The sequence below is a fragment of the Opisthocomus hoazin genome, chromosome 17, assembly GCF_030867145.1.
Source record: "Opisthocomus hoazin isolate bOpiHoa1 chromosome 17, bOpiHoa1.hap1, whole genome shotgun sequence".
NCBI classification, from domain to species: Eukaryota; Metazoa; Chordata; class Aves; order Opisthocomiformes; family Opisthocomidae; genus Opisthocomus; species Opisthocomus hoazin.
Window position 1 is genome coordinate 7,245,381 of NC_134430.1, and position 71,677 is coordinate 7,317,057.

Genomic DNA, 71,677 nt, shown 5'->3' on the forward strand with positions numbered 1-71,677 from the left:
GATGTGCAGCTTTCCTGCCTATAGACACTTGATCTCGTTCCTGTGTGTTGAAACTGCACAGGGAGCCCTGGTGTAAATAGGAATAAGGCCAGTACATCCCTCTTTTCCTCTCCATTAGTTTTTAATGGATCTCTCTGAACTTCTCAGGCAGTGATTTCTCTCTTTTCTTTTCCCTTCCTAAATGGGGAAAGAAATGGCTGTGAAACCCGCTTGCCTCAAGAGCTGCAGTGAAACAGTTAACCTTTTCCAGGGCTCGTGGCAGGGATGCAATTTATAATTGTGTTTTCCAAGAGAGCTATAAACTCGTCTCCTATCAGTTTTCTGGCTGAGGCGGAGAGTCATCAAGAGTTGCATCAGGGATGAGGTATAATTCAACCAATTATAACTGGCAGGTTATGCTGCACTAGTAAAGTATGGATTTTAAAGTCTGCAATTGCTGATAAACAGTATTGCAGGCAGAGGAAAGCAAAATCTATTCTGAGTGAAAAGGCGAATTGTATCATTTAACCCTTTCCTCCCAGGGGACCATTGCCTCCTTGCCAGCGATGCTTGCCCACGTCTCTGCAGCAGGTGTCAGGGGAGGGGGGTACATTTGGCTGTGCAGGAGTTACAGCTGTGTGGGTACCAGTGGAGGGGCTGCGCTGGGTATCCGTGATGGGAAGGCAGAGGTGTCTGTCTGGGGCTGGAGTGCATGGAGCCAGAGCGGGCTGTGAGTCCAGGGGCTGGGAAAGCCCATCTGCAAAGGAGGTGATTTCCCCCGACATGACTGCAGGGCGGGGGTGTTCAGCCCAACGCATTCAGCCCACGGATGCCGCCAGGTCATGCAGCACAGAGAAGCCCTCGGGAAGTGTGTGCCCTCTCCCATTGTCTGTAAGTGCTTTGCCTTTTTGTACTCCGTTTAGATCCGAAAGTGTAATTGCTTCCCTTTAGCAGAACTAATTGTAATCTCGCTATTAGACAGTTGTCCTCTAGTCTGAGTGCAGCTGCTTTCACATTACACAGTTACATCACCGGGGAGCTGGGGGGAATGGCTGTGAGACGGCAGCAGTCTCCTGCAGTGGGAAGATGACTAACCCGAGTCAAACTTCAGTAAATGCCGGGAGGAGAGGAGAGGTTGCGGGGCTGCAAAATAGTTCCCTTTTCCTGCTGCTGCTGCAGATGGTCCCCTCACTGCTCCCAGCCCTCCAGGACCCCTCTTTGGCCACAGCTAGTTGAAGCTCCTCAGAGCCACCACAGCCAAACCACCATGAGAGACAGTAGGAAGAAGAGGAAGCAGAAGCCCAGCTGGGTACCAAACACAGTGAACCATGCAAACATGAGTGGTATTAAGTCCCTTTGTGAAGGAAGGGGTCTTTAAACAGAACTAAGCAGATGCACCTCCCGTTAACTTCAGCCCCAGCTGTGTGTCCTCAACAGCTCTGGAAAATCATTCCTCTTTCCCAAGCCACCCTGCAGCTTGGTGCCCGGAGCTGGAGGGACGTTTTGGGAGCAAGGCCACTAGAGGGCATTCCGGGATTCCCACAAACCCAGGCTGGCGAAGGCAGTGCCTTGGTCTCTTCCAGGGTTTCTGAGGCTCCCTCCAGATCTGCCATTGCAGTCAACCTGCTCCGATGTTTGCGAAAGAGGGAGGAGTCTGGCCCTTTTGTAATCTCCAGGCTGCAGTGAGTTAGGACGATTTCACTGCATGTTCTTGCAAATAGACAAATACTTAAGGCATTTTTGTGACTGGCATGGGCTGTAAGCACTTCACTTCTGTCTTTCGTTACATGAAAAAAATCACATGCCACAGACACTTGCTCATTTTTGGCCTGATGGTTCTGGAAGAGATACCTAGGACAGCAAGTGGTGGGCTTGTATCTACTGCCTTTGAGGGAAGCAGCAAGGAGGGAACTGCCCATTCTACATCTGCCCATTTGGATGAGGTGCGAATATCGTGCAGCCGAGCTTCAATGATGTGCTCTTTGCACTCTTGTTTTGCCCAGCCTGGAGGCAGGGAGTCTTTTTGCCATCTTTTATTCTGTGGATTTTCTTCGCAGTGCTTCTGCCCACAACCCAGCTCTGTTCTTATGCTTATTCCATTTGACTTCTCTTGGCTTGCTGGCCAGAGAGCAAAGGAGGACTTTGTGCTCTTCCTTTCCAGCAGTAGTCCCTGTTCTGGCTGGTGGATGGTACCTCAGTCAGGTCCTGCTTCTGGCGCACTTCTGTGGGAAGGCAGTTGATTCATTCTGGGCCAGAGAGCCGTGACAAATGTAGTTACCAGTGCAGGAAATCCCAGTGAGAAATTTCCTTAACTTCGAAGACTCCCAGTGATGGAAACTCCACTTCTTCCCCAGGCAATCTATACCAGTGCTTCCTTATCCAACCTGCCAGATGGGCTTTCCAGGTGCTACCACGAATCTCTCTTGTGCAGCTTAAGTTCATTTCTTCCTGCCTTATCCACCCCAGGTATGAAGAACACATCATTCTCTTTTCTGTAGCAATCCTTTACATCCTTGCAGACCCATACCATGCCTTCCTCTCTCGAAGCTACATGCCACCGCTTCCTGTCTTTCTTTGGAGGATGTGTTTCCAGGCTTCTGATCATTCTTGTTGCTGTCTTCTGCGTGCTCTCTAACTGCTTCACATTCTCCTTGAAGCAGAGGTCCTGAGCCTCGGCTCATTGTGCTGGTCACCTTCTTGCCAGCAAGCTGGTCACCCCAATCAAGCCAGGTCTTTTGCTACCAGATCATTGTATTCTAACCCTGACCTTTATTGTTAGTTCCTGTCTCATTTTGCATTTGTCCTTCTTCAACAGGGATGAAATGGCTTTGTTCCTGTATCCCTCCAGGTTTCTCACTGGGAGCCACTGGAACCAGTGGTGTGACCCTCTGCTCCACAAGGAAGGGCCAAGAATGCAGAATTTTTTGTCTTGGCCCACATAAATGCAAAACAAGAAGACACAAATGGTACAAAAGTAGCATCTGTGTAACCACTGGTGCTCTCAGCTGTGATAATGCTGTGAAATAATATCTGCTATTGTGAGCTTAGAGAGGAAAGGTCTGAGTGGCTGAATAAATAAAAATAACATAAAATGGTGCTGCAAGTCCTTTTCATTTAATAATCCCCAGTATCCAAGATTAGGCATTTCCCATAAAACCTTCATGGTTTCAGTCATTTTATGAAATGACAATATAACAATAACAACATGACAATGGTTTTTTAATAGGACAATAGCATACACATCTTACACATGAACATAAGCTATTTTTTTCTGGTAAAGTTGCAGTGAATTGATCCATAAAATAATAAAAAAGAAGTTACAAGCAGGGTTGTTTTCCTGAAGACTTTCTTAAGTCAAAAGCAAATGACTGTGTTCAGCAAGAGTCCCTGGAGGATATTCTGAGTGTGGGTTACCTAAACCCTCCATTGGTGCCTCCTGGCCTCAAAATCTTTGAAACAATCAGGTACTTAGAGGATTTGACAGTGTCTGTCCATGTTTTCAGTGAGTCTTAGAAATCCCAGCAAAGTTCTCAATCTTGGGAACGAGCCCAGCACATGGGTGATGTGCTACAGACAGGAAAGGTATGAGGAGGCCCATGGTTCCTCCATCCCACCTGAGACTGAATGCCACCTCGTGCCACCTCGATCTGATGCAAGACCCAGTCCTGCAGTTCCGCAGGCTGCTTGTGGGACATCATTGGCTGGTAGAGGATAGCGTTTCTTGCGGAGTGAAGCAGCTGCTTATCTGCTCTTGCTCACGCAGCCTGTATTTGGCTTTGTGTCTATAACTGGCAGTAGCATGTTGGCTTTTTCCTTTCTCAGATACAAAAGCAATACTAAGGCTCCCAAAATACCTTTAGAAGGGCCAATAACAATAATCTGTGAGGTACTGAAATATTTCTAAAGGATAAAAATACGCCAGGAAGGATCCAGATCATTTAAGAACTGAATTATTATAGTCTTTGTCTGAGGTGAAAAAATAAACCTCTGGTGCTTTTCGTGAGTTGGAGAGAACAGCAAAGGCAGGAAATGCAAGAGGACATCATCAGGGAGAGACTGCCTTCTGGCTGGCATGGCTCTGTTCATCTTTCCTGGCCAAAGGACACTGTCAGAAGCCCTCCCAGAGCAAGGCATCAGTCTTTGCTCGTGTCCTCTCCTCTCTCCCAGGTGCAAATGGAGTAGGCACACCAACAGGAGATGGAGCTCTTGGGTTCTTCACACCATGGATCCTCCAAGAAATGATGTCAGGAACAACAAGTGTCCTCGTAAGCCATACGCATCACCTCTGTCTCTGTAGTGAGATGGACGCTCAGGCTGGTTTTCTCATTGCATGGATATTATCTTCACAACCTGGAGTGGGACATCCCTCTGTGAATCTTGTCCCATGAAATGTTTTCAGGGGACACAACTGGAGGCTGCTACTAGAGCCACCGGATAGTTACACCAGCGCTAATTTTATGGCTGATGCCCCTGACACAAGGTACAGGAGCCAACGCACTTGGCCATACTGAGCTCTGTTAGTGGGAAGAACTAGGAGCAAGTCAAGGAGCTAAAAGCTGCTCCAGGCTGAAAGAGGAGCAACCCACGGTTGGGGGTTAGCACTGGAGAAATGTCCTGTCTTCAGGAAGGAATTTGACTGTTCCCACATTCCCGGACGCTCTCAGTTATTTACAGCATAACCTGCAGGGCTCAAGTCCAGCAGATGCAAATTTCCTTGGCCCCTGTCAAGCGATCACATGAAGTGCTGCTCACATAAGTGACTCCGGTAGAGTTCTAACCCAGCTCTGACCTCTACCATCTGGACCAGTAATCACCAGCTCATTAGACAAACAGATCAGATGCTTCCAGATTTGACACCAGACAAACGGTGTGCTGAGCCAGATACTTTGAAACGCTTTGTTGGTGTCACAGGGATGTTCAGGCTGGTGTGAGCACCCGGTAACATGGATCCCTCTTTAACACTGACACCAGGATGTCAGAGCACTGTCTCTGACATCTCAGGAGCTGCACTGGTGCAGGTGGTATGTCGGAGAGGAGGTCCTGGGCTCGTGTTTCACCTCCTACCTGTCATTTTGGGCTGCACACTGCAATTATCGTAGCGAGGTTTGAACTCCCAGCTTTTCAGCTGTTCTGTGTTTCCAGCACAGAACATGTCCTGACAGTGACTCCTGACTATCACCAGTGTCAGTGAAGGGTCAGTGGCCCATAAGTCACATGGGAGGTCAGATTCTCTGTACTAGTTTGGACTGAAGAACAAGTTGCCAATCTTGCATTCCTACACAGCCTTCACATGCCAGATCCACCTCTGCCCTCTTCCAGGGGGTTCATGCGCTGGGATCATATGGGAAAACAAATTAAGACTCAGGTGTTCTGGTTCCTCATTTTTGAGCACCTGCGAGCTGACAGCAGGCTAAGTTTGGATCCTCCATCGGGAAGTGAAAGTAAGGCAAAACAAAGTGCTGAAGTGAGATTACAGAGATAAGAATGAAGGTACATATCTAAGTCCACTGAAAGTCAGGAAAGCAATTTGAAGGCCGAGAGGTTGAAAACCTGAAGGCAGGGCAGAGAAGATTTGTGTAAAAGTGTATGGCAGGACATGAATGAAAGAAGGCCAGCAAAGAGTGACCTAAGCAGAGGGGCACCAGGCCTGGTGGGTCAGGCACAGCCGTGCACTCCATGGAGCAGATTACACAGCAACAGCTATTGATATGACAGGCCTCAGAGGAGACTCTCCATCTGCAGGAGGGCCTGGCTGAGGCACGCCATCCCATTAGACTGGAACGAGATCAAAGGGAATTCTCCTGCTGCAGAAGGTATCTGGCATCGGAGGACAGAGTAAGCGCTTGGTAACAGCGTGACTGACAATGTTAGCCGACAGGCAGCCACACAGAGCGTGACAGAGCTGATGCTTGAGGGTTTGTACTGGGTCAGACCATCACTCTATGTGTCCTGCTCCTTTCCACTGCGTGGCACCGAAGTGCTACCATAGCCACGCTTCCTGTCCTGGACATCCTGGAGTCTATGCTGGCAGCTGCTACAGGTACAGCCGAGACACGCACACGCACTGCTGTCCTGTGCAAACATTACTGTTGTTTTCTTAGAGCTTTGGTTGTTGTTTCTTCTTACTTTGCTCATTTCTTTTAAAGTAAAAACCCACCAGGCTTTTGAATACTGTTGCTTCTCATGCTGGGGAAATTAATGGTACTCAATGCACATTACTAAACTGTGTTGATTTGAATAGCGGATATAAATGTAGGGGCACAACTGTAATATGGAAGTTTCTTTCTGCAGAGACAGAAAGTCAAGGCTGGAGATAGTCAAATGTACTTTGTCATTATTCAGGTTCATAAGCAGAGGTCAGACTTCACAAACTTCCATAAACACCCAAGCACTTTCATACCATCCAAAGAGCCAACACCAAGTGGTGGCTGCAGTCCTGCCCAGGGGTCTGACCTCACCTCCTCTGGCATGCTTTCTCTTTCAGAGCTCTGGATGGATGTGGAGGTCAACAAAGTTGACAAGAGTCTTTTGTCTGACTTCTGTGGGTCTGTTGGTTTGCGATGGGTGTTGATTCTCTGCGTGTGCTTTATTGCCTTGCTGTAAGGTCAGTTCAATATCTCTCATGTGCTGGCTGGGCCACTGCCAAAAAGTAAAGCAGCAAGACAAGGACAATGCTGAGATGAAGAGAAGTGGGTGAGCTCAGTGCTCTCAATGTTAATTATCAGGCGTGATCGGCCTTGCTAAGAAATTCCCAGGCCAAGCGCCGCATTTTCTCACTTGTTTTTTATCATGATGGTGATGGAGAAATGAATGGTATCTCCCAGGACCCAACTCCTCAGCAGGATGTAAGTGCACAAGATAACTTCCATACTAAAATTATCCTGTGACGTGAACAGGATTTTGGGGGGTGTGGCCCCTTTCATATGACCTTATCTCTGCTCCTGTGCGAAGTGAGCTCTGCAAGAGCCAAGCGGCAGAGCATTAGCCACCAGTTGCCTCAATCTAACTGTGTAGCTGGGCTGGACTGAACAGCACTTATGGGACTAAAGGAGAACTAACTGCATGTGCCAGAAACTGGGACTTCTCCCATTTTGCCTGGAATACTTCTTTTTACTGAGACAACTCGGTAAGAGATCGACTGGCCCATTGGAAGAGAAAGTCAGAACTTCGTTGACACCTACGCTGTGCACTTGTAAGGGCACATTGTGACAGTAAACCTGACCTGATCCTCCCTGGCTGTGCACTCAGGAGCTGCCAGGCTGTTTTCCCTGCACTACACCTGCAGGAATGGGATTAACTTCCTCCACGGAGACAGCTGGTAAGATCACACTGTTGATGTGGGACAACAAAGTCATCAGTCTGACAGAGATATGATTTTCTTTGTCTTTCACATTTCAGCAAGCCCACTGATGTGCTTTTTTTGGAGCAGCGGTGTGTCCTGTTCTCATTTTATCACTCTTTACTTCTGAAGCTGGATATATCCCTCTGCAGTGGGGTCCATTCCATATATCTTCAGTGCATCCTGGCAATGAAGCTAACAGCCCAAACAGCTCTCTAGAAGATAGGGAGATTTCTTTAAGTCAACACCTACTGTGCCACTAAAGCCCTGAGCTCATCATCCCAGACAGTATAGAACAGTTACCCTCTTAACTTAAAAAAGCTGGACTTGCTCAGCCAAGGCTTTGGCTTGAGAGAATTGGCTCAACTGGGCAATCCTAAAACAGGAAAACAGGAACCTTCCTGGGTCAGTCCCCAAGCAGAAGACAGCATCTGGGGACCCAGTACAGACCCTGAGTCGGCATTTTGGAAAAGACTGCAAAATTTTTCAAGTGAACAAGGAGAAAAATATTCCCCTGAGAGATAGAAAATTTGAAACATGAAACCTCAGGATTTCGTTCTGAAGTAAGGTCTGTGGCACCCTGCTAATGTACAAGGACCTTCAAACACCCCAGAGGCAAGAAAGCCCTGCAAGGTGAAGAAAGACCCACTCACAAATCATGGTGTATCACAGCTCCTGTGTCCATAGCTGAGGACTAGCATGGAGCCAGGCTGTTCTTTCCCAAGCAGCCATCATGCTATGACCCATCCTCAAGGCCAGTCTAGTCCAGAATATCTCTGCTCGTATGACTTCTCTTGCCAGAGCACTGGGGACATGGGTGGGACAGGGAGATGGTCACAGTGTGCGGCAGGATTGGGAGTTTTGGGAGACAGCAGTGATTCTGGAGGGGGAGCTGGGACCACTAGAGGGAAGCATGAAGCCGTTCATGCTAATGGATTCTGAGGATGAAGATGGAGAGCCCTGAAACTGGCAACAAAAGAAAAGGAGCTGTGGGTATGGGGACAGACAGAGTCATTTCCTAGGGTGCTGCTGCTTTGTGAGCTACCTCCCGTATGTCCTGGGCAGGTCTGGCTGAGCAGGCAGGAGTGGAAATGCCGTCAGCTACTTGTGAACAGTCCAAGCCCTTGGTTTCCCAGCAGGAGAAACTGGGATCTCACCATCCCCTGTACGGCCTGGAGGCTCCCTGGGAGCAACGATATGTCTCTCTGCTTTAGCACGTAATTAAACACATGGTAAAAGGGGGTAAACCTCATGGGGGCATTCCCAGCTGAGGGTTGCTCCCTGGCATTTTAAAGAAGGTGAGCTGTGAGGCTTAGCTGAGCCTGAATGAATTAGATTCGTGACCAAGTATGGAGCAGAGCAAAGAACCTGTCCTGTCCCAAAGCATTGCCCAAGCTTGAGCCAAGGGTCCTGGCACCGTCTTCTCCACAACAGAAGAGACCCAGGGCATGACCGTTCTGATCTGGGAGGGCTGTCCTGGACATCTTCTGGGGCAGTTTCTTCCTGTGTGGGGCAGAGGCAGATGTGGGGAGTGTGAAAACCTTACATTAGCTGAGATACCAGATGCCCAGTGGCTGGGCTCTAGGACAGCCCACGTCTGCGAGCTGCTGGAAAACCTACACAGACACTGAAGACAGGAAAAGCCATCTGTCCTGGCTGAACAGGACAGGACACTGGTGCTAGTGATGGATGCTCAGCTCCACTGGGCTGTGTCCAGGAACTCCATCTCATGGGTGGTGCCATATCACAGGGATGCATTAGGCTCCAGGAGGGCTCCATTTGGTTTCCACCATACTGCTTGGGAACAAGAAGACTTTGCTCAAGGTCTGCAGCTGACAAATACCATGGTATCAAACATCCGGAAATCAGCCCTTCACAAATAGATGACTGAAAAAGTCTGAATCTCCACAGCCCCAACCTGACTGATCCCCAAACCTTTTACATAAATGCAAGAACACATGCTTTTGACTGGTCCTGCTTCTGTCACTGCTCCCAGCCATCCCATGACCCTCTGAAGGGTCTCCAGTCTCCCTGGAAGTCCAGAATAACATCCTGGCAAACGCAAAGACAGGAAACAGAGCCAGGAATTGAAGCCACTGAACACTTGCCTGGACACACCTACAGAGCAGTCATCTATCATTTGAACAACTGAACAGGTCTGGACTGGAGCAGAGAGAGACAGCAACTTGGGTCTGGTCAGCAGCAAATCATGATGTTAAGGTAAACCCTTCTTGGAGCTGTGAGAATCCCCTGAGTGATGCCTTTACTGGGAATACCCTTGTCAAGGTGCCTGGAGAACGCAATTCCCCTTCCCTTATTGCAAAATTGTGTAGCAAAGCGTGTGAGGCTCCACTTCTCTAATCCGCAAGAGCTCAAAGAAGAGGAGGTGGCTGCTGCTATAGTGCAAAGTCACAGCAGTGCTTATTTCTTTGGGCACACGCATCACAGTACGCCTGGCTGAAGCTCTTCCCTTGCTTCCAGTCTCCAGACATCTCTTTTTTTCTGGAAAACTCTTTGCTAGGACAATATTTCAGATCCTGTTTGAACCATAGCCCATGAACTGTTCTCTCACCATTTGCTGGCTGAAAAAATAGGTGTCTGAGTCCATGTGCCTACATCTCTTCATAGGAATGCCTTGAGGCATTGTGTGTTAACACACTCACTGCAGACCACAGTCTAGCATTTCTTAATCATACTAAATCACAGAAAATGACATGCTCCATCTGCAAGTGAACAAAGACACCTTTAGGCATTGACTGGGCCAGAGCAGAGGAACATCTCACACTGCCTAAGATGAAGAAGCCTGCAGCAAGGGTTTGGGGATGACCCCTGTGAATTCTTCCCAACTATAATAAGAGACTGACAATCTGAGATTGCTCCTTGCATATGTCCCTGCTGGCTATCTGGGCTGTGCTGGTGGTCCCTGGGTCTGCTGGGACATTGCAGAGCATTATGGCACAGCTGGAGCATGGGCTACCTGTCTCTGTGTGAGGCTGTGTGCTCTGTGTCCTGTCACCATAACTGGGTGGTGACAGAGGGGGACACATCTTAGTTCTGCCCATGGCTCCTCTGAGTCTGATAACCCAGAGCCAGCTCTGCTCTAGGAATGTTTTACTACTCTATGTCCAAGAATATACCATTCTCATGGACTTGCAAGTGGAGGCCACACCAGCATCGATCAGGACTGCTCATCCAAGTAACCACAACAGAATTATGGAGTAAACTACTGATAAACACTGCTACTCAGCTTCCTGCCTTTAGCTGAGGTTTTTCACTGAGCAACAGCCGCTGTGTTCATCACTGAGCAGAACTGCTTTTCTGGCTGTGATCCTGCTTAGAAGGTCTCTTCATGTAGGGGAGAAAGGATGGACGGCAGTGTGCTGGCTTACGCACACCTTGTTGTAGAAGCGCCTCTTATGTAGGACACTTGCAGAAAGCAGAAATGCTTTGATGTGCAATTTACTTACTTGCCCCCATTGTAGCAAAGCATTTAGTCTCGCACAGTGCAGTAGGTCTGCCCCATCCCTGCTGAGCACTGCAGCACGTCATACGGTGACCCCTCCAGCCTCCACAGCATGGACACACTAAACCCAGGAAGTGAAGAGAATCTAAAAGAGCAAAAATCCAACATAATGAGGCTTTTCAAACAAAAAAAAGGCCAAAGGTGACTGTTGCTTCTAATTGGGTATGCCCTGATATCAGGGTGATGGAGATGAGATACAGGCTTCGGGTCAGGAGCTGCAGGTTGAGCATGCTCCCTGCGTCCCCTCCCTGACTCTGTAGGGCAGCAAGGCCAGGCAAGTGCACCATCCAGGCTGCACTGCAGGGGAACAAGACTCTCAGAGCCCTAAACCCTTTCATGAGGAAAGGAAGGTTGGTAGGAAAATCCCAGCAGATACACCACCAGTTGTATTTTTTCCCCACCTTAAGCTCACATGTTGCTCCTGAGGAAACTGGGGCTTTTAAAGGCTGGAGTGGGAGGAAAAATAACAGAAAGTTACCCAGTTTTCAGCCCTGCCTGTGGCTCTTCATACCACCCTGAGCATATATCCTGCCAGCTCTGTGCCACTATACAGTGGAGATGAGCCTGTAAGCCTTCCTTGCCTCCCAGGAACACAAGATCCATTTACGAGCATCAGGAGAACTTTGAAACTGCAGGTATGAAGCTATGAGAGAGGACAAAGCTGCAGCTTTTGGGCTTTGAAATTCCAAGTAATGTTCCTTCTCATTTCTCCCCTACCATGTCAGGCTTTGACAGGCTGAAGCACCAGGGGAGAGGGCAGCTTAAGTTGCACAGAGGTGCTACTCTGAGCAGCTGCCTGCAGCTGGGACCCCTCTCCAGCCAGGGACTGGAGTTTGGCCTGGAAGAGCTGGAAAGAGCCAAGCCAGCTGGGCAGAAGCTGCAGGTGCCAGCAGGACTGGTGCAGTCCGAGCAGTCCCAGTCTGAGGTAGCCATCACTATGTGCTCCCACTGCCCCCTCTGGAGATCTCAAGCTGCTGGTGGGACTGCATGTTCACCTCGGTCAGCAGGGTAAAACACAGGACTGGAGGAGCTTGGGTCCTATAGCTTCCCCCAGAAAATTCATCATGCTCCAGCCTTCCATCTGCACTCCTCTGGTCTTCTGGGAACCCCTTAGCAATCATGGAAGTTTTCAGCATTCCCGTGTGTTCCCTGTGCTGCAGCCTAGGTCAAGGATCTGTCAAGCTCAAGCAGGAACATATGGCTCTGTACAAATTAAATTTTTAATGAAATTGACCACAACACCGGATAGGTTTGCCTCATACTCTCAGCAGCAGGTCTACATCTCACCTTCCAAGTCTCTGCAAAGTGCAGGAAGGATTCTGACTAAGCCAGATGGACCAGGGTTACTCTGCCAGACACAGGAGAATCGGTGCCGGTGATGCTTTCCCACTTCTGGAGCATGCCCAGAGAGGGGCAACGGAGCTGGTGAAGGGTCTAGGGAACAAATCTTACAAGGAGCGGCTGAGGGAACTGGGATTGTTTAATCTGGAGAAGAGGAAGCTGAGGGGAGACCATATTGCCCTCTACAACTACCTGAAAGCAGGTTGTAGTGAGGTGAGTGTTGGTCTCTTCTCCCAAGTAACTAGTCACAGGATGAGAGGAAATGGCCTGAAGTTGCATCAGGAGAGGTTTAGATTGGATATTAGGAAAAGTTTCTTTACTAAAAGAATGTTCAAGCATTGGACCAGGCTGCCCAGGGCAGTGGTGGTGTCCCCATCCCTGGAAGTGTTCAAAAAACGTGTAGATATGGCACTTCGGGACAGGGTTTAGCAGGCATGGTGGTGTTGGTTGACGGTTGGACTTGATGATCTTAGAGGTCTTTTCCAACCGTAATGATTCTGTGATTCTAAGTCTCTGCCTCGGTATCCAGGCTGGTCCTGCTCAGGCAGGCACAGGCAGGCTCTGATGGTCTCTCAGCATGGGAAAGTGTAAACAGTAGGGAATGAGGTCCGACTGGCTGATGCCTGGGCACTGCATTGTGAGCCCTTTTCAGTGATATTATTGGTGATTCACAGAGCTCAAAGGCTCAGTGGGTCTGCTTCCAATTCTCCCTCCCTCGCCTCTCTTCCCTCTCCAAGCTCTCTGACACAATATGATTAGCTGGCTTTTTCACACCAGACCTAATTTTGGAAGATGTCTCAGGAAGACACCTGAGGCATGTAGAATGACCACGGGCTGGGAAAGAACTGGAGTAAGTTGTGCTGCAAGCCACAGCTCAACTTGTCGGCCAGTCTGGAGCACAGAGTTATGGGGCCCTTTGCTAACAAAGGCTCTGCTCCTTGCTGGGAGGCAGAAGTGCTGCGGAAAGGCCAGGCTCTTTCCTGGAGACATTTGCCCTGCTTGGAGATCATGAGTAATTGCAGGCTGAGGCCAGGGAAGGATCCGACCCCCAGCCTCACAGGGTGGCTTCCCTGGAACGGGGCAGCTCTCACAAATCCTTGGTTGCCGTGAGGAACTAGTGGGTGAATTGTGCCACGAATGCTCCTGCCAAGTGCTGTCTTGGCAGCAGAGCAGGATCAGTGCCTGTGGAGGGTGCAGGGCAGTGGCTCCAGATGCACCCGACCCCTTCTGCCCCCTTGCGCTGTTACTTGCTTGACCTGTATGAGACCTCTCTCCTACACACGATGTGGGGACAGGGAGTTTCAATTTCTCCTGCCCTGAAGAAGTGTCATGCAACAGCTGTGGAGACAGTGTTCAGAATGGAGTGTATTATTCATTTCCCTCTTTGCATATATCATACACAGATGTCTGCATTTCATGTGCGCGTGCATTTTGTGTTGCGGAGGGTGACACCACCTTTGCACAGCTGCGTTTTGTGTCCCTGCACTGGCAGCAGACAGAGAGAATTGTTGTTAGCTCAGGTATGGGGGTCTGTGTTATTGATGGAGGAGCACAAAAGGTCTGTTCCCACTGGTGCGATGGCCATGGCCTGACACAGCCGAGGAGCTCTGGTTCCCCCACAGATGGGCTGGGGGGATCGAGGGAAGTGGAGCCGAGGAGCTGGGATGCCAAGGTGATCAAGGGCCCTTCTTGAGTCTGTACTAGGCATTTGCCTTCTAGCTCCCCGGAAAGCAGGTTTCCATGTGTGAAAGGGGATAATGAGGAGCCATCAGACACAGTGAGGCTGTTAGTTTTACTGATGAGCAGCAAATGTGTCCACCCAAGAGTCAGCCATGCGCAAGTTGGGATGCTCCCAGCCCTGCCAGCCTTGCTCTGGGACACAGGCGATGCTTGACAGTCTCTGGGCACACATCTCCAGACTCCATCCCTTCCTCTGCCAGCCTCCTTGACACAGCAGAAGATCTCCAGTTGCAATGCTCACAGCAGCCTTGCCAGTGCTGGGGTAAGACAGAGGAAGAGGTTTTATTTTTGGCTGTGGTAAGGAGGGTGAGAAGGGCGGAGACCTGTGATATGAAGAGGGCCATGTCAACGGAAGATAAGTCTGGGCATCCATCCCAGCTGGCTGGTGCTCTGACCCCACTGCAAGAGGCTGGTGGCTTCTCAGGACTGGAGGTCCCACCAGCGGGGCTCTGCCCTTCCACTCTCCCATGTCTGTCTGACCTTGGCCACATGCACATGGGCCAGCGCCAACCAGAAAGGCTCTGGAGCAGGAGGAGGTTCATCCCCTGCACAGGGTGGCATGCTGGGCAGAGCCCTGGGGGGAATGAGCAAAGCAGGGGAGAGGAACCAGGGGTAGGAGGTGCAGGAAGAGGCATTTTGCCTACACTGGGATGGAGAGGGGGACGGGTGATGTTGCTCCCTGCCACTGGGATGGTGCTGTAGAGAAGAAGGATGTTTGCTGCCGGGAGCTGGGCGAGGGCTGCCTGCTTGCTGCCTGCAGCCCATGCTGCCAGCACTGCCCCAGGTCACCGTCACCCCGGTGGAGCAGGACCCTGCTGCAGAGGTGCTGTGCTTTGGTGAGAGCTCCGACCTGAGCTGGCTGCTCATTTGTAACAGGCTCTGTGTTCACGCTGTGGTCTCCGTCTATGAGCACTCAGCTGCCTTGTCATCAGCCAATTCGATCCATCAGCTTCTTGACAGGCTCGGAGAATAAAAATAACCACCCATTTCTAAGTGCCTATTATGGCACTTTGAAAAATGCCTCCGCAGGCGAGCCTGAATTATTCCCAAAGTACTCATTTTTTAAAAACGTTATTTTAATGTAATAAATTATTTGTACTGAAGAGTAAAAGATTATCCGTGTACCCTGATAGCTCTCTGCACAGCGAGGGGCACGGGCCTGCGCCTGCCATGGGAGGGTAGTGCAGTGAGCTCCGGGGCTGTGAGGAGCAGAGGAGCAATCTCATTCGCCCGGGAGCCACCGCTGATGGTCTCTGTGCTGTGGGGAAACACCAGCGGGAGACCTGCAGAGCTGCCATTGCTGCTTCAAAAAGCCCATGTAACTAAGGGGACCTCAGTGTGGCCCAGCACAAAGCAGCATCCCCTGGGTGAGGAAGGACAGTCCTGGCTGCCCTGCACAGCCCAGCTCCATGGGATGGCAACTGCTCGTGGACCAGCCAGCCCATTGCTCCCAGCAGGTGAAGGGTTTTGATGCTGTGGCTGGTCTGAGGCAAGCAGCTCCCAAACACCACCGCAGTGTCCATGCTGGAGCTGGGGAGGGGCTCAGGAGTCTTCTCATCAACTACCTGTTTCACAGGAGCATCATGGTGTGGGGATGCTCAGGTGCCCATACACCCTTCCACACCTCCATGTGCCTGCCCGAGTGAGCACGCACACACAAAATAACGAAACACCTGGCCTGGGCTGGGTCTGGGTGGAGGTGCTTCCTCAGCCAGGCAGGGATGGGATGGGATGGGATGGGATGGGATGGGATGGGATGGGATGGGATGGGACGGGACGGGACGGGATGGGATCCCTGCACAGCCCAGCTCAGGTGACAGGGCACTGTGTAGCCCAAGCCAAACTGCAAGGAGCAGCTGGTCAGGCTCAGCAGACAGGAACAGCTCTCCTTGCAGAGGAGCTCAGTCTCATGACTGAGGGAACTGGGAATCCCTCATCTCCCAGCAACCAGCCACCTGGGAGCACGGTGCCTTCTCCTCCCGCAGGTATCCTCATCCACACACAGCCGGCGGTGGCCTCACCCACGCTGTCTTGCAGCCACAAGCTGCACCTGCTTGAGGATGCCACAGTGACCTGCTTCATGGAGCAGAAGTGCTCCAAAAAGAACTGTGTGTTTTTTTAGCAGGATATTTTCAACATCTTTGGGCAAATTTTCCTGTAGTATTCCACGATAATTTTTAAACTTATTTTTTGTCTTAACTCTGCTCTTGTTTAAGCTAAACCCTAAAATATTTGTTCTTCTCAGCCTTGTGTTGGTGAAAAAAAAAAAGAGGATGAAGCCTTATTTTGGCTGAATGTTTTGGGTGATTCCAAAAAATTATAATTTTTTTGTTAAATACAAATTTTTAAAATATGGATTAAAAGAGGAGGAAGGCTCTGGCTCATGTTTCAAACAACTCTTTTCTGGGAAGCCAGACCCCCGGTGTCAGCTACTGGGCTTCTTGAGAGCATGGGAAACCATCACTGCTGAAGCCATGAGGACATGCTGTATGGGGGGGAGGCTGTGACTACAGCTTCAGCCATGCTGCTGATGTTCACTGCAGGGAAGGAGACCCTGACAGGGGAGCCCAGCGCCCACCTCTTCCTCCAAGAGGGACCAGCGCAGTGTGGGGACCATGCGCTGCCACCCCCCTGGGTTGTCCCAGCTCTGCAGCATTCCCATGCCTCTCTCGTGAGCTTGTGCATGGAGCTGTGCGGGCTGTGGAGCCACTCTCCAACAGTTCTTCCACCTCAGGGGCTGGAGCCCATCACGTCTTGGGGCCCTCTTGCCCGCCAGACCTCCCCTCCCCAAGTGGCTTGATTATAGGGTAGCCATTCAAATCATTTTAATGAGCTCAGCCTGCTGCTGTGAGGCACCAGTAACTATGGCAACTTCATTCAAAGGTGGTGTGCGTGGTGGCTGTGTCAGGATTTGTGTTTCGGGGAGCTGATTGGATGAGACGGGCGAAGGTGGGAGTCCTTTGGGAATTCGGGCTTGTTTGCACAAGGGGTTTCATTTAAAGCAGTGACAGGTGGCACTTTCGGGGAGCAGAGGTCCAAGACAGACAAGTCCCCTTTTGGTCCAGGGATCCGCTGCCACAGTCCGAGGAGATCCGGGGGCCCTACGCTGCGGCAGAGCATGCTGCAGTGATGGGGGGGCTCTCCTCTCCGTCACTGTCCCAGCCATCACCTTGCAGGCATTAGAAAATTGCTCTTGAATCCTAGCAAAGAGCTTGGCCCTTGCTTTCATCTGACACCCGGGGAAAACAAGTTGTCACTCCAGGCTGGAGGTGGATCATTGCTGGTCTGAGAGCAGAAACAGACCCACGGTCCCACCTGAAGAAACACAGGCAAATCCTGCAGTGCGCTGCTCACTCTTTGCTACCCCTGCCATGCTGCTCGTCTCATTTACACCTAGGGCAGCTCAAAGGCACTCACAGAAATTACGGGGTTTGAGTCTGCATTATATTAGCATCATGGACAGTCAGAGCAGGCATATTTTCCTAGTAAATCACTGCCATCCCACTCTGGGTTGGCTCACAGAGGGCACTGGATTCACAGAGGAAATAATTCTTCCCTTTCGGTGCCACTGGCAGCCATAAAAACCTCTGTCCAGCAGCCACAAACCTCTGTGGTCACATAGTTTATGCAGGTAAAATAAACAGGTTAAGGGCATGGGCTGTATCACTGCCCAGCAGATTAAATTGTGGCTCCAGCCCCTGCATGGTTTTGCCTGGATCCGGCTGGTATCCTCCCACAGCACAGCTCTGAGGAGGCTCTTTGCCCACAGGAAGCATGGCTGAGGCCACCTTGTTTTGGAGGAAAGAGCTGCTTGGATGCACGATGTGCCTGGGGAAAGGCACCACGTCCCTCGGTTTGCCAAGCACTCCTCCATCTGCTGCTGTGCTGGCCTGGGCAGCGCTTCGCAAGCAAAGCCCTGGCACTAGCACAAGGTGGCTTTAAACTCTTCCCTTTGGGCAGCGTGTGTCTGCACTGTGCCGCTCTACAGTGCAAGAAGATGCTGCCAACGATAGATCCTCTCTGATCAAAGCTCACCAGTTAGTCCTGTCAATGGCGTTGCACAGAGCTTGCTTGTATCAGTGGCCTAATTTCCCTCTCAGTCTCTTTGGTGCAAACAAATCCTACAGAAACCAGAGGTTTTCTACTCTCCACTTCTAATATGTCATTACATGCCCACTGAGAATCGGGGTGGTGAAGTTATTCCAGACTCACATGTGTGTATCTTGGATCAGTGCCTGGTCCCAGATGAATTTCTCAAGTTAAGTCTCAGTGAGGTGTCAGGATTTTTTTAAGCACCTCCTGGATTGCATCAGCAATGTATTTGTGTTTATAGGCTCAGTAGCTGAAGCCTGTTTTTAGGGGAAATGCGAATGAACAGAGAATGCACACTGCGTGGAAAGTTGGGGATTTGAAGGGTTACAGATTGCAGTAAAAAAAACTCTCCCTGTGGACACTGCACCTTGAAGGCTGCTCAGCCTCAGACTTGTAGAAATGAGCAAAAAGAGAAATGTTCTCAATGTATCTCTGAATCTGAAAAAAAGGTCCCCGCTCAGGCTGGAGCTGTTCCTGACTTTGTCTTTTTGCCCATTTTAATTAATCCAGATAGGATCACAGTTACTGGGAACACAGCATAGGAAAGGCACACAGACAAGGAGTCAGGATGGAAGCACGGTAGGAACTTTTGGATGAATTGTGGTTTTTTCCACTGGAAAAATGCTGATTTTTTTCAAAACTGACACTTCTTTTAAGAGAAGATCAGGTTTGATTAATTTATTCAGTCAGAAAAAAATTTGGAAGGAGTTCTAAATTTGTCAAAATGAAGTGTTTTGGCATTCTTAAAGGAGAAAAAAATAATCTGTTTTCCAGTTCAGGTGACCTCTTGTTTTGAAATTTAAGTTAATTATAATTAAACATTTCAAAAAGATGAATACTTTGAAATCAGACTTGGAAGGGACACTCAGCTTATTAATGTCTTTAAGATTTTGACTTTTCAGGACAAGCTGTGGTGGAATCCTTTGTGCAGTTTGAGACATTGGCACTTCTCCTCACCTCGACTCAGGATGACATATGAGAAGACGCAACCTCATCCTGTGAGCTGGAGTAAGGTTTCAGCCAATGGTGCAAAAGCTTTTCCTCTTTCCAGGTTCACAGCAGATGGACCAGAGCAGTTGAATCAGGATGACTGCAGCTGACAGTGATAGGCAAACAGCTCTGATGGCACGCGTGGGACACAGAGCTCTCAAAAAGATGACTTTTCAGATGATCCCGTTGGCTGCCGACCCCATCCTGAGGAGACCCTTCTTTGCAGAAGGGAAGGAGACCCCCCTCTCCATCGCACGCAAGGTGCAGCCGCACCCAAAGAGCCAACTGCAGTTGATGGTGCAGGGATTTGGTGAGCTCCCACCTTCAAATCATAGGACCATTAAAAACATGTCTGAAGCTCCAAATCCCAAAATATTGGGTTCTGAGGTCCCACTGGCACCTGTCGGGCACAGGATGCTCCGCTGTGCTGCTGGCTCTTTGGCTTTTGCCTGTGAGTATCTGGTGCACAGTGGGACAGCAACAGCCCCACTCATCGCATTTCTTCGGCAATGGGCAGACTGTGAACCTGAAGTGCAAAGCTGGTGTAAAGGTGTCTCTTCATCTGAAAACTTCAGCTGCTTTTCTTGAGGCTGTGCAGATCCAGGCTTCTCCTCTCAGTCCCCAGCCCCTGCTGATGGCCAGGAGCCAGGCAGCCGTCACAGACTGAGGATCGGGAAAGTCGATGGGCAGCAGATCTGTGCACAGCCTGGCTTGGCCATGTCAGCAGCGGATGGCCCATGCTCTTCTCCTAGCATGGAGCAGCTCCAGGCGAGCAGCAGGATGGGTGGAAGCTGCCAGCTTCCCTGCTCCGTTCCAGGCAGGGGAGAGCCACTGAGCACACATGGCCTCTGGGCTCTATAATCTCTAGCCACAAAGCTCTCCTCTAAATTGCATTTGTGCTCATTGGAAGTGATTACATTTTCCTGGAAGGATCTGACTCTCTGGCTGCTGACTGTGATGGCAGCGCTCCTTCTCCGAACGGCTGCTGGCTGGAGGCTCGGCGCAGTGACAGCCAGCGGGAGCTGCGAGCTCGCTGCCTGCCTGTCCTTGGAAGACGCTGTGGAGGCTCCTGGCTTGCAGGAGGGTCAGATGGGCAGAGCAGTATTGCAGGGCAGAGCAGGAGGTAGTTCACTGCCAAGAGAATGCATGTAGAGGAAGAGGGCAGAGGGCAGGAGGAAGAGTGGTGCAGACAGTCTGCAATGGCTGCCTCACCAGCCTGAGACAAAGAACAGACAGGATGGAGAATGTGACACCGTATCGCATTAGGCATTTATGCAACATTAGTGCTGTGGGACCAGCCAAGGTTCAGGGGTTTGGAGGTTTGCTCAGAGCCAGGAAGGTTTCTCTGGACTTGCCTGGGAAGTGGGTGGATGCTGAGCTGTGGGAGAGATCTCCAGCACTTCATGCCAAACAGACTCACTGCTTGGCTTCACAGTCTGGCAAAAGAGCTGTAACCGGCACCTTCTCAGGGAGTGACTCTTGTCCCTCTCCAGCCCCACAGCAATCCCGGGAATGTCTCAGCAGTTCAGACAGCAGAACCATCATGTTAACTTTGCAGAGCCCAGGAGCAGGAGAGAAACTCAGCTCTTCTCTGTGTTTTATGGACGCAGATCCCTGGGAAGGTCTAAGGGAGACGTTCCCATGGGTGCTAGCAGCAGTGACATACGCAGCTGTGAGATGCACAGCTGGAGACCAGACAGCTGTTTTCATTCTGGGTCTTAGGACATAGGTCTGATTAGCTCAGAGCAATGAAGATTACTCCTAGCCTGTTGCTGTGTCACTTCAATTATTCCCGTTCAAATTCTGGGTATTTCTCTGCACCTATTTTTAGGAGCGTAACAAAGCTATGGATGGTCCAAGCTGCTGGCATCTGCCTGTGATCCTTCTTCCTGACCACATTGCCCTGTCCCATGGAAGGAGATGGAGCACAGCCCAGGATCTGCATCCCTCTACATGCCCTTCCCTTCAGGAAGTGTCTGTCATGGACCTGACCACATCACAGTGTCAAGAATGAAGAGGAAAGCAAAGGAAAATGCCTTCTCTTGTCTCTCAGACAGGTCACATTAAAAGTGGGGCATGGAAAGCACTGTAATGCTTCTATGAAAGACACAGTTTGTGGCCAGTCACTCTGCCCATGTTTCCTGAACAGAGGAAATGTGATAGACCATAAAGTTACAACTATACAAAGTGTAGAAAGTTCATAGTTGTCTCTTTCACATATGGGTCAGACAGAGTCAGCCAGATACAGTAAATCATCTGTCAGAACGTCCCCACAGTCCCGGTGCTAATGCCCCCATAAGCAATAATATGCTGCCTAGTATCAAGAATAATCAGAAATCATCAGGTGTCCTTGGTCCACCAAAACGCTGAAACAAACCAGCTTAGCAGCAGCAACACCAACTTGTACAGATGTATGAGGTATCCTGGAGCAGAGTGAAGCTTTCAGCAACAGCCTGGCTCTGGTGCTGTCTTCAAGGAGGGTAGGAAAACTCATTTGCAAATGCCCTAGCAGAAATAAATGTATAGGTTTTGAAGAGAGCAAAACAGTCTTTAGATGAAGTCCCAGCCTCAGACCTCTGCAAAGAGCAGAGAGACAGAATGATCGCAGCAGTCCCTGTGTTTTCAAAGCCACGACTTCCCTCTCGCCTAGAAAAAGTTTGGGCACGATGGAATTGTTCCCTTGCAAAGTCCACCCATATTGCTTGGTCACCCAGTCTGCCCTTGGCGATGGGAGAACTCATATTCACAGCGTACGCTGGCTGCATCAATAGGTACTAATAAAGCAAAATATTCAGTCCTGTAAAACACGTCTCTGTCTGAGCAGTTCCTGCCATAAATTCACAGGTATTTCTGCATAACTGCTTTAGAGATTTAATTCTTGCTGTTCTGATCCCATCTTAGGGTTGATGGGATGGAGGAGACTCCTCCAGACTGGGAGCAGTCCGCACCACCCTGCAGCTCCTGTAACACCACTGGGAAAAACCTGCCTCAAGGAATACCACCATCCAAAACTCTTCTTCCTGCGCTTCACTCCCTGCATAGATGGACACACACCCCTGGACATACAGACTCTCCCTGCCAGAGAGTCCCAGGTACTGAGCCAGGACAAATCTGATTCTTCCTGATGTGTTTCCAGCGGGAGGCAGGAGGAGAACCCGATGTAACGGCTGGATGCTGCTGCCATCCTCCTCTGTCTCTGAAGTCCAGAGGACAGAGGCAACCCCGGCCAGGCACCCCAAGGGCTGTGTGGGTGCCTGCGTGTGGGGAACCTCCAGCCCGACGTCAGCCTGCTGCCCTCTGCCTTCCTCTGCAGCAGGGACAGGCAGCTCCTGGCAGCTCTCCGCGGGTCCTGGGAGCAAGCTGCCGGGGAGCAGGAGGGCTGTAATTACAGAGATAACTCACACCATGTCACCCAACAATGATACATGAAAATGCGACATAAACCCGTCTATCTGGTGCTCTCGATTTATCTTTCTGCCTCTCTATTTATTTCTTCCTCCAGCCTATCGCTCGGTACTGTGCAGGAGCTGGAAATGCCAGCTGCTGAAAATGCAATTTGTTTTGATTCACCAAGATTTCCCAAAATATCTTGGTGACCTCTTGAAATTTTCTGCAATGAATTATGATAATGATGATTTTTATTTATATTAACAAACTGCCGTAGCTCAGCGTGACCAGCAAGTATACTAAAAAACCCCAACCAAATCTACATACATTACTTTTTTTAAAATAACAAGGCCTTAAAACAGTATCGAACAGGGGTGGCTTTTCTCTCTTCTCTTTTTCTAAAAGGCATCAGTACCAAATTTCTACCCTAATTATAACAATGCTTCTCCTAATGAAAGAATTCATTTGCCTTCTCTAATCAGCTGGCTGGCTTCAGAAATTGCAGCTGATCAGTGTGGAGGAGGGGCTGCAATACAGGTTCGGAGGAGGCAACTCACAGTTTCCAAGGCACCTCAGAAATTACAAAACCACATCCACAGGAGGTGTAAATCGGTGATGCTGCTGAGAACCACAGGGCAATGCTGGTCTGTGCCTCTCTGGGGAACCTGGCTCCAAAGTCCTGGAGACCTCCTTGCCCCTGTGCAGCCCCACTCTGCTTCCAGGAGGGGGAATCGTGAGCCACAGCCAGGGTTGGAGAGGAAAAAACGCTCCTAACGAAAAGTGATCTCAAAGCACGCGTCTGTTCTTGCTTCTTTTTTTCATAGGGGAAAACAGAGATGCTGAGCCAAAGAGGTGGCTTCTCCCAGTCCCTGGATGGCCACGGGCAGCAGAAGTGCAGGCTCTGGGGAAGCCCAGGAGATTTGGGGCATTTCTGCTCATCGTGCAGGGCTGCACGAGCCCTACACTGGCTCCTTGATGGGCTTTGGGGGTCTTTCTCCTCGTGTGAAGGGCCGCCCAAGCCATGCTCTGCTCCTTGCTGCAGCGTGGCGGGACTGCAGGCTGTGTGCTGGCACATCAGCAGATCAGACACGGAGTTTCTCGCTCTCACATTGCTTTTGGACAGGGAGCAATGGGGCTTCGGGGACCTAAGTGTGGGATAGAGGTGTGTCCCCCCTCACTTCGCCCTTTCTCCATCAGTCCCGTCACAGGGGCACTCTGGGTCTTGTACTTCGCGGAGTGTACCCTGGAGCAGAGGTCTCAGCACAAGCTGCTGGAAGGGGGTCTGGAATAGTCCCCAGCTCTCCCCCTCCTGCTATGGAAACCCCCACACCCTGCACAGTCTCCATATGCCCAAACAGTCCTTATGCCAAGCACCATCCAGGCGATTTGCGAGGGCATGGGAGCTGCAAACCAGGGGGAGAATAGGTATAATGATGATCATACGAGTCCTTTAAGACTTTTCAGGACCCCTGGGTGCTAATCTGCCTAAACAGAAGCTCAGCAAGTATCATCATGCCTGAAGGCTTAAAACGGTCAGTGGGCATTAACGATATTTCAAGATGAACACATTCCATCAGTGACTATGTACAAAAGCCCTCACAACATGATGAAGGCTGTCTCAGGGACAGGGTCCAGAGGTCTGGGTGATGCAGAAAGTGGCTTGGACCCACTTTCTGCTGCCAAGCAAGTCACTCATGCTCTGTGTGCTTCTGCTGCTCTGTAGTGATGATGTTCAGCACAGTATGAGGCATGTAGGATATTTCATATGGACCACCACACCTCAGGTTTCTGGTCTTGTAGGTGCAGTCACAGCAAAGCAGTGTGGAGCCACCTCCTACGCTGCAGAAAAATCAGAATTTCCACAACTAAACAATCTGTGGTTAGAGTCTCATACTCATGTACAAAGACTTACTCTACAGGAAAAAGCATCAGGCAGTGTGGGACCAGTTCCAGGGTATGGATAACCGGGTAGTCATAGAAGCAACTGGAATTTCAGCCCTGCTTAAGCCTTGGGAGAGCAGAGAATTTGCTGACTAGTGGTCTACATGCTCCCAGCTGTGACGCTGACTTTGGCTTTGTGTTGGGAGGGATGTGGGCTTAGCTGCATGTACCAACCTCACACTACCAAGCAGCAGGACAGAAGGTGCCAGGCTCACATAGCTTTGTACAGAGAACCTGCCCAGCAGGGTGTCAGTTTTGGAAAATGTGGGCCTTCCTGAGCCCTGGGACATGAGGAGATGGGAGTTTTTAATGTCCCAGTCACTGCTAATTTTGCCTTTCCAGTCTGCAGCCTGCACTGCTCTAGGGTGGAGTCAGTGCATAGAGAGAGATCTGCTCCTGCTTGTGGTTCTGAATGAATAACAGGGCCATGGAGGCACCAGCAAGGTCTGAGGGTACCAAGTGAGCTCAAAGATGCAAAGCAGAATGTTACTTTTGCTGCATTGAGGTCACTACATCCGTGAAGAAAGACCCTACACTTGCAGGTGCCATGTGCCCTCCTGACACTATGCACAGTCCGTGATTTATAAATCAAAAAGCACCTAAAGTTTGGTTGTGGCTGGGCAGGGTAGGATGTTGTATCCCAGCCTCCCATCTGACTCCTCAGCCATCCCCCCAGCACTAATTGTCCACCCTGCTCTGTCCTCTCAGACCACTGCAGTGTTGGGATTTGCAGACTCACTGACGCAAGCCCTCACCTCTCGTTTTCACTAGTTTTTGGGAGGTGCAACAGGAGCACCTGGAGCAGGAGCTCTGAGAGTGAATGGGTGGGACCCAGCCGCTCCGGAACAGCTCTGGACAGCGGTTGAGTCTGGGATGATCAAGTCTTGAATGTGGTTGCCAAATGTTTCTAGTAAGAGCAATGCAACTCTTTTGCTGTATGGTGAAATCAGCAGAACGGTTTAAGCCCAAAATAAACCAAACACAGCTGACTAGCAGCACTGCCCCAAAATGCACGTCTACCACTGGGTCATTAGCACAGAAATAGCATGGACATGTGTAAAGTATAAGCAAAGTTCTTTTAAGACACAAGCAAAGGGGGACAGAGTGCACTGAGGAAAGACAGAGATCAGCCAAGAACCCCGGCGTGTGCATGAACACTGCAACTATGCAGGGGTGCAGTGAGGTTCTTGGCTCCTCCTGCCTAGCCACAGGTATCTCTTCCCAGATCACTCTCCAAGATCTCCCGAACAGATGGATCTCATCATGGATCTGCTTATGCCTGGGTGTTGCTTGTCATGCCCTAGGCTATATCAAATTGTCCTTCAGGTTACATGGTTGCTGAGTCACAGACCTTGCTATGACTCAGGAAGACCCTAGCCTTTCACACCATCTCCTGTCATTGAGCAGAAGGGGCTCAGTGGCTTGTACTGCCCTTTTTACACAGGAGGAACATCTCCTCATCATCATATCAGGACCCAGCCATGCCAGGGAGTGGCTGGCAGGGGTAAGCTGAGCCTCACCAGAGCACATTGACTTTTTTCTAAACATCAGGTTCCGCAATGTTTTACCATTTAAATAAGATTTTATTATCACTATAGTAATCAAAGCACAAAGCAGCTGGAAATTGGCCTGTGGAGAGAGAGGTCCCAGAAAAGCGTTAGGAAACAGCCCCTGTGCCAGTGGCATTCCACAGAAGCACTGTCACTTGTCTGCCCTCTCACACCCTGAGAAACACCCAGAAGCTCCACACAGCCCCGTGCAGAGTGGTCCTCACAACACACAGTCACGAGTGATGCATCCGCCTGCACACCAGCACTCTTGCAAGCGCATGGACTCACAGGGACGCGTGCCCGGCGGGGCAGACACGCCTGCTCCAGAGCCACACGCATCCCGGCGCTCCGGTGCGTGCAGGGACGCAGGGCTCGCTGTGCTGGCAGCCGGCGAAGGCAAGAGATGGAGGATGCTCACACGCCGACGCCATCAGCACCATGGGTGCTCATGTGACAGTCGCAGGGTATCTGTTTTCCCTTCAATGGTATAAATGCTCTCTTCAGAACAGCACATTCCCCGCCACCGCTAATGAAAACACATGGTGCATTTATGCAAAAGCTCCTTCTCATTCTTGGTAATGACATTGGTGGTGGCAGCTCCTGTCTCCTCCTGCTGCCTCGCTCCCTCCCAAGCACCCTTGTCATTTCCCTTCCCTTTATCGACAGCCTTTAATGGGATGAGTCTTTTGCCAGCAGAAAGGAGCCAATGTGTTCTCAGCGGCTGTCAAAGGCACTTCGACTGCATAAAGAGCCTCCCATGTGGTCTCACAGTTAAAATATATATACATACAACAGACAAAACTGTCACCAACGTGCCAGAACCATCATTAGCACTTGATCTTCCTAGCACAGAGGACGTGCCTCAGCTAGTTATTTTCATCCTAAACCCTTTTTTTCTGTTTTCCTTTTATTTTGGGAACTGGGCTGGGGAAGGGTACTTTGTTTCCCCTACGCCAAATGGAAGAAACAACACAGACCTTGTGGGCACATTATGTTCCCAGTAAGGAGATATGGCATCTCTATGAGATTCTTCTAGCAAGCATCAGACAACCTCCCAACCTGTCTACCCCCCTGCCACCCTTTGACAAGCTTTAGATGAGACGAAGATAACCAGGAGGTGCAGGAAAGGGAAAAACTACACAGCATCAAGAGGGAGCAATAACGCAAGGATGTGCTGAACAAGGAAAAGAGCTGATTTCTCCACAAAAATTAGCCCGTGAGGGCCCTTCAGCACCTGCTGCTGTCAACGAGGAGCTCAGCAGACCTGGCTGTCTGCAGTTGCCATAAAAGGAGGGAAGGGTGCCTTTCCTCCGAATCGATGTTCGTTGTTCCCCCCACCTGTCTGCTGCCGATATGATGCATCTGGATCTCTCTAGGGTAGAGGTGATTCTATGGATTGATCCTCTCTGGTGTGCTGGGGACACCGTGCAGAATGAGCAAGGCATGTGGGCTAGTCACAGCAACAGCAGGTTCCTTGTCTCTCTGCAGAACATCTGCCTGTGGCCTGTCCGCCTTTCAGCTGTGCTTATGGTCTCACCCATGCAGACAATGTTGCCCATTTGCACATGGTATCAGATGCTGGAGAAAGGAGCTGGCTCACCTGGATGTGCTGAGGGTCTTGTGGCAGGAACCGCTTCCTTGCCTGAAGGAGAAGAGCTCTGCTGTTGTCAGAAACAAGACATGCAGGATGCGTGTCCACATAGCAATCCACTTACGGGTACTTCTATACCTTCTGCTGTCCAGACCTCAGCTCAAGAGCACTCACCCAGAGACATATTCCAGTAAATCTTCAGGGAAGATCACATCCATCATCTTCTTTGTTGGGGTGCTGACTGGAATTGATGATCTTAGAGGTCTTTTCCAACCTTAATGATTCTTTGATTCTATGATTCTCCATGTAGACATGCCTTAAGGAGGAACATTCCCTGTGCAAGCCCTACGCTTACCACCACGGATTTTGTCTTCCCCCACCAATGTTTGTCTTTGCCCAAGCAAATATCCCGCCAACCAGCTTGTCTGGACACTGAAATAGAAAAAGGGACCCAGGTACCAAGGTTAAATTTTCTTTAAGAACCAGATAAGACCCTGAGAGGACAAGTTTCCTCTGGCTCCCCAGTTCTGGGAGCATGGTCAGACAAAAAAACAAATGACTGCAGCCTGCAGCAGCTGCTTGCTACTGCCCAGGAGCAGCCGTTGGCACAGTGATGAGGGTGTTCAGGGCTGCAGACTTCAGAGCAGGGCTTCTGCTGCCCAGCCAGCTTTGGTCTCATAAAGCAGCGCCAGCCGCAGCATCCCCGGGGCTGGGATGCGGGGAGTGCGTGCAGGCGGCTGCAGCTCCCAGCCCCGGGAGTAGCTGCACGAGCCACCTGCGTCCCAGCGAGTTCGGCTGAGCCCATGTGGGAGAAATGGGCAGAATCAGACCGGAGTGATGAATACGCTGAAGGATGCCATGCGGTTTCACAGACAGAAAGAGAGGCTAAATTCATCTACTAAATTATTCACTGTGAATTTTTCCTCTGTTCTAGCAGACACACATCCAGCAGCTATATAATAGGGAAATTCAGTATATATCATAGTAGTTAGACACGTATCCATTACGCACAGCAGTTGTTAATCTTCAGTGAACGTATTTAATAATAGCTATTTATGTAACATACATTAACTACCTCTTTTAAACTGAAATTGAATGCATATTTGAGAACCTTAATTCAAAGCACTACTTAAAGCCGAGTCTCTGAGTCAGGGTAATAAGGATTTGAAAGAGGAGTGTTTAAGTACTTTGGAATAAAGAAAGGTGACTGGAAAGGAAACCTTTATAAAAAAACAGCCAAAGAGCTTTTTTGCACTTGAAAACCCTCCTGGGTGCAGTCTACAGCCATGTGGCTGAGAGGAGAACCATGGGCAAAGAGAAAGCGTGGAGCTCAGGCACGGCTGGTTATTACAACCAAGAGAGATTGCTGAGCACCCTGGAGGCACTGGAGCCCCGAGGACCGCAGCCTTTCATGAGGGATGAGCCAGGCTCTGCAGCTGCCCTCTGGCAGCAAAGGCAGCCCCAGGCTTTGGGAATCTCCTGTTGGCAGCACTGCTGCTGCACAGAGCCTGCCCACAGTGTGCAGTGACAGAGGGGAAGCGCCCTGGTACCTCCAGTCTTGCAGCTAAACCCACCACTGATCTCCCTAGAAAGGGAAGCAAATAAGAAGAAGATTCACAAAGCACTGCCAGAATCCACCCATCCTCAAGGAGGTCCCCATGGCACAGGGGCTGTGGGTATCCTGAGCTCTCCAGCCTGGGGCCAGGGATGCTGCTGGGCTAGAACATCCTAAAACATCTCAAAAATCATACCCCTGTTTTTTTTGTTTTACGGAACTCCTCCATCTCTACGCAATATACAACCACTAGATTAGACAGGGGGGTGAGGAGAGGTGGTAGTGATGAAGGATCAAAGTGGGACCTAATTGTGAGTTGAGGGCACTGGAACTCCTCCCTAGAGAGCATGTATGGCCTCCCAGTTGCCTGGTCACCCAGAGAGCCAGGACCAGAGTGTCTTCCTTCTGCCCTGCACCAAAAGGCCGCTTGCTCCACCCTTTCCGCTCCTTAACCACCTCCAGCCCCTGCTGCCACCCTCCCCAGCTCCTCCTTGGCTCCCCAGCCTCACCTGTTTTTCCCCATTTTGCTGATTGCTCCATAAAAGAGCCAAGCCAACACGAGTTTTTCTGTGGGCAGTGGAGCCATGGCACCTGCTTTTCTCCAGCTTCGTGTCTCGGAGTGCGGGATATCGGTGAAGCACTTCCTGAAGGTTGACAGTCTTAATTGAGCTTCTACATGCAGATCCTCTGTGGTCTAACACTCTGATTAAGTTCCCATTGCTATTTTTCTCTTTGTGATAACACCAATTTGAATTTCCGTTCCTGTTTCACTAAACCTATCGATTCAGACTGTCATCTCCCCAAGGCCAGGGCCACCGGTTTCTTTACTCCTAGAGCAACTGCAGATGCTTAGGGTGGAATGTAACAACAGGGTGAGTGTACAGCAACCCCCTTCTGACATCCAACCTAAAGGCTCCTAACCCAAAGGTGCCTTTGAATCTAACTTTCCTTGATGATTTTTCCTCTTGTGAGTGTGTCCATGGAGTTGAACATTTTCACTACATACTGTATGAAGTGCCACCTTCTATTTAACATGAATGTGGTATTCATCAGCTCTGTGGGAAGCTCACTGGTCCTAGTGATGGAAAGAGAGAAGACTCAGCAGCAGCCCACCCTCTTGGGGCCATGCAGGTTTTTACCAACTCCTGTCACACTCTCCTTCACATGCCTCCAGAGACGGGGCCAGAACTGCCCAGGCTTGAAGGCAGAGCTCACGCGGGATTTCTACTGACATAGATACAGGGATAGACTGACAGCTTCTGGTCTTTATACTTCTTGTCTTTATTCCTTTCCTAATAATTCCTAACATTTGATTCACTTTTTCTAACCACTGCCGAGCAAAGAGATGACATTTTCAAAAACTCATGTATTAAAACACAAAGATCTTGTTCTTTAGCAATGACAGGTATCTCACGGTTCTTTACTTAATTCATAAAGTTAGGACTGTATTTTCCCATGTACGTTAGTTTCCATTTATCTACATTTAATTTTATCTGCCATTTTGTCACCAGTCTCTTGATGTCATGAAGTCTTTCTGTAGCCCTTCACAGCTGGCCCTTGTCTTTACCACCAAAATAATTCAGTATCACCAGTTCTCAGCTGTAGATATTATTGCGAGAAAGAATATTGTTGCTAATAAGCCATCTGTGGTGGCATTTGGCACAGCTAAACCAGGTCAGCTTCAGAAGGGAGGTGGGAGCAAACCTCCATGTTATCCTTGATAGGTCACAGAGCTCTCAGCATCCAGGTCAAGCCATCTCTCTCCACCTTAGACCTGTCCAGGCAGAGTTCAGGGCTCAGGCAGTGTCTGGCTCTATGTAGAGCCCCTGCGGCTCCAACTAGCCAGGCTAGCCATGGACCTCCCCATTACCCACAGTTTTCTGCCTGAATTTGGGCTCCTGAGACTTCCCAAGGTGCTTCTGCATGGACACGTGATCCCAGGAAACCCTCCAGATAAAACCTAGAGGGCTGGAGCTGAGCAGAGGGAAGTGCGTGGAGCTGGAGGCGGAGGGAGGCGGCGGATGAAGTAGTGACTATTACTTTTCCTTGCACTCAGTGTGGGGGACTGAAGTGGCTTGCTGGGTCACCACCAGCAATTCATACCTGCAGGGTGCAAAACCCTGACCCACTGTGCAGCATGTGAGAACATGACAACTTTCTGCAGAGGTTTTCTAATAGCATAGGCAGGGCAGTGAGGAACAAGCATTTGTGCTGTGTATTCGACCCTAAGTACCACGGGGCAGGGCTGGATTTTCATCTTTTGCTGGTGCCGTGGCCAGTGTAAGGTGTTCTGACGGTGTCAATCTCTAATACCAGCAGAATACCTAAGTGGCCTCATAGTCTGGGGTCTAGGAGAAAGTGATTGCCCCAGAAAGATCGTGGCCCTAAAGATAAAAAGCAGCAAAGGGCAGGAAGATTAAAGAAGGAATATTTTCACCAGAAGGATGTGAAACTGATCCAAATCACCTTGCCTACAACCTCAGACCGAGCCAGACAAAGGTAGGAGCAGACCCCAGGATCCAATGCTTTATGCTGACCAGCCTGTCATGTACCATAAGGATGATGTCTTCCGCTCTCCTACATTTCCCTCAGTGCTTTCCTTGGTACCACCGCTCGTGGGGCCACCACAGAGCATCACACACATGTGGGTGATGAGAAGAAACCTGGACAGAGACAGAGCAGGGCCCAATCAGGCCAACAAGGTGGCCATGAAGTGCAGCTCTGTAGACGGGCTAAACCCACTTATATCATGGGTGTCCCAAAAGCTTCACTCTCTGCAAGACATTCCATTCCAACCACATATGTGAGAAATCACTTGGCTCCCACAAATGCAGGGAACAGAGCAGGAAAACCCTGCTGGAGCCAAAGCACTTGCAGGATGGATAAAGCAGGATGAAAAGGATATGTCTCCAGAAACTCTTCTTTGACATGCTGGGTCAGCAGCAGATTTTCTTCCACACTCTTGACAGTGGAGCACGCAGCAGAATCCTGCCTGCTGGCTGTTGTAGTATGAATCAGAAGGGACTACCCTACTCTTTTATCTGTTTTGGCCCAGAACTGCTTTGGACAAGAAGGAAGTTGCAGGGCTGGAGATTTGGCCTTCGTTTTCCTCCCACTGCAACAGGACTCCCTGGTACCACTGGGCAGGCTTAGTGGGCGCAGAAGAGCAGGTTTGCTCCCTGCTTCGTTAAAGCAGCCCCGTCCCATGCATCTGCCTGCAGTGAAGAAGTTGGCTTGTGAGCGGGCACGCAAAGGGCACGGGCCAAGACACCAGGCAGCAGATCAATGCATTCACTGTTCAAGGGAACAGTTTCTTTTGTGGCTACCAGCAGTGGCATCACCATGAGAGGAGCAAGCAGGGCCAGGCATGGGGCCACCCAGAGCTTCCTGGTGAGGATGTGGAAGGACCATTCTGCGTCTTCCCATCACCTGCCTTATCTTCTCAGAGTAATCCCCCTTCTCACGCTTTCTCTTCCACATTTTCTCCCTCTTTCCTTGCCCTAACTGTGCATGCAGATAGTCTGACTGGAGGACCTGCAGTGACCCGACTCATGGGGGTCTGTGAACCATCAGCTCAGTCATGTGCTGGTGAAAGGCAGAGCTGACACACAGAGGAGGATGCCTGGTGCAGCCTTGAACTCATCATCCCAGCCTATGTGTGGGGCTGTGCTGGAGACAAGCTGGTCAGAGCTGTGGGTCACATCTGCATGATGGATTGTGTCATGTCAGGGGCACTCGTGCTCCCGGGAAGAAGGATTTGGCTGCCACAGTTGCGTGGCGACTGGGAATGAATCAGAGATTCAGCACGTGTGCTTTCTTTTCTTTGCAGTGCCCATTTGAGGCTGCTGGGAAGCTGGACTGGGAAAAGAACCTTCTTTGCCATAGGTTACGTGGTGTGTCTGGCAAAACAGCCTCCCTGGCCTCTTCTTTCCAAAGATTAGGCCAAGAAAAGCTGCAAAGACAATGTGGTTTGATTTTTCTGGCCAGGAGGGAGAACTTCACCTCTCTTGAGGCCAGGGTTTCTGCCTGATCACAGCAGATCCTGCAGCAAGATATCCAAGTGAGTGAACAGCTTTGAGTGATGAAGACTCCACTACGTGCCAGAGCAATCTGTTCGAGGGGTTCATCTCTCTGTTGACAGTGGCACTCAGCTCCCACTCCCAGTTTGTCTGGCTGTACCCTCCAGCTGCTAGCTGATATTCTGCCTTTGTCTGCTAGCCAGGTGGCTTTTGGGCATCTCCTCCTCCCAAAGGCACTTATAAACTCAGTCAGATATTAATGTTGCCTTGGATTTAGCAGCGATGTTAATACCTTGCACTTCTTTCCTCTCTCATTGCACAACAGTGTTCCAGTGCCCCAGACCATCCCTTGGGTTGTTTTCTGATGATTTCCAAATCTGCCACCGATCTTTTAAAAACGTGGACCTCTGGCATAAATAGGCAGTTGGGCGACTGCCTTGGTAAGCCATGCCCAAAGGTAATGCCATGTCCCTGCTGCAAACTGGTATTTCCCTGCTGATGGAGCCAAGAACTGTTTCAGGTCTGGCAGCCGTCTCATGGTGGCTTCTGGTTTGCTCATTATCCACAACATCCGTTTCAAGTCTTTTACTTTGTAGGATGCAGTCACCTCTGTTTGTAAAGGACAGATTGTTCCTTGGACTTGGAACTGGTTTTGGACCTTTTTTGAAAACCTAGAAAACGAAATTTTTTTCGCAACAAGAGCTGCATGGAAAAAAAATTCCTTTTAGCTCATTTGCAAAGTGTGCATTTGTTTGTTTATTTTTAATGTTATTTAAGCTTGGAGCAAAGATAAAGGTTTTCCAAATCATTGTCAAATTGATTTTTAAAGGGTTTGGAGTCAACATTTCATTTGACAGTATCGGAATACTTTGCTTCAATCAAGCTTTTGGATTTTTCAAAATTAAATGAATGGGAGTTTTTAAACTGAAGAATGTTTCAGACCCAAAAAATCAAAACATTTCATTCTGAACATGTCAAAACTGGCCATTTTAAATGTTTTCACATGTTTTTTCTCCAATAAACAAAATTGGGCAAAATCACCACAATTTTGCAAAATACTTCAGAGCTGACAAACTTGAGTTTCCACCATAGAAAAGTTGCATGAGAAAAACTCATTAATCTCCACTCCCAGTGTGGCTTTCAAGGGAAAAAGATCTCCAAAAATGAAAACATTGGAATTCCCAGGCAAAAATGAATTCATTCACTCTCCAGATAAACAGCATTTCCCACTCCTAATTTTTGTTGATAAATTGCAGCTCGCCCTATCAGCATGCGTGGCACACAGCATGCGGAGGCAGCAGGCAGCGTGCGATTTCTGCCCTGCCCACCTGCCTGCTGGAAGGAGACTGTTTAGGTCTCCGCTGACCTGTGGTGGTTTGAACTGGGCAGCATCCTCTCCATGTCAGCGCCCCGGTTTGTCACCATGGATAATTACCCTTCCCTTACTGGCTGGGAGCTGCCTGGAGTCCACCAGCCTCATTTCACTGAAAGCCTCAGATGAGACGTAAAAACACCTCAGCACAAATCTAAACAGTGTGTCTGCTTAATGGTCGCCGAAGGGGCATTTTCCTTTGGAGCTAATCCATCACTGTGGCGAGTGTCAAGCTCCAAGGCTTGGCTCTGTGGGCTGAAAAGGCTCTGGCAGCCTCAGCTCCGCTCGCGGCTGCAGCAACACCCACTGCTGCACTCCTGGGTGAGACAGCGTTTATATGAGCACCCTCCAAATATTAATGCTGAAAGTCTGAGGTTCATTAGTCTCCACAAATCAATGCAAGGCTAGCTCTGGGCATGGGAGCAACCCTCGCCTGCTCTCCGGTAATGTGTTCCTGCTTTCTTCCCCTGGGCTCCTGCCAGCACCCCTTGGCTTGCACAGAGGGGACAGAGACCTCCCACCAGCCTCACATCCCTTGGCATGAGCTGCCCAGCTTTGCCCAGCCAGGGAGAAAGGAACTGATTTTCTTCTGCTCCCCAGCTCCCTTGCTGATTGATTTATGGAGTGTGAGATTAAGGGTTGAAGCTGGTAACAGGGAGCTTTGAAATGAATGAAATTGCGAAGAGGATTTATAAATGTAGCTGAGCTGCTCTGGCAGTGACACCAAACAGGCACTTTGTGCCAGGTTGTGAGGACAGAGGAGCAGCGGGACTGCAGAGAGCGCTGGGACCCAGCAAAATGCTGGTGCTGCTGTGCCTGGGGCAAGCTGTGGCAAGCCGGGGCGAGCGGCCGGACAGGCAGAGTTTCACTCCTCTTTTCCTGGTGTACAGTAAATGACCAATACTGAGAAGCGGGTGTCATGGGAGCGTCATGGTCTTGCCTTGACTAAGGCAAGGTGTCTCAGCGGGTGCAAGAACTTCTCAAGGTATTCGTGCATCCGTTCCCTGCTCTGCTGTGACCATGTCATCCACGGGCATGAACAGCATCTGCAGGCTTGATGTGATCTGCACATTATGTCACTTGTGTGGACAGGCCCTGCATCACTGCAGGTCAATTAAAACATTGTAAAGCTGTTTCGAAACACCTTCAGCCACCTGCTTTCTTGTATGTGCTTCTGATACCTGAACTGTGGGTTCTCCACTGGCCTTGAAGCTTCCCGATGGCTTTCTTGGAGCAGTGGGACATGCCCACTGTTCAAATTTGGTCTCTCATTTCCTTACCACCGAGGAGATTTTGCAGTCCAACAGGAAGGTGCCAGTGCTGTGAGCATCTTGGGTTGGGAGGCTGTGATGATGGGAGGTCTGGCTCTCTCCCTTCCACATCAGTGATCAGATTTTGCCCTGAGCCCATCACAAGCTGCCAAAGTCGGCACGCTAGCCTGAGGCAGGTTTGTATTACACTGGGCATCTGAATATGCGCATGAGGTTTTCTGTATTGATTGAACGATGCCCAAACCCACCATGTCGTCGCTTCTTGTGCACTCTGCTGTCTTTCCTAGAACTCTAGCAGGACAAGCCCTGGGACTCAGGGTAAATTTTTCCTCTCCCGTGGCCATGAACTCCCATGGATCCTGCAGTAGAATATAGATGGAAAAGCGAATGCATTTAAATACTTGCAAACCAGCAACGAGGAAACCCATCTAGCCCTGTCTGAGCTTCTGGCATAGGAAAACTGTTGCTTTTACCCCTCCTCAGCAAAGCTCCAACACAGCTGGCAGAAACGGTTGGTGAGCAGCGGCCGGACCCCGCGGGGGTCTCAGGGCAGAGCAGCACCCAGCTGAGCAGGGGGACCCCAGCCCGGGGACAGGCCAGGGGAGCGATGAGCCTGCCTTCCATGGCAGCCAGCTCAGCACCGAGGCAGTCGCACACCAGCCCTCGGCCAGCCCCGGCACAGCAGGACACGGCTGATCGAAGCCCAATGGATCGAGGAAGATCAAAGCTCCCTTTTTATCTCAGCCTCCCTTCTGCCTTCTTCCACAGCTGGAGGGCGTGTGTTCCTCTTCTTTGCAGACGCTCCATCTCCTTCTTTAAATCTTCACTTAAAGCCTTCCTTTCTTCTCCAGCATGCAGCTGAGTTCTTTCTGAGCATGCTGTTGTAACGCCCATGGAGGATCCTGTTCTAAAGGCATAAATTACACTGCACCATGTCGGCTCCCTCTCACGGAGCATCTTTTTCAGGTAACACATCGTGTTAAGTGCACATTAACCAGTCCTGAACTGCTCCAGCATCACAAAGAGCGGCTCTGGGGGACACCCCTCTGTCTGACGTTCATTAGGATCAATGTTGAAGGCACAGCCCAAACTATGATGAAGCCCACCCACCTCCCCCCCCCCGCCTTTCTGCTGCTGGGGCTGCCATTACCTAATTGGATCCAATGTAACGTATTAGAGTACACATTATAAGATGACACAAATTGAGTTTGGCTCTTTCCTAGCAAATGAAAGGGCCTCAGTTATTGTAATGAGCACAGCAAGAAGGAAATACCCGGGCATCCAGGCCGTCCCCTGTCTAAGGGAGCCCTCTGGGCTGAGGCATCCAGCCCAGAATAAGTCACACGCTGCTGCTGACCACTTTAACATGCAAAATGGGATGGAAGTGCTGCTTGGGCAACCCCTCACAGCTGGCTACAGCAGAACGGCTCATAGTTCACCCAGGTCTTGAGGGCCATCCCAAACGCCTTGACCTAACCTTCTGGATGAGGGATGCATTGAGTCATTTGCAGAGGCCTGGTTGTCTGAGGAAAACAACGCATCCCAGAACATAACTGATTTGGACACTATGGGCTTACGCCTAAGGTCGGCTCTTCATGAAGTAGGAGACCTTTCAGGGTTGCAGAGGATTGTTGTTGAGATCAAAGACAAGCCTCAGCAGTGTCTGAACCAGAAGAGCTCTAGAGGACTCTGTTTTCAGATTTTTCAATCCAAGGGCTGCTCCTCAGCACCCCATCCTACTGCTGCCTTGGCCCTTTGCTCAGGATCCTGCAGATGCTCTGAGCTCCTCTGAGCAAATGGGTAGATGACATGCACAGAACATCTCTCCTCTAGCACTCCTGCCTGGATCCCTAGCAGAGAGATGGGGGCATCGTATCTGGAGGTGCAGATATTGGATAGAGGGTTTCATTAAGTCTTAACACAATCAGTCAGTGTTCCCCTCTAATTCCGCTTGAAGAAGCTCTTTGCTAACCACAAGCGCAAGAGTGGTCAGTCTATGCTGTGTAGAAAGAGGGTTAAAGTGCTTAATGTTTACTGCGTTTATAGTAACTGCAGATGATGGTGTTCATATGCACATCCAACCTTTTTTAATATCTTGTGGCAATAAGCTCCACAGATTAACCACACGCTGCATAAAAACTTGTATCAGTTTTGAATTTACTGCCTTTTAATTTCCTGCATTATGATTTTCTGCATTTCCTGAGTTTAATTTCTTGTGATCCTTATCTTTTCATCATGCTCCAAGATCAAATCTGGGCTATTTTATTCTCACCACTGAGACCAAAAATACCACATAAGCAGAAATTCTTGCAATATTTTGCCATTTGCACCTGCAGTGTTGTTGGTTTTTTTTTTCCACAACAAAAAGAGAAAAACAGTGCAGAAAAATTTCAAGCTCCTAAGCATAGCAGATCAGCTTCTGAAGGTGGGTGCAAAATCGGAGTTTCTGCTCAAGATGTTCCTGTTTGAGCAACAAAATAAATAAATTTGTGGCGGGGGAGTGTTTTGAGCAGATACACACTGTGAGGACCTGTGTTTCTTTGCTGAAGGGAGTCAGAGGTGCTGGGGGGAATCAGCACAAACAGAGCTGCTTGAGTTGTAAGAGGTCTCCTCAATCTACAACACTTTCCACCTTAGTTTCTGGCTGTTATCCTTGCTGTCCTCCTGTGAGATGAAGTGTTGATCCACAGTATAGATGTCAGAGATGCCCAGCAGAGCTAAGAGTTCTCCTGTGGTCTGCGACGGAGAGCTCCGCTTAGCCCATGCGCCAGCAAGGTAAGCACCAGCCAGCACCAGCCTGGAAGGTGTGTAGATGCCTGCAAAGGCCCATGCAACCAGTCAAAGGAGCCATCAGTGTCTGGGCACCTAGCTCTCCAATGGAGACAGCTCAGCCCACTCACCTCTCCTGCTCTCAGCATCACATACCACCACCTAGGCTCCCTCTTTTCCTCTGAATCACCTTCTATAGAGAAGCATGAGGTAGCAAAACCAGTGTCATCTCTCTTCTTCGGGCCACATTCGTCCCACTGCCCTGGCTGCAGTGGTTGTGGAGCAAAGCGGGAGCTGGGTGCTCTCCAAGATTTGTGCAGGACACGAACAAGGCATCAGTGACTGGTAGCACAACGTTAGAACAGGGCTAGCACAGGCAGGGTAGCCAGAAAATACAGCACTGGAACAATACTAGAACTGACAGACAGACACAGGCTTGGTCTCATCTCTGCAAGATGAGGAGCTGGTTCTGGAAGCTCATGAGGAAGATGAGGGTCTCCCGCTGAGCACCATGACACTATGCTAAAGTGTTCGGAGAGATCTTCCTTCCCAACCCAGGCAGCTAATGGCTGGTTTATGTCCTGAAGCGTGAGGGTTTAGGTCCCCTGCAGATTTTTATCCCATTTAATGTAACTGTAGATATCCTCTGTATTCATATAAATGAATAATCCTTTCTGAATCCTTCTAAGCACTTTGCTTTAGCAGGCTGGATATTATTAATCATAATGCTCTGCACTTAGACAGCATTTTACCTATTCACAGCACTGAACAAACACTGGCTAATTAACCCTCCCTGTGCCGTGGGAGGCAATTATCACCCTTGCTGCCCAGAGGCGGAACGTGGCAATGAAAGTGGCAGTGAGTAGGGATTTGGGGCCGATGCTGCCTCTTTTCCCACAGCATGGCAGTGGGTGCAGTGGAAACAGATCCTTATCTCTATGGCTGTAGACCTACTTAAAACTTAGACTTCCTCTTCCCTGAGAACTGTGGAAGAGCATAATTGTGTTCGCCCTACAACCAACTGGCTTTCTGCACTGAAAGTGCAGAAAACTGAAAACTAGAACTAAAACCATTTAATTAACTAAACAGAAATCAACATTCAGAGAAGAGAGAAGTTCTTGAGGGCAATTTCTGTCTAGTCAAAGCAATAGGGAGTTGAGGTGGGTGGAGGGAAATGCCACCAGAGCAGCTCTGGATGGTTTTGCTGTGCAGCCACACCAGCTGCAGGGGAATACTGATAATAATAATAATGATGCTAACGATAATATTTCTGTGCCTGGTTTCCCTGCAGCATCCTGCACAGACAGATCCCAAAGCATGTTATAAATGGAGTTGCTGTTGTCACTCCTCTTGCACAGGCTGGGCTATCACGAATGCCACACAGCTGAGAGCCAGACTTGAGCTGCCTTTGCGTTAGGCAGCTGCCAACTGCCTCTGTTGTCCCCTGAGGGGACCAAGTCTCCAAGACACTTGCTAGCAGGGCTGGCACCATCCATCTTCTTTCCCTGATGATGAGGGACTTTTCACCCCTTCCTTCCGTGTGCTGCTCCCAGATGGAGCACGTTGGAGGAGACAAGTCTTACTCTCTCTTTGCTCTTTTCCCCATCACACACAATTTATTAACCCTTCCTTCCCCAGAGATAAAGCCCAAGCCCATGAATGAAGAAGAAGCACCCCATGGCCATGACACTGGTAAATCATCAGTGGGGTCTCCTCTCCAGCCTTAGTGCAAAGTTCTCACTGTGGGCTGAAACAAGACGGGCAGGATCTGTTCCTCTAGCACAAGAGAGGAACCGACAGGGAAGGCATTACCAGGATGCATGACTTAAGGCAGGAGGATGAGCATCAGTAGCAGCAACGTGCAGAGTGGCTAAGTCCTTTTAACCCTTATTGGGCATGGATATGCTCTTCTTCCTTGTTAATCAGCCATGGGGAGAAGCACCCTCCGCAGGGACGGCCGCTGAGGGAGAGGCATCACGCTCGGCTCCGTGCAATCCCTGCTGCGGTGGCTGCACGGCTCGCTGGCAGGCAGTGGCAGGTCCCCTTCCCTGGGCTGCCCTTGTCTGGCCACCTTGGAAAGCAGGTCACAGGGATATCTCGTTCAGCTGGGAGGACAACGCTCCTTCCCAATCAGATTTCACCTCCGGGCACATCTCCAGCTGAGCTGAAACTGCCCATTACTTTCCCAGCTGAAGCCCTCATTTTGCAGACAGAAGGCCGTTTATTGCCAGATAAATAACGCTGCAGCTTGCAGAGCCAGCTTAGGGCAGCACAGGGACATGGAATTGCGAGTCAGGATAATCACAGGTGTATATCATATCTCAGGGGGATATTATATCAAAGGCATGCTCCCCTGTATGAAGACAGCAGCCTGAATTTGACTCAGATATCAAGTGCTCAGTGAGCATGGCATGTCTACGCCTATTCCCTTCTATCTGCTGCACTTAGCTGCCCTCTTGGTGGATTGCTACTGCCCTTATCTATCCCGAATGCTAATGCACCAGAATGTATTCGTATTGCCCCGATGTCATTTCTGTGGCTGGCAAATGTGATAGATGAACTACCACGTTCGTGCTGCTAATGGAAACCCAGCACAAGCAAGAGTCAACAGAAATACTCGTAAGTCAAAAGAGATGCTGTAATTTTCACTTTGGTACCTGAAATCCCTGCCTCCCTGTCTCTGATCAAGAAGGAGAGGGGCTTCATCTGTAGCTGTTGGAGCTGGGTGCATGTGTGTGAGCGTGGTGGGGAGCATGTTCTGCTGGGACCCAGCTTGGAGCCAAGAAACAGCCCCTTTCGCCGAGCCCAAGACCGGCTGGCAGAGAGACGAAAAGGTGCTTGCAGTGCTTTGTCTCCTGCAGCAAAGGGAAGGGAGGAGGATTTTTGTGCGTGGTGTTACCAGGAGTTCTTGCCCTGTTAGGGGGGCTGAGGGAGTTCCCTTTGCCTCTGGCACTCTAGGAGGTCTGGGGCTTTGCTTGCTTTAATCCCCTGCCATCCCTGGGAGATGAAAAATTGACTCCTAGCAGGGCACCTGTCCCTCTCAGTGTGGCTGGCCATGCTTTTTCTTTCCTTTCTTGTCACAGAAGCTGTAATGCCAAGGCATAGGGAAGCTTTGCAAAGCCCCTAACAGACAAGGGCTGGAGCGCAAATGTGACCCTTTGGGCAGACATTTGCTCTCCCATCACTGACAGCACCCTCAGCCAAGTGCCCAAGGTGCTGTATATGCTCCAGATCAGCCTGTCAGCACCGGGTGGAGGTTTGTGCTATTTGCAAACAAATCTGCCCAAGGGCTGAGGGCTGGGCTAGCTCAGTGCCCATTTCTGCTGTGCTGGATGATTTGCAGCAGCAGTTTGAATCCCACCGAAGGACCCCTTGGAGGGAACGTGTTTGTCAGCTAGGCTACTGCTTTAATACTTAGGAGATCTAAGTTCAATCTTTGCTTCTTTTCAGACTTGCAATGTGATCTAAGGCAAGTTGCTTTTACGTGCCTCAATTTTCCCGAGCTGTGACATGGATGGCAGCTCTGCACTGCACTCCAGAGTCCAGGAGTGAAAGCCATTTTCAGAGGGTAACAACACAGAAGTGCACGGTTTTTGGAGATGGTGCTTCCACACCACTTCTCTTCCATGCCACGGAATTTGCTCGCGAAGCCTGTACAAGGGAGAAATCCCCTCTCGCCCTTGGTCTGCTCAGTTGTTACCCTGGGAGAGCTCTGGTAGGTGATGAATTGCTCTAGTGGGAAGGCAGTGGTGCCCTTTCTGTTTGTGTGGAGTGTGTCTAATATACTGATATATGCTGCATTCATCCCTTTTAAATATAAATCAATAAACTGCTATATTTCAAAAGAGAAGAGAGCGCAGGCCAGTCAATGTGCAGTATAAATGTCTTCATTCCCCGGGGTCTCCCTGGCTGGGCTGGAGGGCCGCAGCACACAGTCACTGACGGAGAGGAGACGTGCTCAGGCCTTTCCAGCGAGCTGTGCCAAGAAGCGAGTGAAAACATGTCAGGGTTTTCCCTGTATCCCGGTGCTGCCAAGATCCTCAGCAGCACTGATGGCTGGCCTGCAGGGAGGCTCCTGCACTCTTGGTAACCAAACTTGCCCAAGACATGGGGCCAAACAGGTCAGTACCCCTTTCTGCTGTGCAGGCTGGATCATTTGCAGCAGCTCAAATCTGACTTTTCACTATTCCCTTGCCTTGATCCAGTGGATGCAGGGCTCTGTGCGTGTCTGTGTAATGCGTGACCCAAGGTGTGATGCTTAGTTATAGCAGCCTCGTGCTCTGGAATAGGAGCAAGGACATCGCCTGCGTTTATGTCTAAGCTGTTGGAGCATCTACCCTTTTCACAATGTCTCCAGCTGTTAGGGACTTTGGGGTACACATGCATTTGTGGATCTGGGCCATCCTTTCTCCACAGTCCATATCCCTCTCCATCCTTTGCCTCTAAGGCTTAGCCTGGAAAGCCTCCTGGGCATGGGCTTTGGCTGCATCTACACAACAAGACCCTATGCCCCAGACCCCAACCACCCCATCTCCTTCCTGGCAGCAGATTGTGCAGGAGCCATGGGCTCAGCCAGCTGACCACCCTGGGATGAAACATCTCCCTGGCCCTGGGGACAGGGCTGGGAACAGACACCCAAGCCTGAGCAGAGCAGGGATGTCAGCTCTTCCTGGCACAAACTTGTTCTGGCTCAGATAACGCATGTAGTACAGTCAGATTTTCCTCTTTCATTTCCTACCGCTGTCACGCCTGTCTGTCCATACCCATGCAGGGGCTCTCATCTGCCACCGCCAGCACTCAGCAGCCGGGGGATGAGCTCTCAGGGGTCGGCACAGTGAAAGCAAAATCTCTCAACAGTGCAGAGAAGGTGCCAAATGATGCCTCCAGCCACCTTTGCTGGTGCATGAACACATCCACTCCTTACTGCCTGCTATTCTGCTGGGAGCTCGGCAACGTTGCTGGTGTTATTAACATTATAGTTCAAAAAAAAAAAAAAAATCTACTCTTCACAATTGCAAAATGGTTGCAGATCCAAGAACTGCTAATTATACAGCTGTTTTGGGTCTACACTATTATTTATGATCAAAAAATGTCAATAGACTCCAACATTTCACCTACTGGAAAGCCTATTCATTAATTCGTGTTGCATTTAAATGTTCATTTTAGGCCAGATTTCTTTGGTTAATTCACATGATTTCCTTTCAAGTCCAGAGTTGAAGTTAAAAAGGGAAAGTGGCCCCTTTTCTGGAATCTTCTGCTGAGAAAAAAAATGTTAATTATCTCTCAATATTTTATTAATAATCAATTTCTTATGATTATTTTTTTAATGAGATGTCATTACATAAATGCCCTCATTTTCTGGAGTGCATTTGGTATTTGTAAGAGTCTGCGCTACAGTTTGCATGAATAATTCCCATTCAATTGACTATTCCCAAACTGTTCACTTCTACCCTCCACTATTTATTACTTGAGATGTGTGGCTGGCCACTCCACTCACTGGGTATTATTGCTAATTGGATGACTGTAGTTTTTCAAACAAGATAAATTTTGGGTTAGTGGGAAAGCGTACAACCACCAGTTGGCAATGTGGATAAATACTCGGGTCCGGGAAGTTTCAGGATCAGCAAACATTTCCCTCAGTGTCTGGGTTTCATCTGAACAGTCACATCCAGCAACCTGCTCACACCTGGGCCAGGAGAGCCACATTGAGTCCTCTCTGAAGCAGGGTTTTCCCGTGTCATGCAATGACTGCAGGAGGGGGGACTTGATAGCAAGATGCAAATTTCCCAGCTTGGCCTGAAGTAAAAGAAAAAAAATACCATTTGGGGATTTGTAATGGCATGGATCCTTTCAGGATTGTGTGGCCCAATGTAAAAATAAAAACCCCAAACCACTGTGGATTTACAAAGGCACAGATCCTTTCACCAGTGTGTGATGCATTTGTAGTTGTGCTACAGAGCACCTTGATAAGGAAAATCAAATCTTATGCCTCAGGGCATGGGGACATGTTTCTTGGGGTCAGGAAGCAGATTTTCACCACCAGCTGAGGATGGGCTGGATTTCAGTCCATTTTTCACTAACTAAGAGGTTTTCAGCCGTGCTCCACACAGGGCAAAATCCAACGACCCTGCGACGGCTGCTCTGACACGGGATCAAGATGACCCGGATCATCTCCCCGAGCCAAAACCACCCGCCGTAGGCGACAGCCCATGAGCCAGTGAGAGGACGATTGCGCATCGCGCACCGGCGCGCAGGACGTGCCGGAGGTGGGAGGGAATCCCTGCATTTCTGCGGAGCGGGCAGGGGGGGAAACGTGGGTGATAACACACTGGCAGCGTTCACCAAGTCTCAGAGCCCGCTGCCTAAGTGAGACGTTGACAGAAACAAAAGAAACCCCGTTAGGAAATCTCTCCCCCTCCGCCTGGAAGAGGGCAAGGGTTTTGTTCGGAGGATGGGGGGGAGAAGGGGAAGGTTTGCATACATTTCAAGCCTGAGCCAAAATACAAAGTGCTTTTTGTGAATGCAAGAGAAAAGGACGTGAAGCAGGCAGAAGAGGAGGAGGAAGAGCAGGGGAAGGATGCCTCAATACAAAAAAGCTTAGCCTGATAAAATATTTAGGACGGGCTCACACATCAGAATATTAATGCTCTGCATTCCTTGTGCTTGCACTCTGTTGATCTTCATTCTCCAGTGACCTTGTTTACAGTATCTGAATTTGCAGTCTGCATTTTAATAAGGCCCTGAGAGAAGGTCTGAGACACAGCGTCTCACTGAACCAACTTCAAAACCCTCCTCTGACTGGTTGAAATTCTGGAGGATGGGATCTGGCTCCGGGGTGCCTGGTGCCTCCCATCCTCTGAGGGCAGACCCTCCGGAGAGCCTGGCCGCTGCCCACGCCGGATCAGCCACCACCGCCTTGGACTGGGAAACTGGAGCAGCGTGGAGGGGCTCCTCTGTGCGATTAACTCATTTTCCTTCCCACCTTGCTCTAAGGCTTGGTGGAAGCCTGGCCTCCACCACACGGTGTAGGCAGCCCCAGCACAACAGCTGGTCCCCTTCCTCTCCCTCCTGTGTCCCCTTCCTCTCCCTCCTGTTGTCACCGGGTGACCCACGGGAGATCGACCGGCGGCTCCCCACGAGCTCTGCCAGCCAGCACAGAGCTAAGCAGCTGGAAATGATCGGGAGCCACGGTCCCCTCAGCAGGCACAGGAGGGGTCCAGAGGCTGCTGCCGTCTCCTGCAGCCGCCGGGAGGGCAAAGCGTGTTCCCGAACCTGAATTGCCTAATGGGCTGTGAAGGGGTCTCAGCAGGCAGAGCCCAGGCTCCGGGGGATGTGGGAGAGATCGTGCAGTCGGCGTGTTTGTCACGTCTGTTGGCTGCTTCCACGGAGATGCTGTCAAAGACGGGAGCGTGCCGGAGGGCAGACGGAGCTCGGGAGCTTTCCCTGGGGACGTGCCAGCATCCAGCTCTGCTCTCTCAGAGACTGCCAGGATCCGACCTGCCTGAGCCAAGCCCTGGACATAGATTGCAATGGAATGGGGCCCGTCCTGCACCGGCCCGTGTCCACCCAGCAGCGGGTGGTGGCTGTCCATGGACGCGCCGGTTGTGCAGCTCACGGCTAGCTAGTGCCGGAGATGTGCAAGGGCATGCAGGGCTGTGCACGGGGGTCTCCAGGATTGGTGGTGTCCTGCACAGCGGGGCAGCAGCTGGCAGCTCCACGGAGCCCTGCTGTCCCCAGGGACAGCCCTGCCCTGCTTGCCTATGGTGCAACGTGCCGTGAGGTCGGCGCGGTGCCCAGGCATGGCACAGTGGGCACTCTGGCTCTGCAGCGCTGGGTGGGAGCAGAAAAACAACAATCCTTTTGAAAGCAGATACTTAAAATGAGCTTGGTTCCAGTTACACCCTATCAAATACGCAAATCCAAGCCATTCAGAGGGTGGGGGAGTCCCTTCTCCAGTCCCATCCCACTCCTACTTGTTCTCACTTTTGGAAGAAGCAGGAATGCCCCATGATTTCAAAAGGCATCACCCCACCCGCACCACCCCTCCTTCTCACCCCGGCCATGGACCAGTTCTGTGTTGTGCCATGCCTGATGTGTCCTCATGGTGCCACAGGCAGGGGACTGCACACAGCAGCATCCTGGAAAGCCAGCGTGCTGCAGGCTGGTCAGCGTGCCAGGAGCCAGGAGGTCAGGCTTGAATTTGCATCTACACAGCACTTTGCATGTTTTAACTCCAACACAAATTAATGAATCCTCACAGAGCCTCTGGGAGGGAAGGGAGGATGGGCTTTTTTTCTGTTTTACAGATGGGAAGTTACAATATGCAGTCACTGGCAAAGCAAAGAGAAGAACTTGGAGCAGCTTCCTGCCAGCCATACCTCTCCCATTGCAATAATGCCTCAGCATCCGTAGGGTGGTGCAGCTGGCACAGCTGCGTAGCAGGAGACCTTCACTGCTTCACCTCTGCTTTCCCCTGGGAAAAGCTCATCGAGTTTCTCCTCTTTGACTCCTCACAAAGAAACAGCTCAGGGCAATGCATCATCTTGCCTTAGGAGTCCTATGACCCTGTGGCACCTGGGGTACCCTCCTGGGGGGACGATGATGAGCTCCACTGCCTGGCACTCCTTCCCCCTGCAAAAGTGGAGGACTTGCTGCATGGCTTTGGGAGGACTCTGAGGGTTACATTGCCCTGCGATGGCCAGCAAAGCAGGGAAAATTTGCAATTCTGGCTCAGAACATAGCCTTTGCTGTGACAGAGGTTCAGACATGATTTTCAAGAGCAGCAAAGGATGTTCCCTCCTCCCAAGAGACCTTTCTTTCTTCTCTGAAGAGCTCCAGGCACAGAAGTGTGTCATGTGCTGGTCTTTCTAAAGTATGTCCTCAGCTTTCTTGGATTTGTGTACACACAAGTGCAGGCTAGTGAAGTCTGGCCCTGCGGCTTTCTGCTTCCTCCTGCCACTTGCTTTTTTTGGATTCCAGAATTGAATTTGAATTCCAGAATATTATATGAGGGATCTTGTGCATTCACTTGTTCTGAAGGCAATTTCCCCCAATACCATCCTTGCTACTGACTTCTGCACACATGGCTGTAACTGACCTGCCTGGCAGATGCCAAGGACTGAGCCAGGTGTCCGTGTTCTCATCACGGTCGGTGGAGACCTGGTCAGTCCAACCACTGAAGCTTAGAGTATGGTTCAGGACCTATTTCCCTCAGTGTCATCCAGCATGTACAGTGCTATGAGGCTCGGGTGTCTCCTGGTTTAACACAAATAATAAATTCACTGGACAATGTAAGGCATTGTTTTGACGGTATTTGATGATTCAAGCAGAGGAAAAGTGTGATGAAAACACTGTTATCCTGGTCTGAGCCTCCATCAGAGCTCAAACTGGCACAATCTGTAGTGGTCACTTGTGTTTTGCAGAGGAGTCAAAAACGCAGCTGGGACATATCTCCAGCACAGCACGGACCCAGAGGCACTCTTCATCACTCTGTGATTGTTTCTGTGCTTCAGTTGCACTACGAATTGGGAAATGTTCCAGAGGTAGTGAAATAAACCTTATCACTTCTTAAGTACATTTTTAGAACTCCCACGTGGACTGGGATCCACAGTTGTGCTGAGGATGGACTGAGGAAGCTCATCTAGCCCCAGCTTTCAGATGACTGGAAAAAATGATAGAGCTTGCACAGCTCAAGGCTGACTTTTGTTTTCCAGTTCAGAGTCTCTGGCACACTCTCAGTCTCTATTTCCAACTTGGCTGAGCACCATCAGAAAGGCCAGAATGTAGCTTCTCATTAAAGAAAAGTCCAATTCTCCCTAGGCTCAGTAGCTTGGCTTTCAAAACAGCAGACTGGCAACATCAAACTCCCAGGAAGGTGGGCTCATGCAGTGAGACACAGCGTCCTCTGAGGCTGGGCTGTGCAACCAGCCCATGGCATTGCCCACCTGCCCTACTGCCGCTTGCTGCTCCCACTAGAAGGGTCTCTGCTCCAGGCAGTTTCTATTGTGGCCACTGCTTTTTCCAGAGAAGAGATGTCATTTGGAAGAGCAGGATGAGGCCACTGAGTACCTGGGCTTTGGGATAAGGGATGGGGAAAGGGAGGTTCATGTGCTGAAGGAGTCTGTGCAGGGCCTCGAGCACGAAGGTGTCCAGGGAAGTGCTGCAGAGTCCTGTGGTGACTACCAGGCTCACTGCACATCTGCTGAGCTCCAAGAGGCATTTTGGGGGCACAGAAGTGCAATGTCCAGAGAAAGGGGTACAGATACTGGGGCAAGGGATGGCCACACCATCTGGAAAGTCAAGCGTGTAAAAGATAACTGCTAGTAGCTGATCGCCGTGACTGGGGACAAGGAGCAAGAGCTGTCCTGGGCACCGTGCTCCAGGGCAACCTGCAGAATGGGCAGGAGTCATAGCACCAGCAAGAGCTCCTGCTGCCCCCAGAGCTGCTTGGTGCCACGCCTGCCAGGGAAACTGGGATTTTGCCAAAGGCAGAGAGGCAGGGGAGCAGAGGGCTTCAGCCATGCCAAAATACCCAGGGCACCAGGGATGGGCAATGTGTGCTGCAGCCACCAGCTTTGCACACTCTGGTAAAGATGGTGCTGAGTTCCCAGCACGCATGGGTGACACCACACTATGTATGTGTCTGAGCTTCCTGCTGTGCCCTTAAGTAGGAAATTTGCCTTAAGACCATGGCCAACGAACAACCAGGACTCCATCAACTCAACCGCTCTCAACACCCTACAGCAGAGGACAACCTGGAATAGACCAGCTTGGGGAGCAGCAGGGGATGCCCTTCCTCACTCATGCTGTAGGAGCAGAGACACCTCCATCAGCAGCAGCTCTGGGTGGCCAAAAAACGGAGGGCTGAGGCTTCACAAACCTACAAACTTCTCTGGAAGAGCCTTCAGAGCTGTCACCATCACGCCCATGCCAAAATGTCAGGACTGAAGCTCAGCAGGCTGTGACCCACAGGCTGTTACCCACAGGCTGAGACACTGTGGCTCATGGGGGAAGGACAGGGCAAGGGGTTTGGAGCTGACCTCAATGCTTAGGAAATTCCCTGTCCTTTGCATGCCTCAGTTTCCCCACCTATTAAACTAGGTCGTTGATGTATCCTTCTGCACCATTTGAAATATGAACATGGGATTTTCAGTGCAGAGTAATCACATCTTTCCTCCTTTACCACCTCACTTCCCAGTGTGATAGGGTAGAGATTAAATATTAGGACCAGGTCAGTTAAGGACAACTTGTGCCAGCAGCACTGGAGCAAAAGAAGGATGTGCACATTTGCCTGTATTTGCACAGTCTCAATGCTCTCTCACAGGTTCTGGAGCAAAGCAAAGTACATTTATTTTTATTTTATTTCCCCATTTCTAAATAATGATCAAGCTGGAAAGGAGCAGAACTGCAATGCAGAGAAAACACAGACACATTTCTTGGGTTTCTTCAAAGCTCCTTGTCTCCTTGCCTGGCCCTGGTGCATGAGCAAGTCTAGGGCTGAGGCAGCCAGGTGAAGGGATGGAGCTCCAGGGCCTGATGTGTCTGTCTGTGTGCAAGCTGTCCAACACACCTGAGGGTCAGACTAGCAGCAAGGTGCCCTGACCCACTGCTGTGAGGGTCTCACCCTCTCCCTCAGCTCCTGGAGGTGCTGATCTCTGACAGCAGAAACCCTCAAAGCATCAAAGAGCTCCCCAAACCGAAGCTCTGGGGACACGGGCTGTACCCCAGGGCAGATTCAGACCTGGCATGGGAAAGGGAAGGAGGCATGGGGCAAATCCTGGCTGAGCCCCTACCTCTGTGAGGATTGCCCCAGGCTGCCCCGGTAGATGAGTTTTGGGATATCTTTTCCTCCTGCCACAGCGAAGGATGTGCTGCTCAGTGCACATCATCTCCCGTTCGATATCCTGAGTGTGTAAAGGTGTGCAGAACAAGTGGGTCGCTAGCTGAGAGATGCTGAGCCCCAGTGCAGGAAGGGTCGGGAGAGAAACATGGGGAGCCTGGAGAAATCCTTTGGGAATGGCACCTTTGCTGCCTGCTGCCTGCTGTGGGCTTACCCCCAAGGCAGAAAGCCCATGTAGTGAGTGCACTTGGACCCATGTGCAGGTCTGCACGTGCTGGTCCCGCCTTGCCAGCTCTCCAACTCACTGTCCTTCTCACCCCACTCCCCTGGAGCTGGCAGAGCCCCGGGAGAGGAATGGCGGTGATTTATTTCAGAACATTTCTTGCCTGTTGAAAGCCTGACCTCAGATATGGAGAGACGACGTGGGGAAGATGTACGAGTGTCTCTCAGCAAAAGTGCATCAGAGAAATTGAGCATGAGCTGCCATCAATCTGCCCAGGCTCGGCGGCCCCGTGCAACAGCGAGGGAGACGGGGACCGGGAGGGATTCTGCGAAGGTCACCTGGGAGCTGACTCAGCCTCATCTCCCCGCTCCTGCCATCCATCACACCCGCTGGGGAAGAGGCAGGGAGCAGAGGCTGGAGGCAATCTCCTTCTCATCCCTCATCCATTCCCCTTTACAGCTTCATTTAGGAGACTGAAACGACACACGGGCACTAATGTCACTGGGGGCACGGTCAGCGATGATCTTTCGGCAGCTGTAACAAGTCCTGACAGGCTCCACGGGGAGAGCCATCGCCCCAGCCAAGCCTCCTGCCCTGGGGGCCCCAAGGACTGCGACAAGGACGAGATGGATGGAGACTTGGGGACAGAGGTGACAGGTGGGTTTTTTCCTGTCAGTGGCTCCAGCTAGTGTACCACCAGCGTTTGGATAACCTGCAGAGTCTCACCTAAAGCTACTGAGGTCTAGAAAAGAGTTGAGCTCTTCTCTGCTGTTTCTAGGATAGCTAGAATCTGGGGAGGGCGGTTTCTGCCCATGGGGTAAACACCACAATACATATGTTCTTCACCAAAACCTCTATGAACTGACCTCAGTATTCCATAGGCAGGTTTTATTTTTTGCTTTCCAGGAAGTCCAGCCTTTGCAGGGACCCCATATTCCCTCAGGGCAACTGCCCTCCACTGTGTATACACTGCAGGAGATCTCAGACTTAGGCTGGGCCCAGGAGAGCAGGTCAGCAGGGCTCAGGTAAGTGAGTCCCTGGAAACAGGGCTCCAAACTAGTGTGAAAATTGTGCAAAGGGCTCAGGTACGCTCAGGGGGTGACTGTGTGCTGCTCCCTGCAGAACATCTGAACCTTCTTCTGGAAGAGCTTGTAGGAGGGTGGCCTAGAGAAGCAGGCTCTGAGTTCAAACTTCCATCTGTTTTTTTTTCTCTTCCATAGTATTCTCACTAATTCCCACTCAGGTTCACCTTTCTATACACTGCAGTTAAACACACGTTCCCCACCTGCTTTGCCTGCCCAGATGCGCACCAGTCAAGCAGCTCCCACTCAGCTGCCTGCACTCCTGCTCCATGGACCTGCACTGATTCACAGAGATGGCTCCAGCAGAGCTGCTTTGCGTACACGAGCAGGGAAATGATGCTGAATCCAAACCCAAGCGCAACATCCACCATGGCAATAAACATTTTTTGATTTTGACTTTGTGCATAGATCTTGCCCTGACCTTAACAAACGGATGGCTTTGTGTTAGGAAGAATTGCACCTTTCTTCATTTCCAGACTTAAACAGAGGAGCCCACAACCAGGTGCAGTTTCTTGTTACACTAAAAACTGGCAATGTTGATGCAACGCTCCATGTTTACACCAGTAAAGTCCATGCAATACTCCAGAACACCAATGAGCTCCCCCAGTGCTCTACTCCAGTAAGCGGTGGTTTCCCACAGCCCAGTATGAAGTCTGTACCCCCATCCTGTATCCCAAATCACTGCAGCACCATGTGTGAACTGAGCAGCAGAGATCTCAGCACCAAGGGGACAAGAAGCCCAGTCTCTCACCTAGCCTGCATCCAAGCTGGTCACCGTCTGGTTATAGAGAAAAGCACCTGCAAAACAGTGTTTTTCTGCATGTGATTAGGGACAATTGACAGTGTAGCCCATGATAAGATTTTCAGAAGTCCTCTGTGTAATTAAGAGTTCATGTCCCATTTTCTGGAAGCACCAGGCCTTGTCTGAGCATGAGTCTCACAGACTTTTAACGAGTGTCTTTGGAAAAATGCTGAACTATACCTCTGCAAAGCGCATTTGGTGGTTTCTGTAAGGTGCCTCTCTACAGTGCCAGGCACATTAATACTTCTGTGAAGCTGGCCCCAGATTACCTTCATAACTTTGCAGATTGGAAGCTGTGAGAGTAATTGATTCTTCACTTCATTAGTTAAACTGAAAAAGGAATTAAGAACCACTGAGGGTATGACAAACTGGTTGACCAAACACTTCTTTTGCTGTGCACAGGTAAGCTTATTTACCTTTTCTTTTTATGAAATGTGAATGAGTTTGAAAAGAAAACACTAGGATTTAAAATTGGAAATCAAAACCTCATTACTTTTTAGAATTTCCTGTTGTTAATGATTCAACTTTCTCTGTTACTTTATAGAATTTTGAAAACAGGTTCAGTCACACCAAAACGTCTTTAGTATTTCTGGTGAATAAACTATTCAGTCAAAAGAAGCCACGTAACTGCCTACAGCTAGCTGTTGGTAAAGCCGAGGGGCCGCTAATTCACATTGGACCTTTGAAAATATTTACTTTTGGTTTAGTTCTGTGCTCCAAAGCACTAATGATTAATACAGACAGTGAATGCTGCAGCAAATCCTCCTGGGTCAGACCAGTGGGGCATCACCCCGGCTGTATCCACCCCTGAGCTCAGAGGAGGGTTCTGGCACCAAGAATTGAGGTTATGTGGAAGGAAGGGTGTCCAGAAGGACACAGAGGAGTACTTTGTATTTTCCAGGGACCTTGTCAGGACTGACGAACCTGAGCTGGGAGCAGGAGGTTCCTGGGTGGAGGAAGGGGCTTTCACACTGTGAATGTGCATCCCGTGCAGAACAGAAACGTGCTCCCGAAGGGAAAGCTCCAGAGGAGAGATGCAAGGCAGGTGAAGTCAGGGAGAAGCAGGTCACACAGAGACACGAGTTGTCACCACATCTCTCTCAGAGGTGTGGATATACATCCTCAGTCCCTGAGACTGTGGCAAGGACAAACCTGCATCCTCACCTGCTGTGTGTTAGCTTCCCACATGTAATTTCCAGTGTAATTAGTCCTTTGTGCTGCTACACATTCTCCATGGGGGTGGGTTCCCCTTCCTTGGCATGGCTGTCTATGTTAGATTTCAAAGTCAGAAATGAAGCTAATATTGATTATCGTCTCTACAGACAGTGGAAAGAGATCAGGACCTCCAAAAAAGTTACCCACCCCTCCAGCACCTGCTGAAAGAGGTGCTGAGCAATGCTCTGGAGGCACCAGCTCTGCTCTGCTCACTGCAGCAGGAGAGGACAGAGCTTGACCCGCCTGAGATTTCAAGGGCATCTTTTGCAGATGGGTCAGTGCATGCCAGCCCACCTCTGGTCCAGCAGCCCTGGTGTCGCGGCCGGGGCAGCCTCTGCCGTGGGGATCCCAGATCCTCGCTGCACCGAGCGTGACGGCACTCTGCCGGAGCACCGCCAGCTCCTGGGGCTCTGAGGCAGATTGAGCTGTTTGTTTTGCCTTGTCTGTCTCTTTATGCATCCCCAAGTCCCCAGTGACTCTGACAGCAGCTTCCAACACTGAAGGCATCCTTGTTTTCATATATCTGTTAAATAAAATGTCAGCAGGTGACAACACATGCTTCATTGGTGCCGCTCTGTAATTTAACAGAGTTAAGAATGGATCAGAGCCTGACATCACATTTAGATTTAGAAACTAGTTTCAGTTTTGGCTCTATTTGGTACAGACCCACTGCACTGCATCGTCCAGCGTGCAGTGACAACATGTCAGGCTTCATTCTGCACTGGTTAAATCCATGTCTGATAAACTCTCGCCTGTTGCAGGACAGCACTCATTCAGGTATACCTTGCCTAGCACAGGTGGCTTGGTTGGGCATGTTTACTTCTCTAGCAGTAGTGTCACCTAGTAAATCCGACTCCAGGAAAGCAAGAATGAACAAGTGTTGGAGGTTTTTGCCACCATCTTTCCCTAAAGGCTTGTTTTTCCTTTTTGCCAAACCCAGATATGCTGTTGGCACAAGCAATCACACCCTTCGCAGTGACACCGTTCATCTGAGAGCAGTGTAGTGCAATCTGGTCCTTTTTCTTAGACGTTTCAGTTTAAAAATTACTTTCATACAATCTTTACACAGAACCTGAACTATTAACTACGAACTTTTCCTGTGCTGGCACCAGGAGGTGGGAATGTGCTGCACGAGTCACTCAGCAGCAGCTGAAGACCCCTTTGCAGGGTCTCATCCAAAGCAGCAACGCTGTCAATCAGACTCCATGTTTTGGGGAGAGCAGACAGTTTTTTTTCCTATCAAAGCAACGTGTAGAAAACCTATCCCTGGCCTTTGCTCCCCTGAGCTCTGCCTAATGCTCTTGAAGATCCCCGCAGCCAGTGGTTGTCTTCAGGTGAGCATTCAATTTATAAATCTTGCTTTTTGTAGCTGAAATAAAAAAAATAATCTATGCATTCTGTGTGTGGGGAGTGTTTGACACCACTGTCTAGTAATCCTTGCTTTCAGCTGATACTGCTCATCATGATTAAATTTGAAATTTTTAATACCAGTTACCATGGCCATGAACTTCATTTCTATTGTAGTGTATTCATATCTCTTCTTTTGTTCCTTCTGCAACACATGAGCTGCTGGACTCCTGACTGGCTGCCTGGTGGTAAGCGAACTGCCCTGACATTCCCTTTAAAAGCAGGTGGATACAGCCCTTTTTTACATTTATCATTATAGTACTGCGGGTCTGTGAAGTATCAATTAGTTGTGTTGATTTTTCAGCTCTTTAAACCACCACGTAAGCACAGTGGTGAGGGGCTTAACCCAGCTATCACCTTCCCGCGTCCTCTGTGGTGTTAATTTATTTCCAGACAGTTTATCTGCAGAACTGGAGCTGGCATTTTGGCCTGCTTAGCTCTAGTTCAGTAGCTGAATTTGCACTGACTCTTTCTAAAACTTCTCCACACTCTGGTCACACTTGCTAGTGTTTCTCCACAGAGGAAAACATTGGTCATGCCAACCTCAGTGCCATCAGAAATTGTCGCAAAATTCTGGCAAAAACTACCAGGAAACAATTGCCTAAATACACAGTGTCTTGCAACATGCGTGCTGCAGGTGTATAGAGGCTTCTCTTTTTCAAACAGCCCTTCCCAGGATCGTGTTGATGCAGCATGAACAGCAGAGCATTAATCATCAGCCGTTTCTCCATGCAACTCTTCTCTGCAGGTCATGGGAAATGTCCCCCTGTGACATACTCAGTTAATTAATTTGCGTCTATATGCATGAGAATAATTGAGTCTTTTATTTTTTCCTCACGGTGTTTAGCAAGTACCTTCACTCTGTCTGTCTGTCCGCGTATGCAGGGCTAAGCAGAAGAATAAGCCCACCTTCGCCTCTGCTGTAGGTGAGGGGAATTTGAGGATAGCTCTGGACTCCACACTTGTGTGGACAATATCTCCCACCCTGTCTCACATCCAGACCCATGAGCTCCAGGTCCTGTGTGCAGTGGATACTCGCCAAGACCTCCCTGCCTGAGCACCACGCATCCTCTGGCAGCGCTGGCCTGCGCTGCCTGGTTTGCTCTCCTTGGCAAACTCAAATTGATTTCTAAAGAGCTCGTTCTGGGTCTGGAGTGGTCTGTCCCAACGCTGTGTCCCGGCTCCCTGTCGCAGCCTTGGCATCCCATCGAGGACCCATTTGTCATCCCCAAAACTGAAGAACTCAGACTAGGTTAGTCTCAGGCTCCTCTCTGCATTCATCTCCTATTTGTGTTCTTTCTGACAAACACCTCTTCCAGAGATCCATTATCACGTGAAGTGCAGCTCTCCGCAGGAGCTGGTGCTGCGGTTTCTCTGCTCCGCTCGAGTTCGCCAAACGCTATTGAAACCACCAAGTGCTTCAGAGCCAGCCATTGTCAGAAAATAGGGTTACCTCCCGAGTGCCTCCCTTTTGGCTGGCAGACAGAGCAAAGCGCTGTTTAACCTTGTCCAGCTGCCCTCCGCCCTTCTGGAGGGCTTCGGCTCTGAGGAGCTGTTGATTTGACTTGCCCATTCAGCGTGCTTTTTTGGCTCCCTTTATTCCTGGCACTGTGGCCAAGCTCCAAGGAGGTCATGTTCCTGCTCACACTGATTTGTGCCCTACAGCACAACCTTCCAAGCAACAGAACAGCTCATTCCAGAGCTGCACAGATGCAGAGGTCCCCACGCGGGCTACGAGGATGGAGCCTTGGCTTTGTCTCTTCCCGTGTCCCTCAGCCATTTCCACAAAAGAGCCAGGCACTTCGGTGACTTCTTTACCAGCAAACATAATAAAAAGAAGCAGCTGCTTTGCTCTGCCCTAAGTCTGCATTGAAAGAGAAGAAATACTGAGGTGGGCTTGGGAGGTCCCACAACAGGGAAAGCTGCAAACCTGACGCCTGGCTCTGCCGCGGACTGACTGCTTCCCAACGCTCTGCATTTCCACAACTGTCACGGCAATCCAGCCTCCAGCCCTGCTCTTCTGAGCAGACAGAGGCTGTGTGCATCCAGCCCGTCGAGCTGTCACCGTCTCAGAGTGACAGCCGCTTTACAAGCTGTGAGACAGACAGCTCTGCACCCTGCCTTCTGAACCGGGGGCTTGGGGCATAGCAGCCTGGAGGATGAGCTCAGCTTATACTGGAGTTGAAACCAGGCCAGGAATTCTACATGCAGACCAGCTGCCCTCTTTGCTCGCTGGCAGGATGCATCATAGACCCAAGGCTGCAGATTGCCTGGGGAGGCTCCTTTGACTTCTGCAGAGGACATCACCACAGACGTGTCCAAAGAACTGCTGTCCCAGCAAAGTGTGTGCCTAAAACTCTCCTTTTCTTGGCTGAGCCATCCATCACTCCTACAGCTTCAGGTCAGAAATGTGCCTCTAGCAGGTTCTGCCTCTCCCTTTGCCTCCCCGTGTGAGCATGGCTGCCCTGAAACAGGTCAAGGTGGCTCAGTCGATCGGGCAGTGATGTGCTTTGCACCTGCAGAGAAAACCTCCAAGGCAACACCAGAAAATAAGGGCGTGAAAGGAAGGCACTGCCGAGCAAACCTCCTGCTTTGAATGTCCTGGAGTTGTTCGTCTTCTGGAAAGGAAAACAGAACATGAAAACTCTTCAAAGAAAACCCTCCAACAGCCAAAGCTGAGCTGGTGTGGAGCTGCAGTGGAAACTCAGGCATCCCCAGACGTGACAGTTCCTGAGCACCATGAGCGTGTCCCTACATCGCAGCCACTGGCTGTGGGAATCACACACTGTGCCAGATGATGAAGCACCGGGCAGTTCAGCACAGTCACCTCTACACCATGTGGGATGTACTCGGCTTTACAGCTACGGCCCAACCCCTTGAACCATATCACACTGCAGCCGTACTGCTGGGTGAGAAGAAAATTCATTAAATAAACATTCCTCTGAAGGAATAGCACTGATATTAAGAGTCTATCAATAATGATTCACTAGGCCATGATAGCAATGAAATTGCAGTGATAAAGGGTGACAAAATATTGTAAGATATGTGCATGGAGGTTGCGGAGCACATTATCTGATCTGAGAAGCAACATGTTATGATGTGCATGAACCCAGCTGCTGCCTGCGGTTAAGGCTACAGGAAGACACGGGGAATACACTGTGCTGGTGAAATGCGGATTTTATCTGGGGACTGTTCCCTTGGGGTGGGGACTGACCACACCACAGTGCTTGCACTGTACCTCTCCCAGGAGACCTTGCTCTGGCCATGTCCCCAGGCTTCACCGCAATACAGGCAATTCATTAACGACTGGTGATGAAGAGCAACACTTCTCCCCTCCAAATGCGCTGATGTGGAGTCACCTACTGTCCAAAGAACTTCTCTGGGGACATCCCTGAGTGTCAGCAGTTGGACTTTGTGTTTCTCCTGTCATTGACAGAGCATGCTCTGGGCACAAGCATGCAACTGCCTGTGGCAGCAGCCAGGTCGGACAGACAAAACCCCACTGCCTGGCCGACAGCTTTGCCTATGCTGGAGCCCTGAAAAGCTGGGCTGGCTGCTAAAGAGGTGCCCAGCTATGTGTGGTGGGATTGGGGGTAGCAGAAGGACCCAGTCCAGGTCTTCTCACCCTCCCTACAAACTCTCTCTCACCTTTCTCCAGGCTGGGACACCCTGTTCCCTCTTCAAGACAGCAACATGCAGTGCTGATGGTGCTGCTGAGGAGCCCTGAGCTGGCTCTGGTTGCACACCAAGCCCTGCTACAAGGCAGCAGCAGAATAGCAATGCAGATGTGCTGGGAGGGGGTTCTCTGGCTGGGAATCCCCTGCCCCCCGAGCATACCCCATCCCAGCAAACCCCCTTTCCCAGCCTCCCAGACCCTGATGAGAGCAGTCTCCTGCTGCCTGTGCCCCAAGCCTCTGCACAGCAGCCTGGTGCCTGCTGCTCGCTGCCTGTTACCATCCAGCCCTTGAGCTTTTCCCGTGGTGCTCGCTCTGGATTGATGGGACTTAGGACTGCAAGCAGTAAAAACATGGTGGGGAAACTGCAGAGCATAAAAGCTGCCCCATAAAGAGCACAGGCTTCTTCTTTTCTTCCTTGTAACTTGTAAAACACCTAGTAAATCCTAGCATGCGCTACCGATGCGGCACGGAGACCTGATCCAAAAGCCCAGGAATATCCCGTGATTAGGTGCACATTACGAGTAAGGGTTTTAGCGAGGCCCAGTGGAAGCTCGTCTCTAACTTGCTCACAGCTTATGTGATCTGACTGGGGGAATTTCCCGTACTTGAAATAAAGCCACCTGCCCATAAGTCATCGCTCTGCTTATTCCACAGCATGAAGGGAATGTGATGATGTTACAACCGGGCTAAAGATGTCAGCCTGAGGCTGGCACGAGGATCTACGAGGGAGATGGGGAAGGAGAGTGCACCAGGAGCCACGCTGCTTTCTCCTTCCCCAACGGACTCAATAATTGACTGGCAGTGGGAGTGAAAGTGCTCCAGCCAAGCAATGTGTGGAGTGGGCTGGTCCCATGCCAGCATGTCGTGATAAGGGTAGGAGGCAGCCCCGGAGAGGTACGGGCAGAGCCAGAGGCTGAAGGAGAGGGCAGCCCTGAGTTGGTTGGGGATACAATGGGATACCTCAGGCTCTGTGTGGGATTGCTGAAGGAGGACACTCCACCCTCTGCCTCTTCTGCCCATGGGAAAGATGTGCCGTGGGGGTTTGCTGCAATTCTGCCTGCTGAGGGCATATCCTCCCATGCTGATGCCCGTCCTGCCTTACCGCTGCCAAATCAGCAGTGCTTTGTGGAGCTGGGAGGAAGGGTGAGAGATGCCGGGGTGTGTTGCCAGCCAGCAGAGAGCTCTGACGAGGGGTGGCTGCTCAGGATGCAGAGAAATGGATGATCGTTGGTGAAGGTGGCCATGGAAAGCAACCTTTGAGCTGAGGTGCCGTGCCCCCTCTCCCCTGATCCGCCTTACATAAAGCATCTGCTGAGGTCACTGCTGTCCGCAGCTCCTCCATGGTGGCTCCTGGAAGGCCTCCATGACATGATTATCCCTTCTTAGGAGAGCATTTTCCAAGCCCAAGGAGGGCTTTGCTAACTAATCTAGCATCCAGTGCAGATAATAGGCTTTGAGATGAAGCCCTCCTGGAGTCTATTTTCAGATGGTTTTGCAGCACGTCGCCTGTCACAGCAAGAGCTATCCTGTTGCAGCGCTTGAAGGAGCAGTCCGCTGTGGCGTGGTCACTCTTACCCATTGCTCCCTGCCAGACATGCTCCTTCTCATGTCCTGGAGCACGCCTTTGCTCCAGGCCATACACATGCACTGAAGCAGAGTGAAACCTATGGATGCCATACCCATCCCCACCTCCCACAACTTTAACGTTCTCCTTCCTCTGGGTCTCCTCGGCAAGGGAGTGGAGGTGGGAAGGGCATCTCCCAGACCCGGAGCAGGGCTGGAGCAAGCCGTTTGCCCAGCATCTTTGGCTGCAGGGAGTCACTCTGGCAGCGATGCCCTTCTCCAACCCTGTGAGGTGGCCTGGACAAAGAGGTCTTCTGCTTCTGGCCAGGAGTTTCTTTAGTAGCTGGGCAGCGGCTGAGGCTATTTTGGAAGGGGAGGCTCCCTCCAGAGGCAGCTGGGGACAGGCAGTATCCCCCTCTCCAGGGTGGTATCTGCACAGGGATGTGCAAGGCAAAGGGAGCCCAGTCTTGCTGGCATCCAGAAATACTTGGGATGGGGGAACCCTCCTCTCCCCCATGGCACTCTTCAGCCTGTTTCTGCTCCTGTTCCCCCTTTCACGACTCCACATACCTCTCTCCCTCCTCGCTCTTCAGGTTCACGTCATATTTTAGTACCACAGAACAAAGCTGGAGAGAAAGGCCAAAGCCAGGGGATCTCTCCAAGGCGGGTGTTGTACCACACGCACCCCACAGCTCACACAGCTCTCGGCTCCCTGAAGGCTGCAGAACTGGGATTTCCCAGCCAGCCCAAGTGGAGCCAACGCATTAGCAGCTGCGTGCGGGAGCCCGGAGCCAGCTCGGCACTGCGGGAAAGGATGACTAATCTGCTCTTTCTGCTCAGCTGGAAGCCAGGGTGGGAATTCATAAGGCAGGCAGCTCGTGCCAGCCTCTCAATTAGGGACAGCCTCACCCAAGCCCCAGCCCCGGCGTGACATCTCCAGCAGCCCCAGAAGTGCTGTGGCCACGGGGTCCCCCAGCGAGGCAGCCAGGAGGGAACACGTCAGGGCTGGGGTCAATGCCAGCCCTGCTGCCTGCGCGGGCACCTGCCCACGTGGGACCTCCTCTCTCTGACAATGTCAGGGGGGCATTAGCAAGAAAGCTGCCGCGGGCTTTGCCTCTCTGTGGGGGATATATTAGCACGGGCAAGGGCAGAGAGGCTGGTGCACAGCAGAGGTGACGGCAGGGACTGGGCTGCGGAGGGATGCAGGGATGTGAGTCATGCTGTAAAGTGGTACCACGGTTGGCCCTTCGCCCTCCCACCTCGGGAGGCTGTGTCTGGGGAAGGAATGCTGCTCCTTCCTTGAGGCTTACAGCTTAGGGGTCTCCTTAGTGTCACCTGCTTTATCCACTGAAGAAGGCAGAAGGAAGAAGGTCCTGTGTCTCGGTAGAGCAGCACCAGCTCGCAGCACAAGGACCGGGTGCTGGGAAGGCAAGGGCAGGCTGGGCTGGCAGAGGGGTGGCAGAGCTGCATGTGTCTCCAGGGCTCTGCGGTCCGGCCTGGCAGGCACTGGAGAGCCACTAGGATTTGTGGACTGGAATAGCATGAAATTATGCTGAAAATCCGGGTTAATCTGAATCAGCTCCAGAGGCCAGCTCTGCGAGAGCTGCCTCTATCTCCAGTGTGAATCCAAATCCACTGTGGGCTTAACTCTGGTCTTGGCAGCTTTATGTCGGCTCTGATTAGTTCACCTTCTTTACAGCTTCCTGACCCTCTGTTGAGGAGGCTGTCTTCAGATTTTCAATATTTTATATTTACACAACAGTGAAACCATCCTGAAGAGTCCCCAGGAAGAGCAACTCCTGAAAATGCCACCTGGCCTCCTGCCTCCCTATGGACCACTATCTGGAAGGTGTTGTCCAGCATCCTCTGACAACCAGAGTATCACATGGGATGGAAGTGCATCCTGCACCCTTGAATGCATGCCTAAATCAGGCCCAGCCATGTGGAGCTGGCACTACTCAGGCTGTTTTCTGGTGGGTGGTGCTGCTCTTCAGGAGCTGGCAGCCAAACCACGTCCCATAGCATGAGCAGCACTGGGAACATGGGTGTACCCTGATGAGGCAAGTACAATAACGGGAAGGCGTTTTGGACATTGGCCTCTGACCAGGATGTCAGAGAAAATGATGGTTGTGGTTGTGACCCACCAGTGTAGATCCTGGGGGAGGATCAACTCCAAAATACAACCAGAAAGATCACAGGAGAAGCAGGAGCACAGATAGGTGTGGGTGCCGCAGGGACTCCTGTTTTGGTGGGCAGAGTGTCCTGTGAGCTGGGAGCCCGGCTGGGGTTCCCTGCAGGTCTGGGGTGCTGAGCTCGCAGGGCAGACAGCTGCAAGCAGCCAGGATGCGGAGGGTGGAAAGAGCTACCACCATCACCATTATTAAGAAGCAGAAAGATGAGGGCAGCAACAGGATGCCTGTCACCTTCCTGACAAACAGGGAAATTTTGGGTGGTGATTCCTGTTTTTCAGCTCTCCAGAGCCCCTGCTCATCCTTCACCTCTGTCCTGTCTCATTTCCACTGGTACATGGAACACCAAACTGGAGTGCGCTGCTTCCACGCGTGAACATGATGCTGAATGGAGCTGGACCAGGCAAGCCCAGGGAGCAGTTGAGCGAAGCAGACAGGGTAGAAATAAAAGGACAACAGAAGGAAAACCACTCCTTTCCCTAAATAGACAAGAGTTTAGGCACTCCACAGAGCAACCACTACAGTTTCCAAAGAAGGAGAGGCCACCCAGTTGCTGTCCTTGGCTACTGAGGCCCCTGAGCTGGAGTCCTGTGGTCTCTGCAGAGCGTTTCTGTGTTCAGGAGATGCTCTCCATGGAGATCAGAGGCGAGAGATGTGGACAGCCAGATGGAAGGTAGGGCAATCATCTGTCCCCTGTGCCTGGTGCTGTACGAGTGGAGTGGGTCTGACCAGCTCCTTTCTGGAGCAGATCCCCAGTCCCCAGCTGCGCTTCGCTCGGGATATACGCCAAAGCAGATACAACAGGCATGGAGATGGCAACACAACGGCAGAGCGTGTGGTCAGAGAGGGCAGCACTGAAACAGTTTCCCCGTGTGAGCAGACACCCTTGACCAGTACCTGCCATCCCAACACCTCCCCTTCTCAGTTCTCTGCCTCCTCCCTGGCCATAGCTTCTTGGCACCTAGGCTGGCGGGGACAGAGTTATGCTATCAGAGGCCCCGGTTATATATGGGTGCAGAAACAGGGGCATGTGTGAACAGAGCCCTTGCAAAGAGTCAGGGACCTTCCTTCAAGATAAAAACTCTCCCTCTTTTCCCATTTGCATGTTAACCTTACAGCTCTAGGTCCCAAGGAAGCCAGCTGGGACAGGGACATGGTGAACTCTTTGCTCAGACATGTTAAGTATCACTGCTGTCTGTTGGAAAGCTGGTAAGACCGGTCCTTCTGTGCCACCCAAACACCCAAAGGTGTGCCACTGATTTCTCAGTAGATGGTGGCAGAGATCATCTTCTCCTCCAGTCTCTGCCCCAGCCTTTGATGAGTCCATTTTTTATTCCAGCAGCAAATGTCAGGGACCTGAAATTGTTACTGGGGAGGTGGGCAGGGTTGGGGGCACAGATGACGAGCAACCTCCCAGTCTGCAGGCAAGACGCAGCCCTCGTGCACAACTGGAGTGAAGACAGACACAGAGGGACATGGGCTGACATATGCCCCTTCCACAGAGACACACCAGGACACTCACTGGTGCCGAAGCCCCGATGGCCATAAAGTCAAGAGGGTCGTATACCCACGCAGAAAGGCATCCCTGGTGCAGGCACAGGGACACGCACGTGTGTGTTCACAAAAATGGCAATACTTTCAAGAGGACAGTGCAGCAATTTCCTATGTCCCAGCAAAGCACTGAGGGGAAAGACCCAGCTCTGCTGCTGCTGTTTGTGGAGCAAGGAAGCCTGGCAAGTAGGGAATTTGCTGAAGACCCTTAGCTGTAACCCCAGGTGGGGCACTCAGGCCAAGCTGAAGAGATCAGTGCAGAAGTTCCCCACTCTGGGTTCCTCTGCAAGACCCTTGGAGGTCTGTGGAATGAGGAGGGATGCCTCCACAGAACACTGCTTTCCTTGGAAGAGAACAAGAAGAAAAAGAAGAGAGGAGTGATGCTCAAGAGGCTTCATTAGAGAGCACAACAGAGCACTGACAGAGTTCAGGCTGCTGGGGACAACCAGAAGCCCTTTATAATGGCCTTAGCTGAGCAATGGTGCTGAGGAAAGTCTGAAGGTTTGCACCAGATGCCAGCAGGACCAGGAAGGGGCCAAAAACCAGAGATTGTGTCAGCTGCTGGAATAGAAAGTGTAGATCCATGGATGTTGTCTGAGAAAAAAGCTAACTTTACTGCCCTAAGTGATTTCTGTTCTCTTCACTGTGAAGTCCCCAGCTGACTGTGCTGGACCATTGCTGCTGTAGCAGACGTTCATAACATGCTGTAATTAAGTGGGCACAAGTCTAATCAGTCTGCAGTGGCATAGAGACTTGGCTAAATGCATTGCTAATCCACGGTATCCCCCTCCAGCAGGGACAGGCAATGTTTTAAATTATGGCAAAGCACCAGCGAAGCACAGGTTGTCGCCTGGTGACCTTCTCTGTGGCAAACAGAACTGCTCCAGCTGAAAACGATGGTCTCAGCAGTGTGTGCAGAAGGCAGCCCCTGAGCATGTCACGCTGGATAGGATGAGCAGCCAGCACCTCCTTCAGAGTCCAGCAAGGGGACAAGGGGAGCCAGCTCTGGCCTTGGCCCAAGGATTTGTGACAAGGAACATCCTCAGAAGAGAGAGATGACAGCATCCCCAAGAAGTGAGTACGCAGCCTCCGGGACCCGCAGCACTGCTTTTCCCAGGGAGGCCCAGACTGGTGAAATACTGGTAACAAGTTCAGCTGGTAGGATGCTGCAAGCATCTGTAAGTATGTTAGAGCTGCAATAGCTTCTAAGTGTTCTTGTTCTTCCAGCTAGATGGAGGATGCTAGGCTCTGTCCCTGTCCTGCACTGCTCAGACAGGGAGTGCAGGCAAGCTGCAAGTCACTGTCCCATAAAGCAGAGCTCCTGCTGCCTTTCTGCACTGAGAGGGCCTGCAGAGAGTCTTGGGTGCAGGGAACCATGAAGGCACCCGTCCTTCTGCTCCCTGCCCGCTGCCCCTTTCCACCCACACTGAGAGCCAGGGCAGCAGAGGAGTTAAGAGAGTCTGCATTCTCCACCATCAATCCATCCTGCAAATCTGACGGCCCCATGTCTTCAACGGGCTCAGATTGATTTCTTGACTGGGAGCAATGAGCAGCTTCACATGAAAAATGAGGCTTTGCGCCGTCAATAGAAGTTCTAATTACAACTTAAATCCAGGACATTCTTTACAGAGCAGACCAGATTTACAGCGTCTTGCAGGTGGGCGTGCAGCCCTTTCTAATTAAAAGCAGCACGCATTGCAGATTGCTTCAGACAGGCCGTTTCCAGCTACCCAGCACGGCAAGGGCACAGGCAGCTTCTGCCATTGAGCTTGCAAGGGAGGTCCCAGGCAACCCAAGGGCACACAGCACCGCTTGCTTTGGAGAACTGGCGGAAGGACAGAAAGCTCCAGTTTCCTCTTTTCTTTTATCTGTTCTGCTGCTGATTAGGTTGCCCACACTGGGTGCTGGGCCTCAGCTGAACAGCCCGGCATGCCCAGCACCGTCCCCCCAGCCCACCCCATTTCTCCATGCCACACGCTGTGCCGCATACAAAGGGCAGAACTGCTGGTCCTGACAAGGTGTGATCCAGCAAGCTGTGGAGCATGTGCTAGGACATCACTTGAAGCAGCCTTAGAGCTCACCAGTGCCCCTGAGGAGGGGGCCCAGTGTGCCAGAGCCTGGCATGAAGATGCTCTGCGGGATCTGTCAATGGGAGCTGTGACAGGGTAGGTCCCAAGGTGGTGAGCAGGGCTCTCCTTCCAGCTCTGCTGCCAAGGCACTCTGAGGCTTTGCACAGAACACGTTTGTCTGTGCCTCAGTTTCTCCATATCTGAATTAGGAGAAATGTCCTTCTGGACAGGGCTGGAAAATCAGAGAGCTTGAGAAAGGCAGGGAGAAGGTGTCTTGTTAATTAGGCGTTACTGGTGGGACTCTGTCAGAGGGAGGTGGCATGTCTTGAGCCTGGATGTCTTGCATCACTACCCAGAGAGGTGCTTTTGTGGGGGAAGCCCCACTACCTGGGACTGGGACTTTTTTGGGAAAAGCCTGCCCTTCTGCACAGAGTCCTCACGGCTGGTGCCCCACCTCCTCCAGCCCCCCGGGCCATGGCAGGCACTGCTCTGCACTGCAGCGTGGTGGTGCTTTGCGGGAGGCTGCTGTCTGCTGCACTGCAAGGGTGCTCAGGAGAGTGTGCTGCAGGACATCAGCCCAGGGTGTGCTGGGGGGCAGGATCCCTCTGCTAGACCCTGCTGGCTGCTGCACCATGACCCTGAGCTTGCTCAGAGGAGAATGGGTGTCTGAGAGTAGTGTTTCCGAGAAAAGCCCCAAAAGATGCTGGAGTTGGAGGAGGCCAGAGACAGAAAATATTGAGCAAATGTCCATCATCTGATGAGAGATCCTGGCTCCTAGGGCAATGCTGTGTGTCCCAAATGGCTTCCACTGGAAACCTGGCTTCCCCAGCAGTGGGAAGTAGCTCCATTTCTCACAGAGGGCACTGGTATTAGAGAATGCACTCTTTCTGGTGGATGTCAGGATCCAATATGACCAGAGACATTGCCATTGTGGTGATGGGGACAAACCAGCCCCATCCCACATTTATCTCCTGATGGTCAGAGCATCCGTGCTCCCAGCTCTGCTTCTAGCAGAGTGGAGAAGATCCTCCTGAGCCACTCCTTCTTCAGCACAGGATTTGTGGACCTAAGATGGGTTACAGTGATCAAGGAGAGCACTGATTTCATAGGATTGGAAGTTAAATTACTCTTGCCATGAGCTGATGCTTTTGAGCAAAGAAATTCCCTCCATAGAAGGGCTGCTGGAGGTTAGTGGTGATGAAAGTGCAGTGTATCAGGGCTCTCCAGAAATCACCCCTGCTCCTGCTGGAGCCTGAAGAGGTGGAGCTGTGTTTAGAGTCCAGAAGTTCAGTGGTGAGACTGATTCTCCAGAGCTTTTTCCGCTGGGATCTTGGAGAACCAGAAAGGTGACGCTGGAAGCTGCTATCCAAAGAGCCTACCTGTGTCCTGGATCAGAGCCTGGCTCAAAGGCAGGCAGCTGTGACTGCTGGCTGATAGCAAAGGGTAGGACTGGGGATCTGCCCAGTGAACAAAACCAGCCAACTGCCATTGGGACTGAAGGGACAGGCTGCTGTGGTATCCGGCAGGAAAAGCCACCACCAGCCAGGAGACAGATTTATAGCCAACAGCCAGTGGGATGTGACCCTGCAAGGAGCCTGCCAGCTCAAGAGAGGCCACAGATGCCTGCGAAATGTGTGAGATAGGAACTCTATGTTAGGGTGAGCCAGAAACTGGCCTCATGACTCAGCCGATCGGGACCTGACCTCACTGCAAACAGCTGTGCGTGCCCAGGGCATCCTGGATGAAGGCGGAACCTCAGGCTCCTTCCTCCTTGGTCTTTCAGATTTCCTGCCTAAAGCAAGATAAAATAGGCCATGCCATCCAGTCCCTGATGTGGGTGAGCAGCTACCAAACCCAGACGTGACCAGCCCCATTCTGACACATCTGCTACAATTTGTCAAAGCTCACAAGGATGTCAGCAAAGTTCACCCATGTGGTCCCTGTCACTCCCATGCAGATCGGGAACATCGTGTTCTACTGAACTCCTTAGGATTTGAACATACCAGGGCCTGTGTATCACTGGGCTAGACAGACCAGGGGAGAGTCCTTCAAAGCTGATGTGCTTCAAACCTAACTGTTATTTCCCTTGAGAGCCGGTGGAACAACAGGAAAAACAGAGGGTGGGACTGTTTCCTGATCCAAAGATGCCCAATTTCTGCAGCCCTCAGAGTCAAGATGCCATAGATCATGCTCAGGCACAGACTTTCAGGCCCTCCAGAAGATGACCAGGGTTGCCTGGGGGTGAACAGAGTCATCCTCCACACTAAGGCTGATCCTTGTGCCCCCATTGAGACATCTCTGACCAGGTCATAGACTTGGTCACATTACATTGGGCTGTTCTCCCTTGCGGTGAAGGCAGTGGAAAGCTGATTCTCTGGAATTTAAACAGGATTTCTGTTTGCTATAATAGGTGCACCAAAAACATACCCATGTCCTTGCAAGACTTCAGCCCTAAAGAGGAGGAATGTCTTGGTTCAGTGTTTTTAGAGGATTTTTCCTCTGTCAAGGACCTTGAAGCAGAAGTTTGGACTCAGTTTGCTAGGAAAGCTACTGGAGAAGATTTGATATAGATTTGGTACAGAGGATATCTGGAGCTCCTCAAACATGAGGCCATGGGTGATCACGCTGTTCTTGTGAAGCAGAGCTGTTTTGGGGAAAAGTGTCTGTCTTTCAAAACAGTATGATTCTCCTGTGCTAACATGCCTCCCATGATCTGCTGTTGAGTGACCCACGCTTGGATCAGAGTTTGGATGCACCCTTCAGCAGCCTCCCAGGCAGTAACTGTGCCTGTCAAACGGAGCATCAGAGAAACAGGCCCGCGGGAGCCCCTTTCTTAGGGAAGCATGGCAAGTGGATCTTGTAGGTGGATGAAGGAACCTTTTGAGGGACTCTGGGCAGCCTTCAGACAACAGCGCTTGCAAGACTTTGTGCTAAGACTGAGAGGACACTTTGCAGCTGAAGAACTCCTCAGGTGCAATTTCAATGGGGCAAGGACCCTGAAGATAAAACACGTTTTTTGGAAGGAATCTGTTTTATCACGGATTCCTGGTGCGCCCTGTCTCCCCGCTGAAATCATCCCCACGCTGGGCTATGCAGAAGGCTGATAAGGAGACAGAGAATAGGAGCTGGTTTCCTGCACTCAGCAGACAACGCCTGCGCCTCCCTCTGCCTCCGCTTTTATGTAGTTTGGAAGCGCTCTGAAACTGCTGGGCACAGACACTTCTGAAGCAGCAGCAACTTTGCACGGCGCGTTTGTTTTATGTCTGAACTGTACATACAGCAGTGAATAGAGCTCATAAAAGATGGATGTATTCTTGTTCTTTTTGCTGGTTTTGATTTATTATTTACTTCACTTTTTTCAACTCTTCCGAAGTGCTGTAAATCATCTAAATCATTTTTCTCCTCTGCTTGGCTAGTTTCGGGGAGCTGAAGCGAGATTATTGTGCCTGGCTCCTCTGCGTTGCAGGGTTTGCTGTGGGTTTTTCAGGAAGAGAGAGAGAATCAGGAAATTTGAGCTCTTACATCTCCGCAAAATATCCTGAAAAGACTTAAAGGTCTTCTTCCGTCTGCTCGTTGCATTTCCAGAGGCTGTGTTGTTCAGCCGTTGCTCAGACATGCGAGCACTTGCTAGCACCAACAGTCCTGTCCATGTCTGTGGACGGTTCACGTGAATAAATGTTCACCAACAGTGCAAGGAAGGTTTGCACAAGCTGCTCCTTGTGCAACTGCGTTGCTGCAGGTCAGGAGGGCAATTTCTCTGGGGCTTCAAAAGGAACACAGGTGGGAATCTGGATCTGGTGACTCCAAAGATGTCATGACATTTTTAAGCACGTGGACACAGGTCCACTCCAGGGAAGCCGCTCTGAGGGCTGGATGTGAAGGGTGCAGAGGGTTTTGCTCAGGGTTGGCTGATGTCTGGGCAGTGCAGCGAGACGTGCTCTCTTGATCCTGAATTCAAAGCCAAGATACTCCAGCACCTGGGGCTTCTCCAGCAATGTGTCCTCGGCCTCATTCGCACTGTGGGCAGATGAACAGAACCTTCAACACCTGGAAAAGGAAAGTCTGTGTCCACAGCCAGAACAGACACCAGAGAGCAGATTTTCAAGGGCACTTTGCACAGTATAATGCTGCTGGAGGAGCTTAGCACCCTGCATGCACCCAGCTCTGTCTGATGTGAGCCCATGCCACACTGTTGGACTGAATTCTTCAGAAACCCAGGACAAAGACACTTCTGCAAGAACCAGAACCTTGCTCCTCCAACCTCCACTTGCTCCTCCCAGCTGCTTGTCCTGTCAGCTCCCAGCAGCATACGCGCAGGAGGTAGGAGTCCATTCGCAGTGCCTCTGAAGGACAACTGGAGTGACCCCGTTCACCCTGGATCTAAAAGGTTGGAGTCTGTGGTGTCCCTGGGACTCAGGAGACATCCACCAAGCAGGGAATAAATACAGGAGAAGCAAGGTCTGTGGAAAGATGAGGAAACGTGCAGCAGAGCCCTGGGACTAGAGAGAGGTCCTGAAGAAGCAATGGATGGGGCAAAGAGGAGAGCAGTGGTCCCTCCATCCCTTTCCTGCAGGGTCTGTGGGACAGGGCAGGATGAAAGGTCTCTTCTCACCTCCCCATGCTTTCAGCAGGACCCAGGCAGTGCATCCATGCGGCCGAGAGCACACCAGGCTGCTTTGGGCTTGCAGCGCTGGAGTCAGGGGCTCTTTCTCCTTCCTGTCACTTTGTGACTTTTTTTTTCAAGGCGAATTCAGCTGTAGGGGGAGAAAATGAGCAGGCTTCTAATGAAAGGGCAGCTGCTGCTCTGTGTCAGGCGTGTGAGACCCTACTGGGAGCTCAGCTGGACGCAGTGGGTGGCTGGACACCGTTTATTTTTACATTAGAGCTATTTTCCTTTCGCCCTGTCTGCTCTGTGCTCTTTATTTCTAAGTTAGCTCATCCCCTGTCAGATGGACATTGATGCAGGATGAGAGCACAAACCTTCCCAACAAAGGCTAATTTTAGGATGCAAACTGATGGGGGGGGGGTGTCTTGGCTCAGAATCCGTTAACATCGATGGCATAGCTGTCCTTGATGGATGGCGCTGCCTGCCTTTGCCTGGTTCCTACCACCACTGCAGCAAGCAGAGAGGTAGCACGCAATGTAGGACAGAAACATACTGGCTGCTGGCCAGAGAAGAGATTTTCACCCATATTCTGCCCCTCTTCTCCCCCTCCAAATAAAATGTCAGGAACTGTAAATTTAGGAAGCGACCATCTGGGTCTGGTTTTCTGGGCAGGGAGAATGTTATCAGAGCACAGGGTACCTGTACATCTGCAGATGGGCAGGTAAGATACAACAAACCGTAACTGTGCTCAAGAACATGTAGCATCAGTCACGGGCTTGATGGGAACAGTGATGTCTGCAAACAACCTCCTCACGAGTGCTCTGAACGTTGAGTCCTTCTGATCCTCAAATCACTGGCCTGTACATAGGAACACAGCCCTTTTTTGCTTTATGTTGGCTCTCTTTCCTGGACCCTTTCAAAAACACCATTAATATTGCCTCTGTGGTTGGTCAGAGATACAGGGAAGCCAAGTACCTCAGTCTGCTGGTCACTGG